A 71,217-nucleotide genomic window follows, 5' to 3' on the forward strand; every position below is an offset into this window, starting at 1 on the left:
CCTACTATCAGCTACGCGAATAAAGTCGTGCAAGTAGTCCGACACACCCTCAGAGCCTGTTCTAAAACGAAGCGCCCAGTCCAAAAAGGTACTAAATGCCTCAAAGGCTGCACAGGCCACTGAGCAACCCATAGGCATTGCTTTGTCTACAAAGTAAGTAAAGGTAAAGGTACCCCTGCCCGTACGGGCCCGTCGTGTCTGACTCTGGGGTTGCGCGCCCATCTCACTTAAGAGGCCGGGGGCCAGCGCTGTCCGGAGACACTTCCGGGTCATGTGGCCAGTGTGACGAAGCTGCTCTGGCAAGCCAGCACCAGCGCAGCACATGGAAATGCCGTTTACCTTCCCGCTATAAAGTGGTACCTATTTATCTACTTGCACTTAAGAGTGCTTTCGAACTGCTAGGTGGGCAGGAGCTGAGACCGAACGACGGGAGCTCACCCCGCCGTGGGGATTCAAACTGCCGACCATACGATCGACAAGTCCTAGGCGCTGAGGTTTTACCCACAGCGCCACCCGTGTCCCGTGTCTACAAAGTATGCCCCATCAAATTTTAAACCCAGCCACCGGAAATCTTCTGGGTGGACTGGCAGGAGTCAGAAAGCAGACTCTATATCACATTTCGCCAGCAACGCGCCTTTTCCAAATTTGCGAATAAGTTTAACCGCTTGGTCTAATGAGGCATACCTCACAGAGCAAAGTTCCTGAGGTATCGCATCATTGATGGACCCTCCCTTTGGGTAGGATAGGTTGTGAATCATGCGAAACTCACTGGGTGCCTTTTTGGGGACGATGCCTAATGGGGATATATGCAAACCCTCTATGGGAGGGACAGAAAAGGGGCCGGCTACCCACCCTGCCTTAATTTCCTTAAGTATTTCTTGCGCGCCACTTCGGGCATCTCTCTAACTGATTTCTGATTTGGTGGGTCACCTGAATTGGGGGGGGGGGAAGCAACTGGGATCCTAAAACCTAAATTAAAACCTTCCCAGAGAAATAATGCAGCTGTTCTGTTGGGATAGAGATCCAAAAGGGTTTTTAAGGCTCACGTACCCTTTTTCTCTGGGATGCGGTGCAGGCCGTGACTTGGGCTGACTTCCCAGAGAGCCATCACATGAGCGGTGTGAGTTGTTCAACCACATTTTAAATGACACACAGCATTACCAAACCAATAAATAGAATATCCAGTCAATCTTCAGTATCTATAAAAGAACTTCAGGGATAGGACCAGAAGCATTAGCCTCATCCTTAGGATCAGAAGCTGAGGCTCCCACAGATGAGTTGTTGTTTTCAACACAACAAAAGGGATGGCATTTCACTCCTGCATCTGCTGGAGAACCCCCCCCCCCTTCCAACTAACTGAAAGTACAACCTGGGAATATACATAGAAGCCCAAATGATTATTTGGAGGCGGATCAGGTACTGCTCGCAGCTGATGGGGTGCGGCTCTTCCTATGCGCTGGCATACAGTACAAGAAGGCTTCAAAAAGCTAATGAATAGGCTCTGTCAATGCCAGGAATAAGCAGGTCTGGGAACTGAGTCTTATCTCATCCAGTTGCAACACATCTTGGACACGCTGAACGCAAGGCTTCTCAACCCCCTTGGCTTCTCATCCCCCTTTCCTGGGAAAGGCGCCAAGAGTCCCAAGAGTCCCAGGACAGGAGTTTTCTGTTCATGCTCAGGGAAGCTCATGAGGCAGGACTCCTGAGGAGGGGGAGAAGGGGGAGGGAACTGTAGGGGAATATATGCTCTGTGCAAATGGCTGTGAACTTGTGCTTGTTTGTGAAGTTATCACACTAGCTCCTTCTACCAAGCCTGGATGATAGAAATAAAGCTCTTTCTCTGAAATTATCCCTTGAGTGCCTGTTTGACTCCCCTTTCCCTCTCCCGGGTGCAATGCTCTTCCCACCTGAGGGCAAAGCCTGAAAAGGCTACAGGAGTTGTGGCGTCCTCAGGCACAGAGGTTTTCCAGATAGCTAGTCCCAGGGTCCACTTCTGCAGGCAGCACGCCTCCACCCGCACACAAGACAAGCTGCCTGCAGGAGTCGACTCCTGCAAAGTGGCCCACCAAGGGGAGATCCTTCCAGCAAGGTTTCAGGGCAGACCTTCAGCCAGACCTAGTCTGTCCTGGGATCCACCCATAATGAGAAAACGAAAACAAAACTATTCACACAAAAGGCAGGCTTTGCATCCAGGCTTTTACTGACCGTACATTAAAAGACCTTTTCACAAGAGATATTGAAGATAATAAAACACAGCACCCAGAATTAGGAAGAGATAACCAGGCTGGAATAGTAGATCATGTCAGATCATTTTCCTCCACAAATTTTACAATATTCTTCCGCGGTATCCACTTCCTCCCCCCTTGGATCTACATGAGCTTGCTATTTCCAGGTCTGTCAAATATTTGGTCATCCGTCTCACTCTGAGTAAAAAGACTTCCTCATTTCAATGTTTACAAATAAAAATACAATACCAAATACAGTACTTTGAATCATTCCCAGATTCTGTCAATATCCAGGATAATATTTCCCAATTGCTAAATTTCCAGCAATTAAAACTGGAATATCATATTCCAGTCTTAATAGATTACCTAAAAATGACACTTTCTTATCCAGAGATTCTATTTTTTTTAAAAAAATAATTTTTTATTGATTTTTCCATGGATTCTACTTCTAACACTATATCTTTAACAATTTTTCATATTTCGACCCTCCTCCCCTGGACTTCCCTCATACTCACATTTTGTTTTATTTCCCTATTGTTAACCTTGCATATTTGATGTTTCCCCAAAATTTCCTCAATACATATAGTCTTATTTTTTGTTGTAGACAGTTGTGATTGTTCACTCAAACCCTGCCAATGAGTCCATTTCTTTATGCTGCCTCTTCATATATGTTGTAAATGGTTCCCATTCTCTTTTAAAGTCTTTGTTGTCCTTTTCATGTAATTTTTCTGTTAGTTTTGCCGGTTCTGCATATTCCATGTTTCCCTTGCCATTGTTCTTTCGTTGGTATTTCTTCTGTCTTCCAAGTTTGCGCTAATAACATTCTTGCCGCTGTTGTTGCATAAATAATTTCCAATTTTCTTTTTTTACATCTTGATCTAAAATTCCTAGAAGGAATGCTTCTGGTTTCTTAACAAAAGTCTTTTTAAACAGTTTTTCAATTCATTATATATCATTCATCAATAATTCCTAATCTTTTTGCATCTTGCAGGATGGCTTTTTTTCTAAAAAGAAAAAAGAAAAACAAGATCTACCCCTCATTTGAGGACGAGGCCCCTGCCTTACTGCCGGCATTGGTGAAGCCTACACCATCAGCGGCAGAGGGCAGGGTGGCAGAGACCAGACCCCTAGTCTTGCCAGGGCTGGTGAAGCCCCAGACCAGCAAGCAAGACCCAAGCCAGCAGTGGCCCTCAAAAAAGAAGAGCCTCGAGGACTCTGGGCCAGCGCTCCCAGGTGAGTAGGCAGAACCAGATCCCCCTTGGGTTCCCCTTGGCCTTAGACTTGGTGTTTACCTCTACGGATGTTGGTGATCTGACACTAACTAAAAGCAAAACAAAAGAAGTGCCATGGTCAGACCACTTCCTGGTGCAACTGGACTTCTCCGCGACCCTTCCCCTCTGCAGGGAGGTGGGACCGATTCGGATGGTCCGCCCCCGCTACTTAATGGATCCAACTGGTTTCCAGAGAGTGGTAGGGGATGTTTTATCCCAAGTTGATGGCCTCTCGGCTGATTCTCTGGTGGCCCGTTGGAATGCGGAGTTAACCAGGGCTATTGACTGTCTGGCTCCGAAGCGCCCTCTCCGATTGCATGGAGCCCGGACAGCTCTGTGGTTTTCCCCAGAGCTGAGGGCGATGAAACAATAGTTGAGACGGCTAGAGCGCTGGTGGCGGAAAACTCACTCTGAATCAGACCGGACACGGGCTAGAGCTCAATGTCGAGCCTACCAAGTGGCAATGGCGATGGCGAAGAGGGCCTTCTTCGCCGCCTCCATTGCATCTGCAGAAAACAGCAGCAGGAGACTTTTTCAGGTGGTTTGCAATCTATCAGAACCACCTGCACCACCGGGGCCTGGTAGGGATCCCAAGATCTCCTGCAATGCTTTTGCAAAGTTTTTTGCAGATAAAGTCACTCAGATTCAGAAGGAGGTAGACTCCAAGGTGGGAGCAGGGCCAGGGCGGGAGAATGCTAGAGTTCTGTCTAGTCCTGTTAAGGTAAAGGTAAAGGTACCCCTGCCCGTACGGGCCAGTCTTGACAGACTCTGGGGTTGTGCGCCCATCTCACTTAAGAGGCCAGGGGCCAGCGCTGTCCGGAGACACTTCCGGGTCACGTGGCCAGCGTGACAAAGCTGCATCTGGCGAGCCAGAGCCGCACACGGAAACGCCGTTTACCTTCCCGCTGGTAAGCGGTCCCTATTTATCTACTTGCACCCGGAGGTGCTTTCGAACTGCTAGGTTGGCAGGCGCTGGGACCGAGCAGCGGGAGCGCACCCCGCCGCAGGGATTCGAACCGCCGACCTTTCGATCGGCAAGTCCTAGGCGCTGAGGCTTTAACCCACAGCGCCACCTGCGTCCCACCTGCGTCTAGTCCTGTTATATGGGATCAATTCCAATCTGTTACCTCCGAGGTTGTGGACAGGCTGCTTGGACAAGTGAAACCGACCACCTGTCTCCTTGATCCTTGCCCATCCTGGCTGATAAAAGTGAGCCGGGAAGGGCTGGGCGATGGGCTCTGCGGGGTGGTGAATGCTTCTCTCTGTGAGGGAGCCTTTCCAGACCTGCAGAAAAAGGCGGTCATTAAACCGCTTCTTAAAAAAAACATCTTTAGACCCAGCCAGTTTGGCCAACTATCGCCCAGTTTCAAATTTACCATTCTTGGGCAAGGTGATTGAGCGGGTGGTTGCCGAACAACTCCAAGCACTCCTGGAGGATGCAGACCATTTGGATCCCTTCCAATCGGGATTCAGGCCTCACCATGGGACTGAAACTGCCTTGGTCGCGCTGGTCGATGATCTCCGGCGGGCTAGGGACAAAGGTGAGAAGCTGTTTCCTAGTTCTGCTGGATCTCTCAGCGGCCTTTGACACCATCGACCATAACATCCTTCTGTTTTTTTTAAATGAATATTTATTAGCATTTTCAAAAAAGAACAACACATATAACAACAAAGACAAAAATAAACAAACAAAAAGAAAAAATACAAAAATCCAAAACTTAAAAATAAAAACAATTAAAAACACCTGAAAGTTCAAATACTTATTTTCTTTTAACTTGTTTCTCAGACCTCCTCACACCTCCCCTTCTTGTATTCCAATTTAAATTATTGGCTCAGCAAATCCTTAATTTACTTTTCCATTTTAACTTAATTTAATTTATTCTTACATATTGTTATTTTATTTTTCTTCTTTCTTCCATTTCCTCAATTTATATTTACCAACCTTATTTTCATTTAATTTAGCCATTTTAAAAAAAATCAATTTTAACTTAACCAAATTTACACATCAATATTTATACCTCATTATTTTTTCTTAAACATTTTAAATGTTTTTCCTAAAGTCGACCAAAATTTCCCTTCCACGTCTTTCCCAATTTCCATACTAATAACAAAGCAAAGTAAAAATAAAACAAACTATATTTATATACCCTTTGGATTCCAAGACTCCACCCACCCTATTCCCGGTTTCAGTCCTCAACAAAAATCCATCAGTCTCAATATACTGTTTAGCCTGGAGATCTCACGTCCGAGGCTCTCAATTCTCTTTCAGTTCCTCTCTGCCGATCTTTTTGGTAGTCTTTTATGTTAAACTCCAAATCTCGAAGAAGCTCCAGCCCAACAGGATCCAAATCTCGAAGAAACTCCGGCCCAACAGGATCCATATTTCTACCAGCCAGACCTCCATTTTTAGTGGTAAAGCTTATGGGGTACTTCAAATCTTGTTTTATACTCCTTTCAGGTCCAAATGTCCCCCAGGCTCCAACTTCCACCTCCAATTCAGGCCAGGCTCTCCACATCAGATTTTTATTTTCCTTTTTTGTCATCATGTCAGGCTTCAAAATGTTACTCTCCTTTAACTTCTGCACAGTTTCAGCTCCTCCTTCCTTTTCTTCAGGGACATCATCTGTCACCTGCTCCATATTGTCAAAGCTCTCCGTTTTCTCTATTTGTTCAATTGGATAGGCTCCTTGTTTCAAGTCCTTATCAGGTTCCACAATGTTCTTTACTGCTGAATCCAGAGCTGTAACATTCATAGCCAAAACATCAGATTGGCCTCGTAACTTTCCCAAGACAACAAATGTTCTGTCCAATTCAGCCTGGATTTTCTTTCCTCCAGCCATTCCTGTAATGTCACTAAACCCCTCTAGGGGGATTTTAGTTCCTTAGTATTCCTTTCAGCTCAAGTTCAAAAGTCAGGTTATTTTGTATCAGCCCTTCCTTATTTTCAACAAATTATTACAAATTAACCAACAGAAGTAACAGAGACCAGGTTCTCCTTTTCCGTCTCGACAGCCAACTTGACAGCTGTCAAACTTTCCAGTCTTTCATCAACAGGCTCTCTCGTGGGACATTCCCGGGTCCGGGGGGGGGGGTGAAACTTCAGCTCCCAAAATTAATCTTTTTATCCTCCAGCAAAAATTATTATAATGTCAAAACCGTGAAATTAAAGTCTTTTACTAAAAAAAGAAAAGATTCTCTCGACCTTAGCTAGCAGGTCCTTTGCTTTAAATTGTTTACAAAGAGGGGGTGGTGGACTTCCTTTTTAACCCTTCCCCGCTCGTTCCTGATCCGCAAAATTTTTCTTTAAGATTCCAAGTTCCGTATTACTCACGGGTTAATGTTTTAAAGTCCGAATGTTCCAAGGAAAAAGTCAGCGCTCTCCGATAATGGCTCGCGGCTTCACTCCGCAGATGAAGGAGTACTCTCAGCACCGCGCCGCACCCTGTCCCCGTTCCGAAGCCTTTAAAAAGGCTCCTTCACGGATTGGGGGGGCGCAAATGGTGCCCGCCGAGTCACTACGCTCACAGGCTTCTATGCCTGTGATTTTAAGGGTCCCCGCGTCGCCGCAGCGGTAAGACTCGGTCTCTGCAGAGCCGATTCCCTCCGGAGCTTGGAGGGAATCTGCCATTAAACGATGGCGCCAACCCGGAGGTCAGACCATAACATCCTTCTGGACCGTCTAGAGGGGCTGGGAGCTGGGGGCACTGTTATACGGTGGTTCCGCTCCTTTCTCTTGGGCCGTGTCCAGAAAGTGGTGTTGGGGAATGAGTGTTCAGACCCCTGGGCTCTCACTTTTGGGGTGCCTCAGGGTTCCGTCCTCTCCCCCATGCTTTTTAATATCTATATGAAGCTGCTGGGAGAGATCATCAGGGGGTTTGGGCTGGATGTTCATCAATATGCAGATGACACCCAGCTCTACCTCTCCTTTAAATCAGAACCGGTGAAGGTCCTGTGTGAGTGCCTGGAGGCGGTTGGATGATGGATGGTGGCTAACAGTTTGAGGTTGAATCCTGACAAGACTGAAGTCCTGTTTTGGGGGAACAGGGGGCGGGTGGGTGTGGGGGATTCCCTGGTCCTGAATGGGGTAACTGTGCCCCTGAAAGACCAGGTGCGCAGACTGGGAGTCACTTTGGACTCACAGCTGTCGATGGAGGCGCAGGTTACTTCTGTATCCAGAGCAGCTGTCTACTAACTCCACCTGGTACGCAGGCTGAGCCCCCCCCTGCCCATGGACTGTCTCACCAGAGTGGTGCATGCTCTAGTTATCTCCCGCTTGGACTACTGCAATGCGCTCTATGTGGGGCTACGTTTGACAGTGACCCAGAAACTGCAATTAATCCAGAATGTGGCAGTTAGACTGGTGACTGGGAGCGGCCGCCGGGACCACATAACACTGGTTCTGAGAGATCTGCATTGGCTCCCAGTACGTTTCCGGGCACAATTCAAAGTGTTAAAGCCCTAAATGGCCTCGGTCCAGTATACCTGAAGAAGCCTCTCCACCCCCATCGTTCAGCCAGGACACTGAGATCCAGCGCCAAGGGCCTTCTGGTGGTTCCCTCATTGCGAGAAGTAAGGTTACAGGGAACCAGTCAGAGGGCCTTCTCGGTAGTGGCGCCCACCCTGTGGAATACCCTCCCTTCAGATGTGAAGGAAATAAGTAGCTACCCTATCTTTAAAAGACATCTGAAGGCAGCCCTGTTTAGGGAAGTTTTTAACATTTAACGCTGTATTGTTTTTAATACTTCATTGGGAGCCGCCCAGAGTGGCTGGGGAAACTCAGCCAGATGGGCGGAGTATAAATAATAAATTATTATTATTATGATACAAGGTGGGGGTCTCTCTTGGTTTCCTTGATGGCTGGGTGGAAGTCGCCCCCACCTCACCCCTCCTTGTTAAGAGGCGTGTAACATGGAGCAGGGACTTCCGGGTAGCTGCCCCTGTTCTGCATTGCTGGGGGTTGGACTAGGTGACCCCGCAGGTCCCTTCAGACGCTACAGTTCTATGATCCCTGTTCAGATATGGCATGCACCCGCTCAATGCAACAGGCGAGAAGCCCCCTGAGAAAGAACTTGCCGTCTTTTCTCGTGTATAAGACGAGGTTTTTTACCCCCAAAATTGGGGCTCCTCTTCTACAGGGGGAGTGCTGAGGGGGGACGGGCGCTTGGTTGTAGCCACCAGGAAGAGATTCCCAGCCATGATTTCTTTGCTGTGGAAAGGGCTGTTGTCGACTGGCAGACGATAGGTGACTTGGTGGTTGATGCCTGCAATTGTGCAATTTGATTAATGGCTCCCTCCCCCCAAATAAAGCTCAACCACTCTGGGCAACCCCCCACAAAAAAAGCTTAACAAGTCTTGGCAATCTGCTCCCATTTTCTAAATTTTGAGTGCCCAAAAATAGGGGGCGTGTTATACATGGAAAAATACGGTACCTTTCATAGAATCATAGAATCATAGAGTTGGAAGAGACCACAAGGGCCATCGAGTCAAACCCCCTGCCAAGCAGGAAACACCATCAGAGCACTCCTGACATATGGTTGTCAAGCCTCTGCTTAAAGACCTCCAAAGAAGGAGACTCCACCACACTCCTTGGCAGCAAATTCCACTGTCAAACAGCTCTTACTGTCAGGAAGTTCTTCCTAATGTTTAGGTGGAATCTTCTTTCTTGTAGTTTGGATCCATTGCTCCGTGTCCGCTTCTCTGGAGCAGCAGAAAACAACCTTTCTCCCTCCTCTATGTGACATCCTTTTATATATTTGAACATGGCTATCATATCACCCCTTAACCTCCTCTTCTCCAGGCTAAACATGCCCAGCTCCCTAGCCGTTCCTCATAAGGCATCGTTTCCAGGCCTTTGACCATTTTGGTTGCCCTCCTCTGGACATGTTCCAGTTTGTCAGTGTCCTTCTTGAACTGTGGTGCCCAGAACTGGACACAGTACCCCAGGTGAGGTCTGACCAGAGCAGAATACAGTGGCACTATTACTTCCCTTGATCTAGATGCTATACTCCTATTGATGCAGCCCAGAATTGCATTGGCATTTTTAGCTGCCGCGTCACACTGTTAGCTCATGTCAAGTTTGTGGTCAATCAAGACTCCTAGATCCTTTTCACATGTACTACTCTCAAGCCAGGTGTCACCCATCTTGTATTTGTGCCTCTCATTTTTTTTGTCCAAGTGCAATACTTTACATTTCTCCCTGTTAAAATTCATCTTGTTTGTTTTGGCCCAGTTCTCTGATCTGTCAAGGTCGTTTTGAAGTGTGATCCTGTCCTCTGGGGTGTTAGCCACCCCTCCCAGTTTGGTGTCATCTGCAAATTTGATCAGGATGCCCTTGAGTCCATCATCCAAGTCGTTGATAAAGATGTTGAATAAGACTGGGCCCAAGACAGAACCCTGTGGCACTCCACTAGTCACTCTTCTCCAGGATGAAGAGGAACCATTGATGAGCACCCTTTGGGTTCGGTCAGTCAGCCAGTTACAAATCCACTGAGTGGTAGCATAGTCAAGACCGCATTTTACCAGCTTCTTTACAAGAATATCATGGGGCACCTTGTCAAATGCCTTGCTGAAATTAAGGTAGGCTACATCCACTGCGTTCCCTTCATCTACCAGGCTTGTAATTCTGTCAAAAAACGAGATCAGGTTAGTCTGACATGACTTATTTTTCAGAAATCCATGCTGACTATTGGTGATCACAGCATTCCTTTCTAGGTGCTCACAGACTGTTTGCTTAATGATCTGCTCCAGAATCTTCCCTGGTATTGGTGTCAGACTGACTGGGTGGTAATTATTTGGGTCCTCTCTTTTCCCCTTTTTGAAAATAGAGACAACATTTGCCCTCCTCCAGTCTGCCGGGACTTCGCCTGTTCTCCAGGAATTCTCAAAGATGACTGCCAGTGGTTCTGAGATCACATCTGCCAGTTCTTTTAATACTCTTGGATGCAGTTCATCTGGCCCTGGAGACTTGAATAAATCTAAACTAGCCAAGTATTCTTGTACTATCTCCTTAGTTATTCTGGGTTGTGTTTCCTCTGCTGAATCATTTGCTCCAAATTCTTCAGGTCGGGCATTGTTTTCTTTATCGAAGAAGACTGAGGCAAAGAAGGCATTGAGGAGTTCAGCCCTTTCTGTGTCCCCTGTTTGCATTTCACCATCTTCTCCTCTGAGTGACCCCACTGTTTCTTTGTTCTTCCTTTTGCTACGAACATACCCATAAAAGCCTTTTTTGTTGCTTTTAACCTCTCTAGCAAGCCTGAGTTCATTCTGTGCTTTAGCTTTTCTGACTTTGTGTCTACATGTGCTGGCTATTTGTTTGAATTCCTCTTTGGTGGTTTCCCCCCTTTTCCATTTTTTGTACACATCCTTTTTTAATCTTAACTCAGTTAAAAGTTCTTTAGATAGACACCCTGGCACCTTCCATGTTTCCGTCTCATTGGTATTGCCTGAAGTTGTGCTTTTACTATCTCCCTCTTAACAAACTCCCAGCCATCATGAACTCCCTTTCCTTTTAGTATTACTGTCCATGGGATCTCACCCAGCACTTCCCTAAGTTTTATGAAGTCGGCTTTCTTAAGGTCAAGAAATTGAGTCCTAGTATGCTTGGCTGCTCCTTTCCGCTGTATAGTAAACTTCAGAAGAGCATGATCACTCGCGCCTAATGATCCTTCCACTTCTACCCCACTAACCAGGTCATCAACATTGGTTAGGACCAATGGCTGTTCCTCTTGTTGCTTCTCCCACTTTCTGGACAATAAAGTTGTTTGCAAGGCCAGTGACGAATCTGTTTGACCTTATGCTCTTGGCTGAGTTTGACATCCAACAAATTACTACTATCTCCCTTCCTTTTGCATGCTTGGCCATCTGTTCCAGGAAGGCATCATCTATGTCCTCCGTTTGGCTTGGGGATCTATAGTAAACTCCCACAATGAGGTCACTGTTATTCTTCTCTCCCTTAATTTTGACCCACATGCTTTCACTTTGGCTTTGAGGTTCTAAATCTTGGATCTCTTCACAGGTATACACATCCCTGACATATAACGCCACTCCTCCTCCTTTCTTGTCTGGTCTGTTTCTCTGAAATAGATTGTATCCCTCCATTATTACATTCCAATCGTGGGACTTATCCCACCAGGTTTCAGTGATGCCTATTATGTCATATTTAGTTTGCTGTACCAAGAGCTCAAGCTCATCTTGTTTATTTCCCATGCTTTGCGCATTAGTGTACAGACATTGAAGTCCATTAATCATTCCCCCGTGTCTCTTATTTAAGGATTTTTTCCTCCCACCACTAGGTCTGCATGCTGTTTGCTCCATTTGGTCTATGACATTTGGATGATCATCTTCATCAATTGATAGACTCCTACCTTCAGGAGCACTGTCTCCCTCCGTCAGTTTAAAGCCCTCCTGATGAGGTTTCTGAGATTTTTGGCAAAAACATTCCTCCCAACCATTGTGAGGTGCAGCCCATCGCTTGCCAGAAGTCCATCTTTAAGAAACTGCAGTCCGTGATCTAAGAATCCAAACCGTTCCTGTTTACACCATTTGCGAAGCCAGTTGTTCACTTCCACTATTTTCCCTCTCTCCCTGGGCCACGTTGTTCAACTGGGAGGACAGATGAGATGACAATTTGTGCATTTAATTGCTTCAATTTCCTGCCCAGAGCCTCGTAGTCTCTTTTGATCTTCTGGAGGCTATTGCTTGCAGTGTCATTGGTTCCTACATGAACCAAGAGGAAGGGGTATTTGTCAGTGGGTTTTATGATTCCTTGCCGTCGTTCAGTTACATCTTGGATCTTAGCCCCAGGGAGACAGCACACTTCCCGAGACATCTTGTCAGGCCCACAGATCACTGCTTCTGTTCCCCTCAGTAGGGAATCCCCTATCACCACTACACGCCTCCTCTTAGGTCTGGTCGGGGTTCTTCCGTGAGCTGTCCGTTCCAAGGTCGCCTGCACATTCCCTGAGGACTGACTTTGCTGCTCGTCTTCATATACCTGATCGACTGTAATGAGGGAGAGATCCTCAAATGGAGTCTGCTCTTCGTCTTCCATGCTAGGGGAGAGGACCTCAAAGCGATCTAAACAATCAGAGCGAACGTTTCTCCATATATCTGGCTCCTGTGTTGGTGAACTAGCCTCCTTCTCAGGGGAGTCCCCTGTCTCCTCCTTGGTGGAGACGGTGTGCTCTGTTGCTTTCAAGAAGAGCTCCAGCTCTCTAATTCTTTGGAGCGTAGCTACACGTTCCTCCAGTTGCTGGACTTTGTCTTTTAAGAGGGCAATCAACATGCAATTGCTGCAGGTAAAGCTGCCTGCAACCTTTGGCAAGATGGCAAACATTGCGCAGGAACCGCAGGTGACTGCAGCTGTTCCCTCACCCTCCATCTTGAGAACGTGTCGTTGGGGGTGACTACAGCGGTCCTCCATCATAAAACGCGTGAAGACAGGACAAATAACTCCCCCCCCAAAAAACCTAGGTCTCCCCCAACAAACGTTTGAGACTAGCTCCCCTAAATCTAAAAGATGCCCTACAAGCTCTGATAAGCTCCTCCCACAGCTAATCACTTACCTCAACAGAAACCCTGCCCCCTCTGACCTTTGCACAGGGAGAGCAGCTAATCAGCCACAAAGAAACACATCCGCCTCATTTACTCACCTCTCTCTATCTCTCTCTCTCTCTTTCTGAAGAACTCTCTGATGAAAATTTCGAGTACTTGTGGATGGGTAAGAAGATCCTGGGAGGAAGAACCGTCAGAGAAGCCTTGGAGATGATGGATGAAAGGGAGATTTTGGACACCATCCTCCAACACCTCCAGCCACCTCCCCAGGTGTGTGTGATGCAGGGTGGATTTGATTGAAATCAAATCAATTAAAAACATATTTTTACATTCTTGCTTGTATAATCTTAATATTTACAACCAGATGAAGGTTTCATTTTGGGAATAATAAATTTCCAGAGTAGTTTTTACTACTGATTAGGAATGCACAGACAGATAATTATGAAATTATTGTGGGGTATAATAAGTTAACTGTGTACAGACGCTTCAGGTTACATACGCTTCAGGTTACAGACTCCGCTAACCCAGAAATAGTACCTCGGGTTAAGAACTGCCATCGGCTCAGGGGCGAGAGGGGAAAAGCCGGGTGGATTACAGAGAGCCCCCAAAGATCGTGGGAAGCAGCACTTCCTCAGCGGAGGAAGGAGAGGAGATGCAGGGGTCGGAGGAGGCAAGGCGGTGCCAGGACACCTTGCCTGAGCAAAGCGGGGAGGAGGGGGGGTCCCCCATTACCCAAGCCTTCCTTGCACAGTAGGTTTCCACACAGAGAGGGGAGGCGCAGACTGGGCACCAATAAATTACTCTGCTGGCGAAGGTTGAAGGGCTGCCCACTCTCAGATTCTGCCCGTGAATGAGCAAGACACGGAATAGAGGCGATCTGCATTCTAAAGGTTTTGATCACTATGAAGAAAGCTGGAAAACAGACTCTTGAGCCATATTGCCTGATTGCTCTCAAGCAACCAAGCGATACCTCTAACAGTGGTGCTTCAGGTTAAGAACAGTTTCAGGTTAATAACAGACCTCCGGAACGAATTAGGTCCTTAACCTGAGGTACCACTGTATATTTGGACAACTTTTCTGCTGTACCTTATTGGAAGGAGAAAAATAATCATTTACTTAATAAGAATTTAAACAATTTATTTAACTAAAACAATAACATTATAGCATATATATCCATGTTTGTTAACTGATGTGGTTAAACATTTTTTTAAAAAAATTCTTAGAATGAATTTTAGCATATATGAAAAACTTAAAATAAATCCTTACTCCCCAGTGAATAGCCGTTGGACTATAATGCAATTTAAAAAGAAAAATATATTTCGAAAGATTTTTCCTCCAAAAGCATTTTATTTTAGAAATCCAATTTAATTTTTTTAAAAATGTGATTTAAATCAAAGAAATCCATTTAAAAAATAAAAATAAAAAAATTGGGTCATTGATTTTTATCCACCCTGGTCTGATGTTGTGCAGCGTGAACCAGGATTTCCCAAACTGGTGCCCTCTAAATGTTCTGGACCATATGCTGCCTGGGACTGGTGGGAGCATGTAGAAGGGTTCAAGTTGAGGGGAACTGCCATGAACTATCACAGGCAAAGGCAAACTCGGCCCTCCAGCTGTTTTGGGACTACAGCTCCCATCATCCCTAGCTAACAGGACCAGCGGGTCAGGGGTGATGGGCATTGGAGTCCCCAAACAGCTGGAGGGCCGTGTTTGCCTAGGCCTGAACTATTGGGAGCCCAGCTTGGAGGAAGGTCCTATTTGCAGATGCAAGAGATGACTTTCCCCTGGTGAGAAGGAGTGGTGGCCGCCAGTCTGGGGGGCTTGAAAAGAGGACCAGGCAAATTTGGGAAAGCAGAGAAGGTGACCAGTGCAGGATCTGTAGACTGGAAGAAGAACCAATCCATGAACTTGATTTGGTGGGGTGACTTGGACCCCAGGAAATGTTGCATTTTTTTTCTTTAACTTTTGCAACTGATCGTTCCTGATATCTGGGAACGTTTCAGAACCCGATATTGTGCAGTAAAAGTTTTTGTGACTGTATTGTGCCAAATATGGCCAATATTTCCTCTTCGCTCTCAAGAGCAGTTAATTTGCCAGGCCTGGGCATTTGGCAGAGCAGGCAAGCAAATACTTTATGCAACAGAAAATTTAATAAATAATCATACTGGGAGTGGTATTGTCTGTTTGTTATTATGGTATGTATTTTTGAGTTTTTATATTGTAAACCGCCCTGTGATCTTCGAATGATGGGCAGTACAGAAATTTAATAAATAATAGTAATAGCCACATTGCCTAGATTCTGTTTGTTCATGGCAGGAAACAAAGTGCTTTAAATGAATGGTGTGTCTCCCAGTCCGGAGGATTTATTTAATCTTCTTTGGAGTGTTACTTTAAAAAAGAAGAATAATTGATTGCAATAGATTTTACTCCAAATGATTTTTGCAAGAAGTCTATTTCTAGGCATGTGGGTTTTTTTTTAGAGAAGACAAGTGGCAGATAGATGGCAACTGTTCTCTAGACAAAAAACATGACACTTTTCTTCATTTTATTCCCAGCAGAAGACATCCAAGCCTGGACACAACAAGGTAAGTCCTTGTCGCAAATTCCTTGCGGCGCTTTTAGCAGAATGCTCAGAGTCCCAGGTTCTTTAGTGCAGTATTTATTATTGTGAGCTCAATATATATACAAATATCTACAGAAGCAGTTCATCTAATCAGACAGAGTACCTGCACCTTGAGGCAAAAGAAGACTCCACGCTCATCTACACCACTCCACCACTATTGGACAGGCTTCCCTTTTAAACTGGTGACAGCCAATCACATTACTGCTGCATCATTCTGACCCAGCACTTCCACAGAGAGTATTGGATCTGTAGCCTTATTGGAGTTCACTGATTGGGTCTGCGTTGCTCCGGGACAGGAGGAAGGAAGCCAAATGACACCGAGGTTGATTCAAAGAAGAAAGAGTTTATTCTGCTCTCCGGATAGCAAAAGGTACTTGCATGATCAAGTCCACAGCAAGTCCAAAGAAATGACAAGTTTCATGCAGTATATATATCCTCCAGGCACCCTCTCCCTCCTTCCAACCACATCAGCCTATGTACGCAGGTTGACATCACATATGTTCTTGCTCTGGTATTCTTAACCATAAAAGGGTGTTCCTTTCTGTACTTCTGACCATAAAAGGATCTTCCTCTTCCTACTCTTATCTGGGAGGAATAGGTCATAATCTCCGGGAACACGCTCTGGTGCTGTTCCCAGATTGGGTCTGTGCGTCTTTTGTGGTCAGCACATAAGATAAGGCACACACGCATCATCCCTGCTCTACTGGAACTTGGCAAGGTCACTCATTGCCGCCACAGACTGATAAGGGAGAGAGCTTTGAGCACAGCCGGGTTTTGTTTATACATTGACTCAGAGCTCAAGTTAATGGATTTTAGCTAAGGAAAAATAGGGATTTTGGTACAGTTTTCAAACTGCCTTCACAGTCAGTTTTGGGTTTGGGAAACCCATTCCTTCACATCAGCCTGTTGCAAACTGAAGCCTGCAGACTTACTTGCACAGCATCCTGTGAATCCCAACACTCCTCCTTAAGTCAAAGGCTTGAGACCTAATAATTCTCTTAGGTCTCGAAATTTAGGAGCATCCAAACATTTTGTATACAAATCTGCCACATTACATTTTGTGTTACAGTGCTGTACCTTGAACACATTTCTTTCCAAAGCATTTTTCACATTTCCGTATCTTATAACAATATGTTTGCTCTTGCTCTTAAAGTTCTGTTGGTTAGCAAGCTGTTGTGCAGCCAGGTTGTCACTGAGCACAGAGATTGGCATTTCAGAACGTATTCCAAGCTCTTTTGTTAGGCAAGCAAACCACTCTACTTGTGACACACATTCGCTTATGGCTGAGTACTCTGCTTCACAAGTACTTGTGGCAACAAATGTTTGTTTCTGGGATTTCCACTGAACCAGGGCATTTCCAATATATATGGCATAGCCAGTGGTAGACTTTCCATTTTCTCTGTCTCCCCAGCTGGCATCAGTATATGCATACACTTGCTGATCATATCCTGTATCCAGCACCAGTTTGTAATCTTTTGTGCCTTTCAGATACCTTAGGATTCTTTTAAGTGCTACCCAATCTCTCTGAGCCAGGTCTGCACTTCTTTGGCTTAACATGTGCACTGCCAATGTTATGTCGGGTCTCGTCCAGCAACTTAAATATAACAGGAAACCTAACAAAGAATGAATCACAGTTGCATTCTCACATTTTTGTCCTTCTGGTTCATTTTTGTACTGTTTAGTTATGGGAGTGTCAACCTCATTTGCCCTCTCCATTCCATATGTCTTCAGTAACTTTTCAATTTTTTCCTTCTGACTCAGAGAGTAGACGCCCTCTTCATTTCTCTGAACCTCTACTCCTAAGTAATTCTGAATCTCTCCCAAATACTTCAGTTTGTATTTGTTACCTAGGCTGTTTATAAACCAAGACCCTTGTTTTAGTGCAGTTGTTATTAGACAGATATCATCAACATACAGAAGTAAATAACAAACACTTCCTTGCACGATTGCTGAATATAAACAGGAATCAGCCAGGCTTTGTTTGAATCCCATCTTTTTCAAAGTTGTGTCTATGCATTCATGCCATAGACGTGCACTTTAGTGTAAACCATATAGTGCCCTTTGCAGCTTTAACACTATGCTGTCTTTTTCCAGCTCATAACCTGGTATTTGCTGTAAATACACCTCAGTGTCAATAGGAGCATTTAGATATGCTGAGGCAACATCAAAATGATTAACTTTTAACCCCTCAGACTTGCCATTGCTAAAACTGATTTTACTGTTTCAGCCTTTGCTCTTGGGGCAAACACTTCATCATAATGTATCATTTTCCTTTGTGTAAAGCCCCTTGCAACCAGCCTGGATTTCCTCTGACAACTACCATCAGCCAGCTTTTTCACTTTAAAAACCCACTTACAGCTTATGGGCTTTTTACCTTCAGGCAATTCTGTAGGTGTCAGCATTGCCCTTGAGCCAGTGTCACCAACTAGACTCATCCACTTCAGCCCCAACTGAGCTAGGCGAGCTGGGTAGCACTTCCAGAGACCACCTTCTGTACAGGAACAGGTCAAAGTGCTGTGGACTCACAGCTTTGAGTTGTGAGCACCAGATTCACTTCCACAAGAAGACAGTCGTCGCACAGCAGAGTATAGCAAAGTACAGCAGAGCATAAATGACTCGGAGAACAGCTCTGTAGAATATCTTCTTTATTCTATCTACAACTATAATACACAACTATATACGGAGCTAAATGAGATCTAAACGAAAATGAATGCTGAACTGCACTGAGTGTCTGCAGCTGCTCTTAGCAGCAACCTTATCTATACACACGATCTCTCTCTAACACTCAGTCTCTCTCTCCGACACTTTGATGTGAGGCTGGAGCGGAATAAATAGAGAGCAAAAACCGCCCCCTCCTCTCTGGAGAATCAGCAGAGAACATCAGCAGATTCTTGGATATGGGAGGGGTGAAATCTCCTCAGTAGGTACAAACACATTGTTATTTAGCAGAGAGTTATACTCTGCCTGCATTGCCTTTAATCACACCTCTTTCTCTAGAGTAGGTAACTCTTGCACTTCTTCAACGTTTGCTGGCTCAGTTACACAAACCTGGTTTATGGTGGCTGGGAACCCATAACGGGCTGGAGGTTGGCCTTTATTACTTCTTTCAGACCTCCTTGGTTCATTAATCTCACCCCCTGGGCTACCTTCAGGACTGCTTTTGGGGTGGATTGACTCTGGAGATTTACCTCCTCCTGTCCCTGTTGCACTTTCTCCCCCCCCCCCGCTCCATGCTAGCAGCTGGAGAAAAATGCTCAGTCTTTACCTCCTCCCTTTCAATTTCTCTGGGAGAGCTGCCAATTCTTAGCTTTCTTTCAACGGCCTTATCAGGTACACTTGGCAGTAAAACTTTTTCTGGCAGCAGGTTTGCATGTATCTTGGGCCAATTTCTTTGCTCATTAAAGCTGGCTGACCAACTATAACTCAAAAGATTTTTATCATCTTCAAACCTGTAGGCTTTTGTACCGCTTTCATACCCAAGAAATAGCAACTGCTGTGCCCTTTTCCCACCTTTTCTACGGTTTTTTTTACAGGTATGTCAACCCATGCCTTTGTCCCAAAGATTCTCAAATGTTGCAAACTGGGACTTTTGTTATAGAGAATCTTATAGACCACAAACAATTTCCAATATAATTCACTGTCTTAATACTCTCAGCCCTGTATTTAATTGGAAGATTTGCATCTGCCAGCAATGCTTTCAATTGTGTCTGCAAGACACCTCTCCTACGCTCTGCTACTCCATTCTCCTGAGGAGTCGCCACATTGGTAAGCCTATGTTCAATCCCTTGGGATCGCAACCAGTTTCTTAGGGAGCTTGCCATAAATTCTCCTCCCCTGTCTGTCTGAATAGAGCACACCTTTTGGCCAAGTTGTCTTTCTATCCTTCTTACCCAGAACTTCAAAGTTTGGGCAACATCAGATTTTTGCTTTAATGGATAGACCCAGCCAAATCTAGAATAGTCATCCACTAGGATCAAACAATACTTGTTGCAGGAGACACTTGGTGGAAAAGGACCAGTTACATCAGCATGATCCAACTCCAGTGGTTTTTGTTTGTTTGTTTCTCTCTGGCTTGCTCTTGCTACTGGGCAAGCCCTGCGTTTAACCTCCTTGCAGATATTGCAGTCTAAGTAATTATCACAACTTTTAATGTTTTTCATCGCCCCACACAAGTCCAATGTTTTGTTCAGCACCTTAAAGCTGGCATGAGCCAGACGCCTGTGCAGCAGATGAATACACATATCATGGGTCGGGACATTTTGCACATTCGCAACCTTAGACTCACACTGCAGTACATACATATTAGTTCTAAGGTTAGCATTTGCCAATACTGCCCCATTTTGCTTTATCTGGCACTGATCTCCCACAAAGTTTACTTCAAAGCCTGCTTTTGCTAAGTCAGGAATACTCAGGAGATTGTTTTGCAAACTAGGCACACACAACACATTCCTGAATGTGTGTCCCAGCTGTGGGAACACAATCTCCCCCTCACAGGCTATATTAGCTTTCTGGCCTGAGGCAAGACTTACATGCCCTAGCATCAGTTAGCAATGCTTTTCTTTTACAAAAAGTTTGAGAAGCTCCGCTGTCCAGAACCCACAGCTCTTCATTTTCTTGGCCATCTGCAGACACCCAAGCGTTAGACTCTCTCTGCTGCCTCCTGTGCTTCTGCTGTTTTTGTTGTTTCCTCGGGCAGTCCCGAAGCAGATGTCCACTGGACTTGCAGCAAAAACACCTTTTTACTTTGTTGACCACCAGCTGGTCTGCAGCAGCTCCTCCTGGTTGTTTCTCCGGCTCCCGACACCTCTGCTCTGCCCGGCTGTTGTTCCCTCTGGGATGCTCCAACAGCTGGGCTGAGGTCATCTTTCACTCTGAATGCCTGTTCTCCTCTGCATACAACCGTCCGGTAACGTATTCCAGAGTCAGCTTATCAGTCTCTACCGACTCGAGGGAATTGACCAGCATATCATAGCTGTCATCAAGGGAACTCAGGACTATAAAGACTTTGTCCTCTTCCCCCACAGGCCTCCCTCTTAAGACTAGCTCCTGGAAACAGCCTGTTAGGAATTTTAGGTGGTTCACCAGGGAGTCCCCCGGTGTCTTCCGACACCGGTACGTTCTCCTGGTCAGTGTTATCAGCGAGCCAGCTGTCTCTCGCACATGGACAGCCTTGAGCGCATTCCACGCCTCACTTGCCGTCACCTTATCAGCTACATAGATTAGCTGGCTGTCGTCCACTCCAAGGATGATCGTAGCCAAGGCTTTCTCATCCTTTTCATCCTCCTCAGGGGGCTGCGGTGGATCTTCCACCACTTTCCAAAGGCCCTCACGCTTGAGGAAGTGTTGCATGCGGACTGACCAGATCCTGCCTGGGGCCATCAGCTTCTCCAGCAACACGCCAGCTCTGGACTGCTCCATCCCTGCAGCTCCCCTCCAGCACCCACGGCTAGATAACTGCCACCTGTACTCATGCGCAGCGGAAGCGTGCTGGGCCCATAACCCTGTCATGAATTCCTCGCGGCGCTTTTAGCAGAATGCTCAGAGTCCCGGGTTCTTTAGTGCAGTATTCATTATTGCGAGCTAAATATATATACAAATATCTACAGAAGCAGTTCATATAATCAGACAGAGTACCTGCTCCTGGAGGCAAAAGAAGACTCCACACTCATCTACACCACTCCACCACTATTGGACAGGCTTCCCTTTTAAACCAGTGACAGCCAATCACATTACTGTGGGGTGCCACAAAAGAGAAACCCTCTCCCAATTTCAGTCATGGGGGGAGGGTGGGGAAACCCGTAAGAGGCTGTGGGTGCAGGTATTAGTTCTCTTAAAAAGTGGGAAGAGCCTAGGGTCAGCGTATCCAGGACAAAAGTGTGTCATGAGAATGAAAGACGAGGCTGCTGGGTTAGACCAGCAGCCTGCATAGTCCAGCATCCTTATCTCACAGTGGCCAACCAGATGCCCATGGGAAACTGGAAAGCAGAATTCAAACACAGAGCCCTCTCCCCTTCCTGTGGTTTCCAGCAACTGGTATTCAGAATCATTCTGGCCTCCAACAGTGGAGGCAGAGCAATTAGGACATGCTGAACTTGTCAACTTTCAAATTCCCCAAATGAGGAGTACTAAAGAGTTGTAATAGGGACTAAACTAACTAAAGAGTTAACTAACTAAAGACTAAACTAACTAAAGAGTTGTAATAGTGGGTTAAACCACTGTGCCACTTGGGCTTGCCAATTGGAAGGTCGGCGGTTAGAATCCCTGCGACAGGGTGAGCTCCCGTTGTTCGGTCCCAGCTCCTACCCACCAAGCAGTTCAAAAGCACACAGTGCAAGTAAATAATAATAATAATAGTAATAATTTATTTATATCCCACCCTCCCCAGCCGAAGCCAGTACTGGTCCGGCTGGAAGGTAAACGGCTGTCAGGGGCTCAGGAGCAGAGGCACAGGAGAGGGAGGAAATGGAGAGCGAAGGGGAGGAATCCGAGGGGAGCGCAGGCGATGACAGTGGTCCGAGGAATTCCCTGAGTCTCTCCAGCGAATCGGAAGATTCACAGAAGGGGGTGCCGATGGCCAGGGCAAGGGGGGTGCCAAGGGGGATACCCCAGAAGGAAGGGGCCAGCGGGGACTCCCAAAGCAGCAGTTGGAAATCAGGACCAGCTTCCCTACCAGAGCGCAGTGGGGGGGAGGAGTCCCAGGTATCGGGACCAGTGTGCTCACCACCAGCGAGAGGAGATGAGTCAGGATTGACCACGCCTCCATCGGAGAGTGCGGAAACGGACAAGAGGAAGGTTGCCGGCTGGGCGCGCGCGCCAAGTTCAAAAGTACAGGCGAGCGGCACAGCAGGTAACCCGGATAGGGAACCAGGTCCTAAAGCCCGCCGGAAGGAGGGACAAGAGTCAGGGGGGTCAGCGTCAGAAGAGTCCAGAAAGGAGGAAACCCCGGGGGGCAGACGGACCCAGAGGAGGAAAGAACAACGGAAGAGGTGGAGTAAGGCTAGAGTCTTAAACTGGTGTATAGGGGGCGGGGACTCAGACGGAGCTTCGCCGGTCTAGGTTCTAAGACGTAGAGCTGCACGCTGCGGCTTGGAAATGGAAACTGAACTTCAATAAAGACTTTTGTACATTATCACAGACTGGCGTTGGTCCTCTGTGAGCTGGGACCTAGAGGCAGCTCTGACAACGGCGTTTCCGTGTGCTGCTCTGGTTTCTCCAGAAGCGGCTTAGTCATGCTGGCCACATGACCTGGAGAAACTGTCTGCGGAAGCGGACAAATGCCGGCTCCCTCGGCCTTAAAGCGAGATGAGCTTTAAGCCCAGAGTAGTTTGCGACTGGACTTAATTGTCAGGGGTCCCTTTACCTTTACCTTTAAAGAGTTGTAACATGGCTTGGGAATTCAGAAGATGGGTAAAATTGCATACAAACTGTAATGGGAATTGGGGTTGCTTGTGCGTAAATTCCAAACTGCTCCAAGCTGGTTGTATAGCTGAACCTTTCCCCGGTTTGACAGCCCTAACAGCGCGACTGTCTCAGTCACTGGCAGAATCCGTCAGTGGGCGTTTCCTGAACTTCTTCCAACATAAGAATTCCTTAACAGCAAGTCTCCGCCTCGCTTCTCTGCGCGGAAGCCTTCTGCGCAGAGTGGGCGTGCCAATCGGTGGTCCTGCGCTCTCCCCACTGATCTCACTGGAAGAGTCTCGGAGCCTTCCCTCCGAAGTACTCCCAGCCTCTCCTTTCTTCCTGGTGTCACCTTGGTTTCCTTCCCCAGCGGAAGCTCTCTCTCTCTCCTTGCTAGTTCCCTCTCCGGCATCATTGGGGAGCCTTACCTCTCCACTCGGCTCCGATGGCAGTTCCCTGACATCCACCTTCCTCCCAGGGCCCTCCTCCTCCGCCGTCCGTTCCTTGGATGGTGATGCGGGGAACCCCTGGAAGGAGCTACCCCTCCCTCTAATGATTCAAACACTGCTCTCCACCTGCTGCTGTCTCTTTCCACTGCCCAATCTCCCCAGTCGGATTCCTCTCCCTCGGATAACCCCCCTTCCTCCTCTTCGGAGGCGGGAAATCCCACAAACTCTTCTTCATCATCCGTGGGACCAAATTGCTCCACCCAGAACCTCCCTAGTGGTTTGGGCTTCCTTGGGAACCTGTGATGAAACTCCTCCTGCAGATACTCATCCCTGATCTCTTCTGCTGGAACCCAGGTGTTCTCCGATTCCGACTCCCCCTCCCAAGCCACCAAATATTCCACTCGCCTCCCTCTCCACCTTGAATCGAGAATTTCAGCTGCATGACCACTGAGTTCCCTTTCCTCCATCTGTGGATGCAGGGGTGTTTCTCTTTCTTGTCCCAGAAATTCCCTCCCCTCCCTGTACGGTGAGAGTAAGGACCTGTGGAACACCGGGTGCAGTTTCATGTTGGAGGGCAATTTGAGTCTAAAGGTCACTGGATTCACCTGTTGGGTTACCTCGAAAGGTCCCAATCGCATTGGCCGTAATTTCTTACACCCCCCTTTGAACGGTAACCCTTGGGTAGACAACCACACCTGGTCCCCCACTCTTATAGTTTCCCCTTCTCTGTGGTGCTTGTCAGCCTGCCTTTTGTACGCTTCTTTTGCCCTTTCCAGGTTAACCTTAAGTTGTTGGTGTAAAGCCTCCATTTCTTCCACAAATTGTTCAGCCGCCTGTACACTCCACCTTCCCTCCCCCTCCCCTGGGAAGGCCCTGGGATGACACCCGTAATTGGCCATGAATGGACTCATCCCCGTGGACACATGTTCCGCGTTATTGTATGCAAATTCAGCCAGCGCTAGTTTGTCCACCCAATCGTTCTCTCTTTCGTTGACGTAGCAGCGTAGGTACTGTTGAAGTATGCTATTAGCTCTTTCTGCTTGTCCGTTGGTCTCTGGGTGTCTGGCTGTCGAGAAGCTCACCTCGACGTCCAGCAGGCTCATCAGCTTCCTCCAGAATCTGGAAGTAAATTGCCTGCCTCTGTCAGACAAAACCCTCAAGGGGGCGCCATGCAACCTGAAAACATGATCTACAAACAGCCTAGCTGTTTCCTCTGCTGTCACTGCATGAGAGCAAGCAATAAAATGGCACATTTTGGTCATCAAGTCAACTACCACCATTACTGCCATTTTCCCCCTGGTCTTGGGTAAATCGGTCATAAAATCAATTGATACCACTTCCCATGGTTTCTCTGGTGTGCGTAAAGGCTCCAGTAACCCCGCGGGTGCTGCCCTCTCCCCTTTAGCTCGCTGACAGTGCGTATTCCCTCACATCTTCCCTCACCCTTGGCCACCAGAACTGCCTGGTGACAAGCAGCATTGTTTTGTGTTGACCGAAATGTCCGGCTGTGGGGTTGTCATGAAGTTGTTTGAGTATTCTTCTCCTCAAGTCCCCTTCGGGTATGTACAACGCACCCTTATAGTACAAAGCCCCCTCCTTTACCTCAAAACCCCCCTGATTTTCTTCTGCATCTCAGATCTCCCTGATTTTGGTTTGGGCGTACTGGTCTTCCCTCATCAACCCGGCTAGTTCTTGTCTCCCTACCAACACTCCCCCACACACCCATCGGTCCTCGGGTATGACATGACGTACTTCCGGCACTCCCTCTCCCTCCAAGTACTCGGGTTTGCGGGAGAGAGCATCTGCTCTGACGTTTTCCTTCCCAGGCATGTACCTAATCTCAAAATAAAACTTGGAAAACTCCTGTGCCCACCGCACCTGTATTTGGTTCAGGACTCGCGCAGTCCTCCAATATTCCAGGTTCTTATGGTCCGTACACACATGGATCTTGTGCTGTGCACCTATTAGAAAATGTCTCCAGCTGCGAAAAGCCTCGTGAATTGCCAGCAGCTCCCGATCATACACCGTGTAGTTTTGTTCTGACTTGTTCAGCTTCCTTGAGAAAAAGGCGCACGGCTTCCACACTCCCCGATTTCCCGGCTGGAGCAATACGGCTCCCACCGCTCTGTCTGACACGTCCGTCTCCAGCCTCATCGGCTTCTGCAGATCCACGTGTAAGAGTTGCTCTTCCGAAGAGAACACCCTCTTTAGCTTTTCAAAGGACTGCTGAGCCTCTTCCGTCCATTCAAACTTCTTCTTGCTGCTGAGGCAATCGGTTATGGGTGCCGTTAAATGGGCGAAGTTCTTGATGAACTTCCTATAGAAGTTTCCAAACCCCAGGAACCTCTGTACGTCCTTCTGGTTCTTGGGAGTCTTCCATTCTAGCACTGCCTGCACCTTGCCTGGGTCCATGGCTAAGCCTTTGTCCGACAACCTGTAACCCAGGAACTCCACCTCTCGAGCGTGGAATTGGCACTTCTCCAGTTTGACCCACAGCTGGTGCTCCTGCAGTCTTTTCAGCACTTCCCTGACATCCTTTACATGCTGCTCTTCGTTCTCCAAGTAGATTAGCACGTCGTCCAAGAAAGCCACGCAATTCTTGTACAGCAGGGACCCTAGCACGTGGTGCATGAAAGCTTGAAATGTGCTTGAGCCTGATTGTAATCCGAAAGGCATAACTAAGTACTCAAAGGCCCCCAGAGGAGTGAACATGGTGGTTGTGATGGGATGATGAGCTGCTTGTGCGTAAAATGCAAGTCCCTCAGAGTTTGATCAGGTTTTCAAACCTCTGCCTGTGACGGAGCCCCTCCGGCATGGCTGCGTCAATCGCTAGTAGAATCCGAAAGTGGTTGCTTTCGGAATCGTTTCCAACATAAAAGCTCTTTAACGGAAACACGTCTTCTGGACTCTCGGCGTGACAGTTTCCGGCGAGGAGTGGGTGTCCCTATAGGAGGTCCTGAGACCTCCCCACTGTTTTCGCTGGAAGCGTCTCTGAGCCATCCCTCCGACTCACTTTCCCTTGGAGTTCTTGCTCGCCCTCTACTGGTTCCCTCTTCCGCTGCTACTTCTCTCTCAACCTCAATGAGCCTTTGCACCTCCGGTTCTTCTGATGGCAGTTCCCTGACAGTGGTTTTCCATTCATCCCCCTCCCTCATCCTTATCAAATTGTATGCCCCTCGAAGGTCCAACTTGGTAAACACCTTCCCTTTCCTTACCCTGGTCAAAATGTCGTCAATTCTGGGCATTGGGAAGGTCACTGGTTCCGACACCAGGTTCAAGGCCCGGTAATCTACGACCAACCTGGGCTCTTTGGAGTCTCTCTTGTCCACAAAGAACACTGGACTGCCACCCACCGCCCTAGATTCCCGTATGAAACCTCTCTTCAGGTTCTTGTCAATAAACTTCCGCAACTCCTGCATCTCCCTATCTGACATGGCGTACAGCTTACCCACTGGCAGCTGAGCCCCTGGGAGTAGGTTGATCTGACAGTCAAAGGGCCTGTGAGGGGGTAGCCTATGTGCCTCCTTCTCGCTGAAGACTTCTTCCAAGTCAGCGTACTGAGGTGGTACTCTCCCCTTCTCCCCTACCACCATCCCTGCCACCCTGGCTACTGCCATCCTCGGGGTTTCCCCCCCGTGGCAGTGCTCTACGCAGTGGGCTGACCCAAAGGTGACTGTCTGCTGGTGCCACCCTACTACTGGGTCGTGCAGTGCCAGCCAACTCATTCCCAGTATGATAGGTGGTCCTGCTAATGTGGCTACGTGAAAGGCAATTGTCTCTGTGTGTCTGGAGACCGTCTTTTTCATGGGAGGGGTCTGGTGGGTTACTTCCCCCCCCAAGAGTTCTCTCCCATCAATGGTTGTTACTTGCAAGGGGTGTTCTAGAGGCACCACATGGAGCTGGTGTTCCAGCGCAAAATCCTTGCTAAAGAAGTTGCAAGAGCTGCCTGAATCCAGCAGTGCCTTCACCTTAATTGGGTGTCCGTTGGGGAGTTCTAGCACCACCTCTATGGCTATGGCTGCTGGTTTGGGAGGGTCTGGTTTGGGAGGGTCTGGTTTGGGCACTTCTACTGGTTGCTCGCCTGGCTGCTGTGCCCGCTTTCCTGCAGCCAAGCATTGCCGTTTCCCTGCTCCTTATCTCTTTCCTCCTCACTCCCAACTGCCCCCACCATTCCTTGCCACGCCTTTTTCTGAGGGCAGACTCTGGCAAAATGTCCCGGCTACTGGCAGAGGAAACACTTCTTATTCGCTTTCCCCTCCTTCTTACGAACCTCACTGGAGTTTGAAACCCACCGCACGCGCACTCCTCCAATCTCCATTGGTTCCACGGGCGGCGCGGTTGGCTCTGGCACGTCCGGAATGCGGTTGTCATACCAACGCTCTGCTCTCCCTTCCCGCCTTTCCAGAGCGCGCGTCTCTTGCCGTACTCCCACAGCAAGTGCCATCTTGGTCAGCTGGTCCATCGATTCCGGACGGGGTGAGCGGGAAAGTTCATCTCTCACCCAAGGGGATAAGCCTTCCTCAAATAACATTTGCACTGGTTCTGAACTCAGTTCCCAACCAAGTTTATGGATCAGCATCGCAAATCGCGACCAGTACTCTCTCACTGACTGGTTCCCTTGTTTGCACCCCATCAGTTCTTTGCGGGTCACGCTTTGCTCCCATCACTCGAGAACATATGGTCCATGGTGCTAAAAAACTTTCTCAAATCCTTCAAGGCAGCATTCTCCGCCGACATTAAGGGTCTGACCCACTCTCGGGCCCTCCCTTCCAGGTGCCCTACCACAAAAGCGACCCTTCCCCCATCGTCTACAAAGTCATCATACTGCAGGTCCAGCACATACTGCACTTCTGTCTTAAATGCATTATAATCTCTGGGATTGCCCCCAAACTTCTGCACTAGTCCTGGTACCTTCCTTGCGATGCGAGTGGGCTTCCCCTGGGCATCCTGAGTCCGCCTTTCATCCAGCCACGCCGCTAGTAGAGCCAGTTGCTGTTCCAAATCTCTGTTTCTCTCCTCCAGAGTTGGTCCTCCTCTGGCCCCCTCTCCAGCGCCGGCTCCTCCGGTTTGACTCATGATGCTGCCTCTGCTGCTCTGCGCACAAGCAACTTAGAGGACTGACGGATTGCTGTAATGGGAATTGGGGTTGCTTGTGCATTTTTTCCAAACTGCTCCAAGCTGGTTGTATAGCTGAACCTTTCCCCAGTTTGACAGCCCTGACAGCGCGACTGTCTCAGTCACTGGCAGAATCCGTCAGTGGGCGTTTCCTGAACTTCTTCCAACATAAGAATTCCTTAACAGCAAGTCTCCGCCTAGCTTCTCTGCGCGGAAGCCTTCTGCGCAGAGTGGGCGTGCCAAGCGGTGGTCCTGCGCTCTCCCCACTGATCTCACTGGAAGAGTCTCGGAGCCTTCCCTCCGAAGTACTCCCAGCCTCTCCTTTCTTCCTGGTGTCACCTTGGTTTCCTTCCCCAGCGGAAGCTCTCTCTCTCTCCTTGCTAGTTCCCTCTCCGGCATCATTGGGGAGCCTTACCTCTCCACTCGGCTCCGATGGCAGTTCCCTGACACAAACCATTAAAACAATTGCCTAGTACTTGCAATCTATTATTATTCAGTATTACCCGACATTTTCAGACGTTAAAATTGAAATTCTTTGGTTTTCCAAAAGCAGTTGATGTAGCTGGTGGGGTCTCCACCCTATGACTCACCCAAACCTTCCCCAACCCTTAGAACGCCCTCTATAGATACTATGGACTCAAGCTGCGGGATTCCAGGAGCGCAGAGACAGTCCACCAGTACCTGCACTTACTCCTGACGTTGCCTCTCGAAGAGGAAGCAGACAGAGAGGTGAGTGAATGTGTGGGATGTCAGGGGGGAGGAGAGCCAGCAGGACTGGGATTGTGCTCACACGGAGACTCCACCTCCAGCCGTGTCCTGGAAGAGCCTCCTCCTTCTGAACCCTCCTGCTTCAAGCGCCTCCCCAGGCTGCTCCCCAGTGTCCCACCACCACAATCCAGGGTCCCCCACTCTTATTCATCCAGCCAGTCCCTGACATTACCCCACAGACCCCACCAGCCCTCTGTCCTGATTTCCGGATTGGTCTCTGCTCGTGACCTTCCTTCCTCCAAGGATTTCGTGCCCACCCAGTCACCCCCTCAAAGCCCCTTACAGGAGGAACCGCTTTTCAGCATTCAGATATCTGGGCAGATTTGTTTAGTTTTGGGTTAGATCAGAGCAGCCAACAAGTGGCCCTCAATGCCTTTCTTGGCAGCCCACAGCAACCTTGGAGGCACCCCTACACACCTGTAGGCCTTGCACCGCCTTCCCAAAGCTGGGTAAGGAGGTGCTGGGCTTGGGGAAGGAGGCAGGTGTGATCTGTCAGGGTCCTAGAGTCCTCAGTTAGCTCTTTGCCACCTTTGGCAAGAAGGTGGGAAGGCGCTAGGTCCCACCAGAGCCTCGTGCCTCCTTCCCAAAACCCAGCGCCTCACCTGCCTACCTTTGGGAAGGCAGCATGCGGGCCGGGGCGTGTGTGTCTGAACTACTCTTGTGGCCCACTTGGTATGAGAAATTGGAGCACCCTGGTTTAGATGGTGCATATTCCTGCTCTGGCGCCTTTGGGTGAGGGGTGGGTTACAAATACTTCCAGGGAATAAATGATGCATTTTAATGTGGTTGGGTGTTTAAGGAAGCCAAGAACTGTATACAAGATTTGAAAATGTCAGAATGCAAGGCAACCTTGCGTTGCAAGCTGCACATGAGTCTGGGAGGTGTCGTCTGGTCAGTTCACATCAGAATCCACAGACATATCGTTCTTCAAACCACCCCTATTATTATCCGGGATGAAAGGATCTGTTCAAATTGGTTCTCTAAGTGTCTCATTTCTCCATTCTTAAATTTGGTTCCCCACATTTTGCAGCAATCTGCTTACAGAATCACATTTATCCTCCATCCCTCATGATCAGCTTAGCTTAATGGTTGCCATCAATTTCATTTTAATTGATTTTAATTAATTTTTATAATGAAATGTTTTTAGAATGTTGTACTATTTTATTGTTGTTAGCTGCCCTAAGCCCGGCTTTGGCTGGGGAGGGCGGGATATAAATAAAATTTATTATTATTATTATTATCACTAATTGCAATCAAGAAAACATGTTTGACGTGCCTCATTCTCCCTAGGGAATTTCTGAGGCTATCGGTGTGGCTTCAAGCATCCATATTTCCCAGGCGCTGATGGCAGTGCGGGATTTTGGCCGCACAGCCATTGCAAGGATGACTGAGACGTCTGAGGTAAGGGTGTGAAGTGAGGAAGGAGCGCAGCAAGAGTGTAGGTCAGCCATCCCCAGCCTGGTGCCCCTTCCCCATCCGTGTGTTTTGAATTGGAACTCCCATCAGCCCCTGACAGCATGGCCAATGGTTAGACAAAGGTCCTGGCAAATTGGATCCTTAGCGGCTATTTACATCCACACCAAAGCACGTGAAGCAGCCTCTGGGTTCCTCTGATCTAGTAAAACAGAGCTGTGTTGGAAAAGAACGAATCCTGCCCCATTTCCAAATATGCTCTTTTTCAAGGGATGGGATCCTTACCATTCCAAAAAGGCAATTGGATCTGCTCATCCTCTCAGTATGGAAGCCAGACAGCTTCCTCTGTGGGTATGTCTCAGTCATCCTTCTGAAGTGGGCTCCAGCAGTCCTGTCTCTGTGGCTCCAGATCCTAGATCTGATCTGATCCCGTGGCTCAGTCAGTCAGTCAAACGGATTCGTTAGAAACCATTGGTCATCCCCCAAAGTACACTGACCCCTGTTTTTAGGTTGGCTGTCAGATGGTTGGTTGGCATTTATTCAATAGTGGAAGCTAATGGGGGACCCCCAAGGGTCATCTAGTCCAACCCCCTCCGATGCAGGAACCTCAGCTCAAGCATCCCTGAGAGATGGCCATCCAACCTCCAACGAAGGAGAGTCCACAACCTCCCAAGGGAGAGTGTTCTGCTGCCAGAAAGCTTTGAATGAAGAACCTCTTAGAGTTTGGAAGAGGGGACACCTCTCCAACTGAGGGGAGGGAGCAGAACCCAAGAGAGAAGGCAGGCGGCAGGCTGGGAGAGGCAGAGAGAAAGAGGGGAGAGGTTTCAGCTGCATCCCGGGGCAGGGCAGCTGCCCAAGTTGCTCTCGTGCAAGGGTTCTTCTGCTTACGGGAGTGCCTGCTGGCCCCATTCAACTATGTTCTAGAGTAGACCCATTGAATTTAATGAAGATGACTAAGTTAGGCTCATTCATTTCGACAGGTCTACTTGAAGCAAAGCATAGTTGAGTGTCACTCTCTGTGTTCACCTCCATGTATTTGTCAATTAAGCGAATTATTACAAAGGCATAGTAACTGTGTGCGGATCTAACAGTTCCATAACCTGAGGGGGCCTTGGGGTCATGTGCCCCCGACTCTCCAATTCTCCAACCCAGCTGGAAGGAGATCAGAACCTTTTCCTTCCACTTTCAGTTAACTTCCCTCAAGCTTCTGGTATCCGTTTTGCAACTGTGCTAGAGGAGAAGGGAGCAGGAGCCAATGAGTCCAAGGCTCATTCACACAATAATAAACCATAGTTTATCACAGAGGTAACCAAAATGGGGCCCTTCAGATGCTACAGACTGCAACTCCCATCCCTCCTGACCACTGGCCATGCTGGCTGAGGCTGATGGGAGCTAGAGGCCAACCTATTTTGATGCCCTCTGGTTTATTGTTACATCTGAACGCAGCCCCGAACTCTCTTGTGCTCTGCCATCCAAGAGAAACGAAACCCAGGAGTGTGGTACCCCTGGATTTTTGCTCTGAGTTGGGAAATGACCAAGGAAATTTCCCAACCCTCACTATGGAGAAGATGAGCAGATCCACCCGGTTCATTTTAATTTTTAAAAAGCAGCTCCCATGGAAAAGAGCACCAGTGGTCAGTCTACCCTACACTGTCCTGCACTTTCTCCCTGGTTGACTGACCGAACCCAAAGAGAACACCTTCATGGTTCCTCGTCATCCTGGGGAAAAAGTGACCAGTGGGGTGTCACAGGGTTCTGTCCTGGACCCGTTGTTGTTCCACGTTTTTTTTAAATAAATGACTTGGATGAAGGAATTGAGGGGATGCTCATCAAATTTGCAGATGACACCAAACTGGGAAGGGTAGCCAATGCCACAGAAGACGGAATCGGGATTCAGGATAACCTTAACAGATTGGAGAACTGGGCCCAAACTAACAAAATGAAATTCAATAGAGTCAAATGTTAGGCTCTACATTTAGGCAGGAAGAACCTGATGCACATATATAGGGTGGGTGAGCCCTGGCCTGCCAGCAGTTTGAGTTTCCTGGAGGGAAAAAAAATACAAAATTTGTAAGTCTGCACAACAACTTGTTGTTGTTGCTTAGTCGTTTAGTCGTGTCCGACTCTTCATGACCCCCTGGACGCCAGGCACTCCTGTCTTCCACTGCCTCCGGCAGCTTGGTCAAACTCATGCTGGTAGCTTAGAGAGCTTGTCCCCTTCTCCTTGTGCCCTCCACCTTTCGCACAACAACTTACTGACTACTAATATTTTCCCAGCTGCTAAAAGGTCCCAACTAAACGGTGATTTGTCTCCAATTGCACTTAAGGTTCCCAAACTCTTTCCCCATCCTTTCCCTCCAGAATACTAGCAAGACGAATGCTAGTATCACCGTCATCCTTTGCTGCGGGCAAATGGCATTCGGGGCAGGGCAGGATGAGCTCCCCTTTTATATAGACCTTATCACAGAGGAGCTCCTCTTCCAATTCCAGAACAGCAGGAAGGTATGGCTCTGATTATCACATGGACTCATGTTGTTTGTTCTCTCAGCTATACCATACTTTTCCATGTATAAGACAAGGTGCTTTTTATTATTATTAAAAAATTATGTTTAAAAATGAGGGTCATCTTATACACAGATAGTGCATAGGGGGGACGTGGGATTGGTTGCTGCTGCAAGCCGGAGATAGTCAGCGGCTATTATGCGCCTTATTGGTGGCTGCGGCAGGGGTGGTGTTGACTGGCTGTCGCTACGGAAATTGGGAAGGTGATTGGCGGTTTCTGCCGGTGAGGGACAGACAATAGGTGGGTTTTGCGACGTGTGTGAGTGGCAGCATAGGTCCAGCGGGTGAGCAATTTTTGGAATCCCCTCCCCCAAATAGCTGAACAACTGTGGGTAATCCTCCCCCCCAAAAGCTCAGCAACTCTGGGCAATCCTTCCCCCATTTTCTTAATTTGGAGTCCCCCAAAATAGGGGGTGTCTTATACACAAAAAAATACGGTATATCCTGCCTTTCTCCTGTCATACGACTCCATTTCCCCCGTGGTCACCATCCAGGCACTGAGCAGACCTCCTGAGCTCCGTCAAGGTCCTTGCACCACATGCCTTCAGACTGTGCCCTAGGGCAGGGTCTCTGGCTTCATCCACCGAAGGGTTGTAGACTGGGGTGTATACTGACTCCACCCTTAGGACCAGATGGGGCATTACAGTGGTACCTTGGTTCTCAAACTTAATCCATTCTGAAACCAAAGCGTTCCAAACCAAGGCACGCTTTCCCATAGAAAGTAATGCAAAATGGATTAATTATTTCCAGACTTTTTAAAAAGAAACCCTAAAAAAGCAATTTACCATGAATTTAACTACCTAACAAGACCATTTCTGGGTTAGGGTTAATTTTTGGATTGGGTTAGTGTTAGGGTAAGGATTAGAATTAGGGTTAGGGTCAGTGTGGCTTTATGTTTCCTTGTGATTTTGATTCAAACTCAATTTTATAAAATCCCTTCTTCTTTCAGAACGAGGCTTTGAAGAAGAGCTTTATGAAGGCAGCAACTCTAACAACCAAGGCGCTTGTGCAATTGAATGTGGGATATGTCACCTTCCCCCACAAAGACGAGCTTACCTTCTGCATCATAGTGAGTAAAAAGAAAAAGAAAAAAAGAGGGGGAATCTCCTGGGGTTTATTTTCAGAGCATTTTTTCTTAAAAATAGCTGTGTAGGTCTAGCTCTGGGTTGCATGTTCTGACCATCTGGCCCCAAACCATTTCTGGGTGGTCACGTTCTGTTCCAGCTCAAGTTTCCAAACCCTCTTGAAAGGCAGCCCTACATTGTGGCAACCTCAGCAGGATGTCACCAGCGCCTAAGTAAAAGAGGCTAGGTTCTCCCAGGAGGAGAGGGTTGTCGATGGCTCCCAGCCATGATTGCTATGTTCTACCTCCACAGAGGAAGGAAGCAATGTTTCTGAATATAGTTGCTGGAAGCCACAGGTGGGGAGAGGGCTCTTGCGCTCATGGTCTGCTCCCTGGTTTCTCACAGACGTCTGGTTGGCCACTGTGAGAATGCTGTGAGGATGCTGGACTAGATGGGCCCTTGGCCTGGTCCAGAAGGCTGATCATATGCTGTTCTTATGCGGTAGAGCTCTGCCCAGGAGAAAAAGGGAATCATAGAATCATAGAGTTGGAAGAGACCACAAGGGCCATCGAGTCCAACCCCCTGCCAAGCAGGAAACACCATCAGAGCACTCCTGACATATGGTTGTCAAGCCTCTGCTTAAAGACCTCCAAAGAAGGAGACTCCACCACACTCCTTGGCAGCAAATTCCACTGTCGAACAGCTCTTACTGTCAGGAAGTTCTTCCTAATGTTTAGGTGGAATCTTCTTTCTTGTAGTTTGGATCCATTGCTCCTTGTCCGCTTCTCTGGAGCAGCAGAAAACAACCTTTCTCCCTCCTCTATGTGACATCCTTTTTTTATATATTTGAACATGGCTATCATATCACCCCTTAACCTCCTCTTCTCCAGGCTAAACATGCCCAGCTCCCTTAGCCGTTCCTCATAAGGCATCGTTTCCAGGCCTTTGACCATTTTGGTTGCCCTCCTCTGGACACGTTCCAGTTTGTCAGTGTCCTTCTTATTCCCATATCCAGGAAGCCCACTCTTCTCCTCTAGGAGGACCCACTTGCCAATTGCAAAGAAGTTGTCAAGTGGGCTGGATAGAGAGCACAACTGAGGGCTTGGTGTGGTGGTTGCAGGGATGGCGCCTCCAGTTCCCTGACATGCTGTGTGCTTCCCCACCACAGGAGGTTATCAAAGAGGAGCCGATGGGATCGCTCACCATATTACACCAAGCGATGGAAGCTATCATTCGCATGACGTAAGTACGGCCAGACACAGTACATATTTCTTCACCAGGTTTATGGACTGCTGGGTGCTGATCCTTTCCTCTCCCCTTCTTTCTCTTTTCAGTGCCTTGAGACCACGCATGGACTCCCTGCTCCGGTCACAGCTGCTACAGAAAACCATAAGGAAGGTCTTCCAATTGCCATCATTGCAGGTTACGAAGGTCAAAGCCGGGAGCTCTGTGCCAGCAACACAGAGCCAGGTGACTGGACCTTCTGCTTCTGGAGGAAAATGGGGTTGCCAGGTTAAAGGATTTGAGGGCAAAGAGTCTGAGCCGTGTAAGCTGCAAAGAATGCTGCCCGAGACATTTGACCCATCACAATGATGTAACAGCCAGAGACTTGGGGTGTATATTTTTGATTTTAATCATGTTTCCATATTTATTGCATTTCACCTTTGGCTAAAATGCATCCACAAATGATTCCTGCATGCCTGCATTTTGTGACTCTCATGCCTCCCTCCTACGTTGCATTTAATTTTATTTGTTTGCTTGTTTGTTTATATGCTGCCCATCTGACTGGGTTACTCTAGCCACTCTGGGTGGCTTCCAACAAATTAAAACACAGCCAGACATCAAATATTTAAAACTTCCCTATGCAGGGCTGCCTTCAGATGTCTTCAGACGGAAGTATAATGATGTATCTCTCTGACATCTGATAGGAGGGTGTTCCACGGGGTGGGCCCCACCACCAAGAAGGCCCTCTGCCTTGGAACACTCCAAGGAAGTTGAGCCCAGTGTGGAGTCCTGTATCTTTATATCGCATGACCTGTAACCTTACATATATCAAGAAACGTTTGCTGTTTATGACTCTTTGTGTGCCTTGCTTGAACCCCTGCATAAGCTTTGTTACGAATTTGGACTAGAAGGCTCCAGAGCATGTGGGATTTCCATGGGGGTCTTCAGCTTCTAAGTGCTTTTGCTTCTCTCCTTCCAGGACTGCTTTCAAGAGACCATCTACATCTGGCTCAACATGCTCACCAGCTTGCTGTCGGAGGCCCCCTCTCTGGAGACGCTGCAGGAGATATTAGTGGTAAAGGAGCCCCTCAAGGTGTCAGAGCAGGGGGAAGCAGCAGCTCCCATGCCGGAGGACAGACCCTCTTGAAATGATTGCACGGGGGGCATCTGCGGCCAACTCGCTGGTTGTGGGTGCTGATGGTCAAGTGGGCCTCTGTTCTGCTAGCAATGCTTGTGCAAGGCACACAAGATATGTCCTCTGCTGATGGCGTATGGGGAAGGGCCGTGGCTTGTGGCAGAGCATCTGTCTTGCATGCCCAAGGTCCCCGGTTCAGTCCTCAGCATCTCCAGGTGGGGCTGGGAAAAGGCTCTCTGCCTGAAAGGCCAAAGGGCCAACTGCCAGTCCTCATTACCTGTGGATCAATGGCTGGGCTTGAAGGATGCTTCCTGCATTCCATTGCTATGGCTGTGGTGTGGTGTGTGTTGTATTGTTGTAATTATCACACACACAAACACACAAATGACAGATTGCAGGGCGATTCACAACATAAAAATACAAAATCAGAACAGAAAATGCATAATAAAACAAAAGCAACCCAAGAGCCAATTAATATCTAATTCTACTAATGCTTTTTTTTAAAATGGCTTCTTTTTTCTGTGTCTTTAGTTGTTCTTGTTTTGTTTGTAAGCTGCCTCGAGTCCCTGTCTGGGAAAAAGGTGGGGTATTATTATTATTATTAATAATAATAATAAACAAATTGCAGCAAACTTTCTCCTTTACAAAACAACCCCTTTTTGCAATTTGTCCCCTCTATGAAGCTTTGTGAATTTGCAAACCTGGATTAAGGGTTGTCCTTCCATGTGATGACGATGATTTCTCTCTCGTAGCACACAAATGGTTGGATTGACTCCACAAAAATCAGTGAGAGGCAAAGAGCAGTCAAGACCACCAACGTACTCATGAAATATGTCTCCGAGCATTTGGACTTTGATGTGAGTGACCAAGGCTTAACGCTGCAATTTCAAATCGTATTGGTTGGAAAGTTCACGTGTGAACTAGATGAAAGCTGTATGGCATGGCCATCCCAGGGGAAGGTGCCAGCCAGTGCTATTTTTCTAGAAAAAGAGGTGCCAGGACTCACCATGAACTCACCTCCCTCATTCGCTTATAATGGCAATAGCGCCCACCTGAGAGGTGCCAGTGTTAGCTATTTGCAGTATAGTAGCACTGTAGAGAGCTTGCTGGGGAGACCATGCATTAAAAAGGGACTCAGAAATAACTAAACAAGGTTTTAATAACAAACACAAAAATTCCTTATACACCAACAACAAACCAGACCCAACCACCAACCCCAGGGTAATGGGAGAGCTAGGTGCTGCTCCTTATATACTACACCCAAATGCTAACACAGCTTAATCAATAAACTCCGCACCTGCTGTGTTTCACAGCTGTAAAGCTGGGTCTCGTTAAAGAAACCATTCAACATTTCCCCTGCGGTTCATCATTGTGGAACAAAAACATAAAGCATATTTTGTACATGTCTTTCATGAGTAACCTTTGGAAGTGCTTTTGTAAAAATGTCTGCAATTTGATTTTCACCTGGAACATATTGAAATACAATCATTTCGTCAGCAATTAGTTTCTTTACAAACTGTAAACGTAACCTTAAGACTCTAGTGCGCTGCGTATTGGTCTCTGAACACAGGATAGCGAGTCCGCTCTGGGAATCAAGGTAAACTCTTACTGGTAGTGTTACTTTCATCTGTAGGTCTGCAAATGCTTGCAGATACCATTCCACATCACGAGTGGCCTGAACGCATGCACATAATTCACTCTCTGTTGTGGAGGGACAAATAATGGTTTGTGTCTGGGACTTCCATTCAAATGGACAACCGTTATAACAAAACAACATACCAGACACATCCCTGCAATTATTTTGTTCCACTGCATGAGATGCATCACAGAAAATTTCAAAACCTTTGTCAATACATGATGTAAACTGCAACCTATAATGTTTGGTATGTTTAAGGTACATTACCACTCTCTTAAGAGCAGAGAAACATTGCATAGTGGGCTTTTCCACAAATTTTGCCAGAAAGTGAAAGGCATAAGTTATATCTGGTCTTGAGATTCTTTGAATGAAATTTAGCTTGCCTATAGCAGAACGATACAAAGTTTTGTTAGGAAATGGCTTATCTTCACCTGTAAAGGTGAAACCACACACCATAGGCGTTTCCTTCCCATTTGCATTTTCTTAAACCCATTTTGAATCAATAAGTCTCATATCTGGGGTTTGTGGTACAAGAGACCAGGTGTTATGCTCTTTTAAAGAAGCTATCTCAGAGTTCATAGCTTTATACCAATTTACAGCTTGGTGCTTAGGTAAATTCTGAACATCATTGTAGCTTTTTGGCTCAAAAACCGCCTTATTGGCATACACAGTATTTAAATGTTCATCTGCAAAACGTTGTGGCTTCTGTCTTTTTCTATCTGAATGTCTCAGTCAGGAAGGAGAGTCAGACTCCTCAGACTTAATGGGACTAATTGAACTACTAGTTTCAGGTTGTAAATAATCATTGTCAGACTGAAGAGGTGCCTGTAGGCTAAGCTCACAGTCAGAAAACTCAAGAGAATCTAACCTCCACTCGGGTGCCTGTGACTTTAAATCATCAAACAAATCATCAGATTCAACAGGCTTTTTGTCTTGTTCCATTAATTCAGAAGCACCATTTCCTGCTGCTGCTGCTGCTGCTGCTGCTTCCTCTTCTTCCTCAGTGTCATTTATACCGTTAGTATCTTGGAAAACAGCAACGCCATTCCAATTTACAGTTTGTATCATGCTTCTGGTAATATGAAATTTGCCAGTTGCTGGTATGTAAATTCTGTACGCCCCCTGCTGGTAGCCCATTAATTTTCCCTGAACACTACGCTCACCCAATTTCTGCTTAGCGGGATAATGCATAATTATATCTGAATCCCAAATGCGTAGGTATTTCAGATTAGGGCGTTTTTTTAAACAGCTTCTCATAGGGGGTTGTTAGGATATTTCCGTTCCACCTTAAACAGGGAGCAGGCTGTTGTTTGAGTCACAGTCTGCGTACTTCCGGCTCACAGGAAGTTTATGTTTTGTACATAGCTTTTGTTTCTCTCTTTGTGCCTGAACACGCAGGCAAGCAGTCATGTTTTTTCTTTGTTCTGACCAACGCTGAATAAAGTTGTAAATAATGCTCTCCTGAGTGCATCTTTCGTTGTGCGAACTCTGCAAAGGGCATGCACAAGTCCTTGGAATGTGGAAAGCTGTTTCTGAGGCTTGTGTCGCTAATTGACTGATACTGTGTTCCTACGGGAGGTTGATGGATCGTCCGAAGTCGACGTGGGGGCATGATGGCCCTGTCTCCCTGGCAGTATCCCAACAGGGGTGACATCTAAACCAGAATGATAACTGTGATTTCTAACCTAACAAAAGGCATCGAGCGCTTCAGCTCAAAAGACTTTGGGCAGATTAGCATTGTGCAGATAAGTTTTAACCCCTGCCTGCAGGTCACGCTGCACAACTTCAACAAGCCCATTTTGCCAGGGACTTCGGGGGCAAGATAACTCATGAGTAGTCCCCTGCGCTTCCAGGAATTTCTCAAAATCCTCAGAAACAAATTCCCCGCCCCGGTCAGTAAACAGGTTCTTAATTGGTTTGTTAAAATGCGTTTTTACCCAGTTGCAAAAAGCTCTGTACTTCTCAAATGCTTGGGACTTCTCAGCTATTGCATAAGTCCAACAATATCTACTATACTGGTCTATCAGGGTAAGCCAGTACTTAGAACCTCCTAATGATGGTGGGAGTGGCCCAACTAAATCACAATGTACACGCTCAAATGGCTCAGTTACTTTCCTATCTGTGAACCTACCCTTGAGTGCAACCTTAATGTTATTCTTGCAACAGGATAGACATTGCATAAAGAATTTACATGGTTTTAAGTTTAGGCCATTAACAATATGCTTTGTCTTAATTACATCAGCAAAAATCAGATGTCCCAGAATTCTGTGTGCTTCATGGGCACACCCGGAATGTGGCCTTACATTCCTCAACCCCTGGCTTGACTGTGCTGCTCTGCAATTTATAGGTGATTGGGAGTAGGTGCGAAAATACAGTCTATATAAACCATCAGAGTCCCGGGCATACAATAGACGTTTATTCCCATCGAAAAACTCACACATTGACTTTAAGAAACGCACAGTTATGCCTTGACGAGCAAAACATCTTACTGACAATAAATTGTCTACTGACGGGCAGTAAATGCAGTTCGCTATCGTAATGCTTAAAGAGTCAAGTTTAATAGTACCACTGCCAAGCGACTGCAAGACTTGTGAATTGGCTAAATGTACAGTACCAATTTCCTCTTCAAAAGAAATAAACAAGCTTCAATCGTTGCAAATGTGCTGAGATGCTCCTGAGTCCACAATAAAAGACTTCCACTTGGCACCTTTAATTCTTTTACGATCTGTAGTCCGAGCATGAAAAGCTTGCGGCTCGTTTCTGTCTTTACGGTACGATGTCGGCTGCTGGGCTGACAACCGTGACTGACGAACAGAAACAGACTTGGGAGTACTTTGCTTTCTTTTGGATCTGCAGTCCTTTGCAAAATGTCCCTGCTTATTGAAGAACCAATAACGCTTTGCAGCTTTAAATGCAGTCGTATCACCACAAGTTTGCATATGGCGTTCCTCATTGTTTCTGGAAATAGGAGTAGTTATGGCACAAGCCTCCCTTCTATCCAAATCGCCCATTAATCTTGCCGTTACCCCTTCCACAGTTAATTGTGCTGGTGGAACGGCAGATATCTGGCTAGCTACACCATCAAAGTCCTCATTAAGGGAACAAAGAATGATAAAAACATACTGAATATCAGGTATCTCCATGTCCCTTTGAATTAATTTGCAGCGTATTGCCTCCAGACGTCTCAAGTGTGCTGCCACCACCAGGCTACAACTTGGTCTGGTACAGCTGCTTGAAAAACCTCAATGCGGACGCTGACTCTTTTCTAATATGCACTGCTGCAAGACTGTCCCACATTTCTTTGGCAGTTTTCTTATTTCTTATATAGACTACTTGCTGGTCGCTGACTGCCAAATTAATTATTGCCCTGGCTTTCGCATCTCCTTTTGACCAAGCATTAGTTACAGGGTCAGGAGGGTCATCAGTTACATAGGTCCATACTTATCTAGAGGTCAAAAGCGCCTCCACCTGAAAAGACCATAAACTATAGTTCTCATCTGTTAGCTGTGGGAACACCAGAGCCTTCTCAGCTTCTGGAACCCGGTCAACCATTCAGGAACTCTTCCAGACCCACAGAAACTACACTAACAGGAGAAGGAGTTTTCAAACCTTTCTCAGAGTCCAAAAATATGCAGTCATCCACTCAGCAGCTGGGCCCATAACCAAAGATGTTACCTATTTGCAGTATAGTAGCACTGCAGAGAGCTTGCTGGGGAGACCATGCATTAAAAAGGGACTCAAAAATAACTTAAACAAGGTTTTAATAACAAAAACAAAAACACTAAATACATCAACAACAAACCAGACCCAACCACCAACCCATCCCCCAGGGTAATGGGAGAGCTAGGTGCTGCTCCTTATATACTACACCCAAATGCTGACACAGCCATTTAACATTCAACCATTCAACATTCAACCATTCAACAGCCAGAACTGAGTTCCAGTGAGTTCTGGCTGGGGAAAAAGCCCTGGGGCAAGCCTAGGGTGGGCCACCTAAGCACAGCTCTCTTGCCCTGCGCCCCTCTGTCACCTTTGCCGACTGAAAGCATGCCAGACGGTTTTCTCTTGCTGGGCTCTGTGGGACGAGGGCTGACTGTGCATCTCTCTCTCTCCACCTCCTAGGTATCCCAGGATTTCCCCCTTCTTGGACAGCTGGTGGCGCTCTTGTCCCTTCACCTCGCAGACAACGTGAAGGAGATTGGCCTGCAGTCAGCGGAGGCCTTGTACCATCTCCATTACATCATGATAGCCAAAATGGGTGAGGGCGATGCTGGGAAATGGCTTGTTTCTTGTGAGCCACAGGGTGGGAGATCTGTAGCCCTCCAGAGGCTGCTCCAACTCCCATCATCCCTGAGTGTTGCCCATGCTGGCTGCTACTGGTGTTGATCAGGGAGTTCAGGAGGGCCAGAATTCGTGCCAGCACTGGCCTAACGCCAACACCCTGTTGGCCAGAGACGAGAGGGCAGTCTTGGGGGAGGGATTCACTGCTGAAGAACATCAGAAAAGCCTTCTGGACCTGACCAGTGGCCCAGCCCAGTCCAGCATCCTGTTCCCACAGGGCTTGACCAGATGCCTGTGGGAATCCAGCAAGCAGAATTCAAGCTCTTTCTACTCCTGTACTTTGCTGCCTCTGACCATGGAGGCAGAGCATAGCCATACTGGCTAATAGCCATGGGTAGCCTTCTCTTCCATGAATTTGCCTCATCTTCTTTGAAAGCCATCTTGGTCCGTGGCCATCAGTGCCTCCTGTGGCAGGGAGTTCCAGAGTTTAGCTGTGCACTGCAAGAAGAAGGACCATCCTGAAACTTCAGTTTCATTGGAGGTCCAGTTGTTCTCATGTTCTGACGGTGAGAGAGAAAGCTTTCTCTCTCCACTTTCTCCATGCCATACATTGTGTCTCCTCTTCCTCGCCGTTTTTCTAAACGGACCCCCCCCCAAATGCTGCAACCAGCTCCACAAGCACCCCAGTCCTTTTGGTTGCCCCCTTCTGAACCTTTTTCCCAGTTCTGAATTATAATTTTTGAGGTGAAATCGATAATTGTTTTTGTTGGTCCCAGTGGGAAAACTGGAGGTTTTGAGCAGGGAGCACTAATGCTGGGTTCTTTTGCATGCATATTCCAAAACCCGACCCTGCTTAGGTAAGGAACTGGAGAAGAGGAGGAATAAAAATAAGAAAGGCAACATGGTCAGGTGGGTCCGAGAAGACTTCTTCATCCCTGGGCCCTCCCTCTTCCACTACAACATCGCAAAAGTGGCCAAGGTAGGGGTGGCTTTTTGTACTCTTTATTGCAAAGACCGCAGCCACTCCCAGTTAGCAAAGATTTGCTCACTCCGGCCAATGGGGCCCTGCCCCACCAACTTCAGCCTGCCCTCAGGCAGCCCACACCTTCTAGGAATGAGGGAGAGATTCAGAGCAGTTCACACTGCAAGCCAAAGCTATCAAATCGAGGCTTTCAGAAACAATAGGAGAACTGAAACACAACCCGCCTTTGAAATTCACATGTCCTTGAATTTTGCAATGCCAAACAGTGTGTTAAAAAATCCATGCGTGAGCTATTAGTGTAAATAACATTCAGAAATGCATTGTATTAGAATAAATTGCTCAAAGACAAGTGCCCGGTAGCCTAAACTGCATGCAGAATTCTACTTATTGAAATTCTACCAGGTGCTGGGAGACCTAGGGTTCAGCTCCCCACTCAGCCCTGAAACTCACAAGTCAGTCACAGTCTCTCAGTCTAACCTACCTCATGAGACTAAAACGGGGAGGAGAGAGAACCATTCATTGCCACCTTGGGCTCCTCAGGGCGGAAAAGGAATAGGAAAAGTTGACTCATTCGATACATCTTTCACAAGGCACTGCCAAGCCAATGAACTATGCCAACATTGTGGTGGGTGTTTTTGTTGTATATTAAGAACTAAACACACAGCCAGCAGGTTCCCACCCAGTCTGTTTGGCATTGGTTATATAACGGATAGCCACTATTATTCACCCTCTCTGTTCCTGCGAGAATTTTTTTTTAATTTTCTAGTCTGATTTTAGATTGAACCTCTTCATGTCCCAATGTCATAACCAATTTAAGATGTGGATCGAAAATAGCAAGGCGTCACCTGACTTTTAGTTTTGTTTGTTGTAAAATCTTTCAGCTACTTAAATAAACACATAAATAGCATCACTGAATTGTAGAGTTGGAAGGGACGCGGGGGTCACTTAGTTCAACCCTCTTAAGGCAGAGTGGAGATGTCTTTCACTTGGTTTGTGAAGGCACCCTTGGACTACTGAAACGTGGTCAGAGTGTGGAGCAGAAGAAAACTCTCTCTTCTTTGTGCCAGGCTTTTGGGGAGCACCTCAAGCCCAGCCAGATTAACGAAATCGTATTGAAGGCGATTGACAACCTGACAGTGGAAGACAGAGCCGTCTCTCAGGCTGCAGGAAAGCTCCTGAGGTCCTTCCTTGAGGAATGCGGGATGGAAATGGAGGACGTAAGGCTCAAAATGGAGGCAGGGGGAGCAGGTTTCCTCTAAATTAAACATTCTCTTCGGACTTAGAATTAGCTTGTTTCTGGGAAGTAAGAAGGCATTGTGTGGGAAGTAAGAAGAGCCAGTGTGGTGTAGTGGTTAAGAGCGGTAGTCTTGTAATCTGGGGAACCGGGTTCGCGTCTCCGCTCCTCCACATGCAGCTGCTGGGTGACCTTGGGCCAGTCACACTTCTCTGAAGTCTCTCAGCCTCACTCACCTCACAGAGTGTTTGTTGTGGGGGAGGAAAGGAGAATGTTAGCCGCTTTGAGACTCCTTCGGGTAGTAATAAAGCGGGATATCAAATCCAAACTCTTCTTCTTCTTCTTCTTCTTCTTCTTCTTCTTCTTCTTCTTCTTCTTCTTCTTCAATTTCCGTGTCTGTGGCTCGCGCCTCTGTTTCCATCCTGCCGCAGTTCGGCTTCCAAAAATCAACCACCCTGTTTTTCATCTCGCTGTCTGCTTTGGCAGTATTTTAATTACATTATTCCACCCTGTTCATTTCAGTGCAAAGGAAACACAATATGGACAACACTGAGGTCAATTAATAAAACTTTGCTATGATCAAAATGATCACCCTCCCAAAACTAACCTACCTATTCCAGACCCTCACAATCTGGATTCCCCCAACACAACTCCGCAGATGGCAGAGAAAACTACACTCTTTTATCTTCTCACATAAAAAACCAAAAATAAGCCCCAAATACCTGCACCTCCCCACCTCAGAAGGAGGATGGGGAATCCCCAACATAGAAGCATATTACATTGCCAGCCAAATACTCCATATAATCCCATATATACTAGATGAGACAAAACAATGGGTACACCTAGAGAGGGACATAATTGAAAATACCAACCCCATCCCCACTAATCCCCCTGCCGCACCACCTATTATTCCACCATGCAGCACAAAACCTCCAGATAAAAACCTGGCAAACCAAAGGCTTATATCGCCTAATAGACTTCTGTAAAAATAACAAATCTTTGTCAACACAAGAAATACAAGACAAACTAGAAAACACCCAAATGCCCTGGTTAACACAACACCAATTACATGCCCTCTTAAACAATCCAACAGTAAAATCAGCAGCAACTAGGCCCCTGACAACCTTTGAAAACCTCCTCCTAACACCAAAGGGAAACGGTAAAGGGATGGTATCCGCAATATACAAAATACTACTCCAAAATCCCACAAACCCCCTAGACGCAATCAAAAAACAATGGGAGAATGACATAGGCTATGAGATTAACCCCACTCAATGGATCAGAATGTGGTCTAACCCCCCCCCCTTTAAATCCATATCAACGAAAAGAACTCACTCTGAGACTCACCTACAGGTGGTACCTAAGACCAAGAAAACTAGCGCTAATACGCCCAGGAACCTCACCAAAATGCTGGAGAGGGTGCACCTCCACAGGCACATACCTCCACATGTGGTGGGAATGCCAACTATTCTGGACAACAGCCATACAAGAAATATGTAAAATAACTAAGCAAGTACTAGAGATCACCCCAGAACTAGCCCTGCTAAACAACTTCCAGGACAACAATGCCCACTTACACCACAAAGAACTCATAACCCACCTACTTTCAGCAGCCAGAAACAGCATAACCAGACACTGGAGAGACCTGTCAGGAGTAAGCATGGACCAATGGTACCAAATAGTATGGGAAACAGCCCTACTAGAAAAATTAACCAATAAACTGAAACTGACACGGGGACAAACAGAAGAAGATGCCTTTATCCTGGTATGGCTCCCCTTTATCACAAACACAGCCCAAAAAGACAATGACAATAATCCACCAACAGCATACAAATCAATATGGCTAACCTAATCCAAAACACCCACCCACCCCACTCTCACACGAAAACAAAGATCACCACAGCCAATCACAAACAAACAACCACACCCTAGGCCAACCCCAACCTCTCTCACCACCAAAGGAACACAAGTGAACAGCAGAGAACCAGCACGAGTAACGCTGACATCAAACCCTACATACATTAAGCCAAATAGAAACAGGTTCACCACACTTTCTCATCCTGGTCTTCTTTTATCTTCTTCCAGATACCTATGGTTGTGAAGGAGATTTACAACCATCTCCACCAGATCCCCGACACCCGCACTAAGGAAGAGACGCTTTCGGCTATTGTCAGCCTAGCCACCAAGCGCCTGCAGCCGGTCGTAGACAGCCTGTTGGACTGCTCAATGGAGTGTGATGAGTAAGTTTTTGTGATGTGAAAATGGGGAGGGGTAGATTTAAGGGGTTTCTTAATTTATATTTATTTATATTGAATTTCGTACTTGCAAAAAATTGTGCTCCGAGTTGTGGTTTCTTTCTTTGCTAATGTATGTGCAATATAAAGAAAATATCAAAGGCCTGACTTTTTTTAAGAAAAGGAAAAAGGAAAAATTCTGTTTTGAAAAATTGCAGAAGTGCCACAGCGATCTGGAAGGCGTTGGTCACAGATCTGTATTCCAGCGTCAAGCTGCTGAGACCCCTCCTGAAAAGGCTGCAGGATGAAGACCCCAAAGTGGAAGTCACTTCCAGGCGACGCAGCACTTCTCAAATGCCAATGGCGGTACGAAACCACTCAGTTTCTCTCTCCTGGATTGTTTTGAATGGGAGCTGGATGGGGCTGGGGGCTTCTTGCTGGGAGGGGGTGCATCTTAATAAGTGGTCCATCCTGTGAGCACCTGCTTTGTATGCAGAAGGGCCCCAGCATCTCCATGTCAGGGGAGTCCCTTGCCTGAAACTCTGGACAGCCACTGCTAGTCAGTGTAGACAACACTGAGTGAGATGGACCGGGGCTCTGAGTCGTGTCTGAGTCTGAGGTCTTGATCTGACGATGACCTCTGCTGAATACCATTCTCCTATCCTTGTCCCTCCAGGCTACCAACGCTCTGGGTCATATCCTGTCGTTCCCTGAGGCTGCAGGTATCCTGAAGGGCAAGTTCCACCACCTGCTGTTTGCACTTAGCACTCGGATCTGTTTTGTCCATGAGGCGAGAAGAAGAGGTTCGAGGGCGACAAGTCTAATCCCGGAGCCCTCTTCGCATCTCGATCCGCTGACGTAAGGGACCTGCTAATGCATTTGGGGGGCCCTCCCTTCTCTCTCTGACCCATAGCGGTGATGGCTCAGCCCTCCCCCAAGAGATAGGCTTCATTTGGACATGGAGGTTCTGCTTAGGTTCTGCTTCCCCAACCCCTGTGCTCTTCAGTCGCTTTGGACCACAACTCCCACCAGCCCCAGCCAGCACAACTGGACTGAAGATGGGAGTTGTAGCCCAAAACATCTGAAGGACCCTAGGATGGGAGAGGATGTTGGAGACTCTCCCGCACGATGGGCTGATTTGGGTGTGGTGGACTCACATGTCATGAAACCTTAAGTCTCCATCACAGCCGAAAGGTTGCCGCTTGTGCTGGAAACATGTGGGAGGCTGCAGGGGGTGATGGTTGGGGTTGGACTGCAAGATGTCAAGGACCTAAAACTCCCCAGATGAACCTACCCAGACCTTGCGCTCATCATCGGAAGCCCCTCTTCACGTGCCTCCTCCACACAAGAAGGGGCCTTTTCTGTGGTGGCTCCCCATTAGTGGGTTGCTCTCCCCAGGGAGGCTTGCCTGGTGCCTTTAGATGCCAGGCAAAAATGGTCCTCTTCAATCAGGCCATTGGCTGATTAACCTCCTATGCCCTTTCAACTGTGTTTGTTGGAGGGAGAGGAGTTATTGGTTTGCTTTGGTTCTTGTTTTTATTCTCTATTTTGTGCTTTTTAACTTGCATTTTTATGTTGTGAACTGCCCGGAGATCTACGGGTGAAGGGCAGTATACAAATTTTTAAAATATAATATTCTTAATTCCTTCACTTGACTCAGGACCGCTGTGCAGGCCCTGAAACAACTGATTGGGCGTGTTGAATACCTTGACGATTTTGAGGTTTTGGGGTTGCAAAGCTGCTGGGATATGCTGTCAAGTCCAGAAAGCTTTTTCAACGGCATTCGTCTTCTGGCAAGGTAAGAAGTTGAAAAGGACTGGCAGGTGAGGCATGAAGAGCAAGGCCTGCTTTCTGGGGAAATGGGGATAAACCTCTTATTTATTTCAGAAAATGTACCATATTGTTCACTCTATAAGACGCAATTTTCCCCTCCAAAAAAGTAAGGTGAAATGTGTGTGCGTCTTATGGAGCGAATGCAGGCGGGAGGCTCTGCTCAGCGTTCAAGTAACCTGGTGGTGGTGGTTGTTGTGCAGGAACGCTGAGCCAGCTTCAGGCTTGTGAATCCTTTGTCTCTTACTCTTATGTTTCAGGACCTTGTTCACCTCCTCGACAGAACAGTACAAGAGGATTGCCCGATTGGCACGGGAATATATGTGCTGTCAAAACAATAAGAAGAGAGCCATCGGCATGGCGTTTTACTTGGAGGTAGGAACTGGAAACAGGGAATGCCTGTTCTAATGTTTCTAATGGTTTCTTTATTCCTCGCAATTTAACTGTCAAATGTTCTTTAGCATTTACACATTTTTTATTTAATTGTACAACTTCAGCTGCATTCACTGCTATCATGTCTGCTTCAGCTGCATTCACTTCAGCTGCATTCACTGCTATCATATGGACAATATTTTTTTGATAGAAGATTAATGTATACATAATAAAAGATGCACTTACAATGGCTTTGCTCCAACTTAGGGGATGTCCGACTCCGATACGGACACTTCCGTGACCTAGCGCGCAAGTTACTGCAGGCAGCAATCATACAGGTATTCCATTAATGGATGGACAAGTCTTCACCTTTGGAAGGCTAAGATTTTTCTTTAAATTACATTTTTATATGTACTGTTGGAAACACCTGAAAGCTGGTATAAGTTCATATGTATTTATTTTTGCCTGCTTTAAAGATTGATTTTTGTGTGTCTGCTGGTTTATTATATATATTTTTTTCTCTTTGTTCTGCTATGTATCGGGGTGGGGAGACTAAATAATAATAATAATAATAATAATAATAATAATAATAATAATAATAATAATAATCCTTTGCTCGTCCAAATAAGCTTTTTTCATTTATTTATTGAGGCCACTAAGTCTTTGAACTGAAGAGATTTCTCCAGTTTCAAGCCTCATCTCATGCTCTTTATGAGCCAAGTCCAAACCCTCCTGCAGTTCAGACCCAGCTTAGGATGTGTTTGGTTCAGCATGATTCCAACCAGCTCATACTCCTTCCTTCCCTTTCCCACCAAAATGTACCTGACTGTGAGAGCAGAGGCGAATTAGATTGAGAGGGCCATGCCCAGCCCTAGAGGTTGGAATACGGGGTCCAGGCCCACCAGAAACCAGCGGAGAACTCCATAGTTCCAAATGGAAGCACCAGCCTAGCTTCTGCTGCGGCCAGATTGGGATGAGAAGGGGCAGGAGGGGTCATGCGTGGCTGGGTGCTTCTTGCTGGAGACCATTGAACTGAAGTGAGCTGCTTTGGGGGCCAACCTGAATCAATCCCAAAATACCAGTAATCCGTTCAAGAGGTGCTTTTTAGAAACAGAGCTCACACTCCAACTGTAAAACCATGACATTATATGCTTATGAAATACGTGATATTTGTTGTCTGATAAGGGGGGGCGGCAGCTCTGTACCTTCCATGGGTCACAACAAGCCTGGGGGTCAAAACAAGGCACCACCTTCTCAGGTGAATATCAGGCTTGAGGACATAAATGTTGCTCGACTTTATCTGGTGTCACTTAGGCTCTGACGGTGAGACCACCTGTGCTGCTGCTGCTGCCTCTTCTGGCTGTCAAAGCCTCGATGACCTGCACTGCTGCCTCCGCCTCTTGTAGCTGTCAAAGCGTCGATGACAAGCGCTGCTGCCTCCTCCTCTTCTGGCTGTCAAAGCCTCGACGACCTGTGCTGCTGCCACTGCCGCTGCCGCTGCCCTGTATGGCTGTCAAAGCCTTGACGGCCTGCGCTTCTGCCTCTTCCTTTTCTGGCTTTCATAGCCTTGATGACCTGTGCTGCTGCCTCCACCTCTTCTGGCTGTCAAAGCCTCAATGGCCTGCGCTGCTGCCTCCGCCTCTTGCAGCTGTCAAAGCCTCGATGACCTGTGCTGCTGTCTCCGCCTTTTCTGGCTGTAAAAGCCTCGAGGACCTGTGCTGCTGCCTCCACCTCTTCTGGCTGTCAAAACCACAATGACCTGTGCTGCTGCCGCTGACCCTTATGGCGGTCAAAGCCTCGACGATATGCGCTGCTGCCTCCGCCACTTCCGGAGGTCAAAGCCTCGACAATCTGCTTTGCTGCCTTTGCCTCTTCTGGCTGTCCAAGTCACGACTACCTGCGCTGCTGCCTCCGCCTCTTCTGGCTGTCAAAACCACAATGACCTGTGCTGCTGCCGCTGCCTTGTATGGCTGTCAAAGCCTCGACGATATGCGCTGCTGCCTCCGCCTCTTCTGGCTGTCAAAGCCTCGACGACCTGCGCTGCTGCCTCCACCTCTTCTGGCTGTCAAAACCACAATGACCTGTGCTGCTGCTGCTGCCCTGAATGGCTGTCAAAGACTCGACGACCTGTGCTGCTGCCTATGCCTCTTCTGGCTGTGAAAGCCTCGACGACCTGCGCTGCTGCCTCCGCCTCTTCTGGCTGTCAAAGCCTCGACGACCTGTGCTGCTGCCTATGCCTCTTCTGTCTGTCAAAGCCTCGACAACCTGCGCTGCTGCCTCCGCCTCTTCTGGCTGTCAAAGCCTCGACGACCTGTGCTGCTGCCTATGCCTCTTCTGCCTGTCAAAGCCTCGACGACCTGTGCTGCTGCTTATGCCTCTTCAGGCTGTCAAAGCCTTGATGACCTGTGCTGCTGCCGCCACCTCTTCCGGCTGTCAACACCACAATGACTTGTGCTGCTGCCGCTGCTCTGTATGGCTGTCAAAGACTCGACGATCTGCACTGCTGCCGCTGACCATTATGGCTGTCAAAGCCACGACAATCTGCTTTGCTCCCTATGCCTCTTCTGGCTGTCAAAGCCTCGACGACCTGCGCTGCTGCCTCCACCTCTTCTGGGTGTCAAAACCACAATGACCTGCGCTGCTGATGCTGCCCTGTATGGCTGTCAAAGACTCGATGACCTGCGCTGCTGCCTCTTCCTTTTCTGGCTGTCAAAGCCTTAATGACCTGCGCTGCTGCCTCCGCCTCTTCTGGCTGTCAAAGCCTCGACGACCTGTGCTGCTGCCGCTGCTCTGTATGGCTGTCAAAGCCTCGACGACCTGCACTTCTGCCTCTTCCTTTTCTGGCTTTCATAGCCTTGATGACCTGTGCTGCTGCCTCCTCCTCTTCTGGCTGTCAAAGCCTCGATGACCTGTGCTGCTGCCGCTGCCGCTGCCCTGTATGGCTGTCAAAGCCTCGACGACCTGCGCTTCTGCCTCTTCCTTTTCTGGCTTTCATAGCCTTGATGACCTGCGCTGCTGCCTCCTCCTCTTCTGGCTGTCAAAGCCTCGACAACCTGTGCTGCTGCCGCTGCCGCTGCCCTGTATGGCTGTCAAAGCCTTGACGACCTGCGCTTCTGCCTCTTCCTTTTCTGGCTTTCATAGCCTTGATGACCTCCGCTGCTGCTGCAGCGCCTTCTGGCTGTCAAAGCCTCAATGACCTGTGCTGCTGCCTCCGCCTCTTGTAGCTGTCAAAGCCTCAATGGCCTGTGCTGCTGCCTCCACCTTTTCTGGCTGTAAAAGCCTCGACGACCTGCGCTTCTGCCTCTTACTTTTCTGGCTTTCATAGCCTTGATGACCTGCGCTGCTGCCTCCTCCTCTTCTGGCTGTCAAAGCCTCGACGACCTGTGATGCTGCCGCTGCCCTGTATGGCTGTCAAAGCCTTGACAACCTGCGCTTCTGTCTCTTCCTTTTCTGGCTTTCATAGCCTTGATGACCTGCGCTGCTGCTGCAGCCCCTTCTGGCTGTCAAAGCCTGGATGACCTGTGCTGCTGCCTCCACCTCTTCTGGCTGTCAAAACCACAATGACCTGCGCTGCTGCCGCTGACCCTTATGGCTGTCAAAGCCTCGACGATATGCGCTGCTGCCTCCGCCACTTCTGGAGGTCAAAGCCTCGACAATCTTCTTTGCTGCCTCTGCCTCTTCTGGCCGTCAAAGCCACGACGACCTGTGCTGCTGCCTATGCCTCTTCTGGCTGTCAAAGCCTTGACGACCTGCGCTGCTGCCTCTGCCTCTTCTGGCTGTCAAAGCCTCGACGACCTGTGCTGCTGCCGCTGCCCTGTATGGCTGTCAAAGCCTCGACGACCTGCGCTTCTGCCTCTTCCTTTTCTGGCTTTCATAGCCTTGATGACCTGCGCTGCTGCCTTCTCCTCTTCTGGCTGTCAAAGCCTCGACGACCTGCACTTCTGCCTCTTCCTTTTCTGGCATTCATAGCCTTGATGACCTGCGCTGCTGCTGCAGCCCCTTCTGGCTGTCAAAGCCTCGACGACCTGCGCTGCTGCCTCCACCTCTTCTGGCTGTCAAAACCACAATGACCTGTGCTGCTGCCGCTTCCCTGTATGGCTGTCAAAGACTCGACGACCTGTGCTGCTGCCTATGCCTCTTCTGGCTGTCAAAGCCTCAACGACCTGTGCTGCTGCCTATGCCTCTTCTGGCTGTCAAAGCCTCAATGACCTGCGCTGCTGCCTCCGCCTCTTGTAGCTGTCAAAGCCTCGATGACCTGTGCTGCTGCCTCTTCCTTTTCTGGCTGCCAAAGCCTTGATGACCTGCGCTGCTGCCTCTTCCTCTTCTGGCTGTCAAATCCTCGACAATCTGCGCTGCTGCCTCTGCCTCTTCTGGCTGTCATAGACTTGACGACCTGTGCTGCTGCGGCTGCCCCTTCTGGCTGCAATATCCTCGACAATCTGCATTGCTGCCTCTGCCTCTTCTGGCTGTCAAAGCCTCGACGATCTGCGCTGCTGCCTCTTCCTTTTCTGGCTGTCAAAGCTTTGATGACCTGCGCTGCTGTCTTCTGGCTGTCAAGGCCTCGACGACCTGCACTGCTGCCTCTGCCTCTTTTCGCTGTCAAAGCCACGACGACCTGCGCTGCTGCCGCTGCCCCGTCTCGCTGTCAAAACCTCGAAAATCTGCGTTGCTGCCTCTGCCTCTTCTGGCTGTCAAAGCCTCAACGATCTGCGCTGCTGCCTCTTCCTTTTCTGGCTGTCAAAGCCGCGACGACCTATTCTGCTGCCTCTTCCTCTTCTGGCTGTCAAATCCTCGACGATCTGCGCTGCTGCCTCTTCCTTTTTTGGCTGTCAAAGCCTTGATGACCTGCGCTGCTGCCTCTTCCTCTTCTGGCTGTCAAATCCTCGACAATCTGCGCTGCTGCCTCTGCCTCTTCTGGCTGTCATAGACTTGACGACCTGTGCTGCTGCGGCTGCCCCTTCTGGCTGCAATATCCTCGACAATCTGCATTGCTGCCTCTGCCTCTTCTGGCTGTCAAAGCCTCGACGATCTGCGCTGCTGCCTCTTCCTTTTCTGGCTATCAAAGCCTTGATGACCAGCGCTGCTGCCTCTTCCTCTTGTAGCTGTCTAAGCCTCGATGACCTGTGCTGCTGCCTCCGCCTTTTCTGGCTGTAAAGGCCTCGAAGACCTGCGCTGCTGCCTCTTCCTCTTCTGGCTGTCAAATCCTCGACGATCTGCGCTGCTGCCTCTTCGTCTTCTGGCTACCAAAGTCTCGATGACCTGCGCTGCTGCCTCTGCCTTTTCTGGCTCTCAAAGCTTTGATGACCTGCACTGCTGTCTTCTGGCTGTCAAAGCCTCGACGACCTGCACTGCTGCCTCTGCCTCTTTTCGCTGTCAAAGCCACAACGACGTGCATTGCTGCCGCTGCCCCGTCTCGCTGACAAAACCTCGAAAATCTGCGTTGCTGCCTCTGCCTCTTCTGGCTGTCAAAGCCTCGACGATCTGCGCTGCTGCCTCTTCCTTTTCTGGCTGTCAAAGCCGCGACGACCTATGCTGCTGCCTCTTCCTCTTCTGGCTGTCAAATCCTTGACGATCTGCGCTGCTTCCTCTTCCTTTTTTGGCTGTCAAAGCCTTGATGACCTGCGCTGCTGCCTCTTCCTCTTCTGGCTGTCAAATCCTCGACGATCTGCGATGCTGCCTCTGCATCTTCTGGCTGTCATAGACTTGATGCCCTGTGCTGCTGTGGCTGCCCCTTCTGGCTGTAAAATCCTCGACAATCTGCGTTGCTGCCTCTGTCTCTTCTGGCAGTCAAAGCCTCGACGATCTGCGCTGCTGCCTCTTCCTTTTCTGGCTATCAAAGCCTTGATGACCAGCGCTGCTGCCTCTTCCTCTTCTGGCTGTCAAAGCCTTGATGACCAGCGCTACTTCCTCTGCCTCTTCTGGCTGTCAAAGCCTCGATGACCAGCGCTGCTGCCTCTTCCTTTTCAGGCTGCCAAAGCCTTGATGACCTGCGCTGCTGCCTCTTCCTCTTCTGGCTGTCAAATCCTCGACGATCTGCGCTGCTGCCTCTTCGTCTTCTGCCTATCAAAGTCTCGATGACCTGCGCTGCTGCCTCTGCCTTTTCTGGCTGTCAAAGCTTTGATGACCTGCGCTGCTGTCTTCTGGCTGTCAAAGCCTCGACGACCTGCACTGCTGCCTCTGCCTTTTCTGGCGGTCAAAGCCTTGATGACCTTCACTGGTGCCTCTGCCTCTTTTCGCTGTCAAAACCACGATGACCTGCGCAGCTGCCGCTGCCCCGTCTGGCTGTCAAAGCCTCGACAATCTGCGTTGTTGCCTCTGCCTCTTCTGGCTGTCAAAACCTCGACAATCTGCGTTGTTGCCTCTGCCTCTTCTGGCTGTAAAAGACTTGACGACTTGCGCTGATGTCACTACCCCTTCTGCCTGTCACAGCCTCAATGACCTGCCCTGCTTCTGCAGCCCCTTCTGTCGGTCAAAGCCTTGATGACCAGCGCTGCTGCCTCTGCCTTTTCTGGCTGTCAAAGCTTTGATGACCTGTGCTACTGCCTCTTCCTCTTCTGGCTGTCAAAGCCTCGATGACCTGTGCTACTGCCTCTGCCTCTTCTGGCTGTCAAAGCCTCGACGACCTGTGCTACTGCCTCTACCTCTTCTGGCTTTCAAAGCCTCGATAACCTGCACTGCTGCCTCTGCCTCTTCTGGCTGTCAAAGCCGCAACGACCTATGCTCCTGCCGCTGCCCCTTCTGGCTGTCAAAGCCTCGATGACCTGCGGTGCTTCCGCAGCCCCTTCTGGCTGTCAAAGCCTCGATGACCTGCGCTGCTGCCTCCGCGTCTTCTGGCTGTCAAAGCCTCGACGACCTGCGCTGCTGCCTCAGCCTTTTCTGGCCGTCAAAGCCTTGATGACCTTCACTGGTGCCTCTTTTCGCTGTCAAAGCCACGACGACCTGCGCTGCTGCATCTTCTTTTTCTGGCTGTCAAATGCTCAACGATCTGCACTGCTGCCTCTGCCTCTTCTGGCTGTCAAAGACTCAACGACCTGTGCTGCTGTGGCTGCCCCTTCTGGCTGTCAAAGCCGTGACGACATATGCTGCTGCCTCTTCCTCTTCTGGCTGTCAAATCCTCGACGATCTGCGCTGCTGCCTCTTCCTTTTCTGGCTATCAAAGCCGCGACGACCTGTGCTGCTGTCTTCTGGCTGTCAAAGCCTCGACGACCTGCACTGCTGCCTCTGCCTTTTCTGGCGGTCAAAGCCTTGATGACCTTCACTGGTGCCTCTGCCTCTTCCTGGCTGTCAAAGCCTCGACGATCTGCGTTGTTGCCTCTGCCTCTTCTGGCTGTCAAAGACTCGACGACCTGTGCTGCTGCGGCTGCCCCTTCTGGCTGTCAAAGCCGCAACGACCTGTGCTGCTGCCTATGCCTCTTCTGGCTGTCAAAGCCTCGACGACCTGCGCTGCTGCCTCCGCCTCTTCTGGCTGTCAAAGCCTCGAGGACCTGTGCTGCTGCCGCTGCCCTGTATGGCTGTCAAAGCCTCGACGACCTGCGCTTCTGCCTCTTCCTTTTCTGGCTTTCATAGCCTTGATGACCTGCGCTGCTGCCTTCTCCTCTTCTGGCTGTCAAAGCCTCGACGAACTGCACTTCTGCCTCTTCCTTTTCTGGCATTCATAGCCTTGATGACCTGCGCTGCTGCTGCAGCCCCTTCTGGCTGTCAAAGCCTCAATGACCTGCGCTGCTGCCTCCGCTTCTTGTAGCTGTCAAAACCTTGATGACCTGTGCTGCTGCGTATGCCTCTTCTAGCTGTCAAAGCCTCGACGACCTGCGCTGCTGCCTCCACCTCTTCTGGCTGTCAAAACCACAATGACCTGTGCTGCTGCCGCTTCCCGGTATGGCTGTCAAAGACTCGACGACCTGTGCTGCTGCCTATGCCTCTTCTGGCTGTCAAAGCCTCAACGACCTGTGCTGCTGCTGCAGCCCCTTCTGGCTGTCAAAGCCTCAACGACCTGCGCTGCTGCCTCCGCCTCTTGTAGCTGTAAAAGCCTCGATGACCTGTGCTGCTGCCTCTTCCTTTTCTGGCTGCCAAAGCCTTGATGACCTGCGCTGCTGCCTCTTCGTCTTCTGGCTATCAAAGTCTCGATGACCTGCGCTGCTGCCTCTGCCTTTTCTGGCTGTCAAAGCTTTGATGACCTGCGCTGCTGTCTTCTGGCTGTCAAAGCCTCGACGACCTGCACTGCTGCCTCTGCCTTTTCTGGCGGTCAAAGCCTTGATGACCTTCACTGGTGCCTCCGCCTCTTCTCGCTGTCAAAGCCACGATGACCTGCGCAGGTGCCGCTGCCCCGTCTGGCTGTCAAAGCCTCGACAATCTGCGTTGTTGCCTCTGCCTCTTCTGGCTGTCAAAACCTCGACAATCTGCGTTGTTGCCTCTGCCTCTTCTGGCTGTCAAAGCCTCGACGATCTGCGTTGTTGCCTCTGCCTCTTCTGGCTGTCAAAGCCACGACGACCTGCACTGCTCCTGCTGCACCGCCTGGCTTTCAAAGCCTTGACAACCTGTGCTGCTGCCTCTGCCTCTTCTGGCTGTAAAAGACTTGACGACTTGCGCTGATGTCACTACCCCTTCTGCCTGTCACAGCCTCAATGACCTGCCCTGCTTCTGCAGCCCCTTCTGTCGGTCAAAGCCTTGATGACCAGCGCTGCTGCCTCTGCCTTTTCTGGCTGTCAAAGCTTTGATGACCTGTGCTGCTGCCTCTTCCTCTTCTGGCTGTCAAAGCCTCGATGACCTGTGCTACTGCCTCTGCCTCTTCTGGCTGTCAAAGCCTCGACGACCTGTGCTACTGCCTCTACCTCTTCTGGCTTTCAAAGCCTCGATAACCTGCACTGCTGCCTCTGCCTCTTCTGGCTGTCAAAGCCGCGACGACCTATGCTCCTGCCGCTGCCCCTTCTGGCTGTCAAAGCCTCGGTGACCTGCGGTGCTTCCGCAGCCCCTTCTGGCTGTCAAAGCCTCGATGACCTGCGCTGCTGCCTCCGCGTCTTCTGGCTGTCAAAGCCTCGACGACCTGTGCTGCTGCCTCAGCCTTTTCTGGCCGTCAAAGCCTTGATGACCTTCACTGGTGCCTCTTTTCGCTGTCAAAGCCACGACGACTTGCGCTGCTGCCTCTTCTTTTTCTGGCTGTCAAATGCTCAACGATCTGCACTGCTGCCTCTGCCTCTTCTGGCTGTCAAAGACTCAACGACCTGTGCTGCTGTGGCTGCCCCTTCTGGGTGTCAAAGCCGCGACGACCTATGCTGCTGCCTCTTCCTCTTCTGGATGTCAAATCCTCGACGATCTGCGCTGCTGCCTCTTCCTTTTCTGGCTATCAAAGCCGCGACGACCTGTGCTGCTGTCTTCTGGCTGTCAAAGCCTCGACGACCTGCACTGCTGCCTCTGCCTTTTCTGGCGGTCAAAGCCTTGATGACCTTCACTGGTGCCTCTGCCTCTTCTGGCTGTCAAAGCCTCGACGATCTGCGTTGTTGCCTCTGCCTCTTCTGGCTGTCAAAGACTCGACGACCTGTGCTGCTGCGGATGCCCCTTCTGGCTGTCAAAGCCGCAACGACCTATGCTGCTGCCTTCTCCTCTTCTGGCTGTCAAAGCCTCAACGAACTGCACTGCTGCCTCTGACCCTTCTGGCGGTCAAAGCCTTGATGATCTGCGCTGCTGCGTCTGCCTCTTCTGGCTGTCAAAGACACGACGATCTGCGCTGCTCCTGCTGCACCGCCTGGCTTTCAAAGCCTTGACGACCTGTGCTGCTGCCTCTGCCTCTTCTGGCTGTAAAAGACTCGACGACCTGCACTGATGTCACTGCCATTTCTGCCTGTCACAGCCTCGATGACCTGCGCTGCTTCTGCAGCCCCTTCTGTCGGTCAAAGCCTTGATGACCAGTGCTGCTGCCTCTGCCTTTTCTGGCTGTCAAAGCTTTGATGACCTGTGCTGCTGCCTCTTCCTCTTCTGGCTGTTAAAGCCTCGACAACCTGTGCTACTGCCTCTACCACTTCTGGCTTTCAAAGCCTCATGACCTGCACTGCTGCCTCCGCCCCTTCTGGCTGTCAAAGCCTGAACGATCTACGCTGCCGCCTCTGCCCCGTCTGGCTGTCAAACCCTCGACAATCTGCGTTGCTGCCTCTGCCTCTTCTGGCTGTCAAAGCCTCAACGATCTGCGCTGCTGCCTCTTCCTTTTCTGGCTGTCAAATCCTCGACGATCTGCACTGCTGCCTCTGCCTCTTCTGGCTGTCAAAGACTCAACCACCTGTGCTGCTGTGGCTGCCCCTTCCTGCTGTCAAAGCCGCGAGGACCTATGCTGCTGCCTCTTCCTCTTCTGGCTGTCAAATCCTCGACGATCTGCGCTGCTGCCTCTTCCTTTTCTGGCTGTCAAAGCCTTGATGACCTGCGCTGCTGCCTCTTCCTCTTCTGGCTGTCAAATCCTCGACGATCTGCGCTGCTGCCTCTGCCTCTTCTGGCTGTCAAAGACTTGACGACCTGTGCTGCTGCGGCTGGCCCTTCTGGCTGTCAAAGCCTCGACAATCTGCGTTGCTGCCTCTGCCTCTTCTGGCTGTCAAAGCCTCGACGATCTGCGCTGCTGCCTCTTCCTTTTCTGGCTATCAAAGCCGCGACGACCTATGCTGCTGCCTCTGCCCCTTCTGGCTGTCAAAGCCTGCACGATCTACGCTGCTGCCTCTGCCTCTTCTGGCTGTCAAAGCCTCCATGACCTGCGCTGCTGCCGCTGGCCGTTCTGGCTGTCAAAGCCTCAAAGAAAAAGATGGTACATTTTTCCATATGTGGTGGGAATGTAAGAAAATGAAAACCTTCTGGGAGTTGATATATAATGAATTGAAAAAAATGTTTAAATATACATTTGTTAAGAAACCAGAGGCTTTTCTCTTAGGAGTTGTTAGTAATGAAATAAATAGAAAGGACCACAAATTTTTCCAATATGCAGTAACAGCGGCAAGAATATTACTGGCTCCAAAATGGAAACAAGAACAAATACCGACGTTGGAGGAATGGAGAACGAAGCTGATGCAGAACTTGATAAACTGACTGGGAAGATCAGATATCAACGAGATCAAAAATTCATCGAGGACTGGGGAAAATTAACAGAATACTAGGAATGTATAAGTGATAATGAAATAACATTAGTGGCATTTAGAGAAGCTCTGTAACAAAATAAGAAATAGTGTAAAAAAGAATAATATAAGGGGGCAGGTATAAAGGCAATATCAAAATTTGGAAATGTGTATTTAAAGAAATTAGAATTTGAATGATTGGCAGAGAAGCCGAAGGAAGTAAAAAACTGAAAAGTTTAACAGAAATTGAAATGTGGTACGATTGTATGGAAAACTAATAAAATATAATTATATATATAAAAAAAGCCTCAAAGATCTGCGCTGCTGCCTCTTCCTCTTTTGGCTGTCAAAGCCTCGATGACCTGTGCTGCTGCCACAGTCCCTTCTGGCGGTCAAAGCCTCGAGGACCTGCGCTGCTCCCGCTGCCCCGTCTGGCTGTCAAAGCCTCGACGACCTGTGCTGCTGCCTATGCCTCTTCTGGCTGTCAAAGCCTCGACAACCTGTGCTGCTGCCGCAGCCCCTTCTGTCTGTCAAAACCACAATGACCTGAGCTACTGCCGCTGCCCCGTCTGGCTGTCAAAGCCTCGATGACCTGTGCTGCTGCCTCTGCCTCTTCTGGCTGTCAAAGACTGTTAGGATATTTCCGTTCCACCTTAAAAGGGAGCAGGCTTGTGAGTCACAGAGTCTGCATAATTTCCTGTTCTCAGGATGTTTATGTTTGCTATTGCTTTCGTTTTCTCTCTCTGCGCCAGAACACGCTAGCAGGCGGTCATGTTTGTTCTTTGTTCTGACCAACGCTGAATAAACATCTAAATGATACCCTCCTGAGTGCAACTTTTGCTGTGTGAATTCTGCTGACAGAGTGTGCACCAGCCTAAGAATGTGGCAATCTGTTTCTGAGGCTTGGTGTCGCTAATTGCTGATACTGCACGTCTACGGGAGGTCGATGGATCGTCTGGCAGCCGGCATGGGGGCTCAGATGGACTTTATCTCCCTGGCAGTATCCCAACAACAGGTTATGGGCCCAGATTCATGGCACTTAAAGGAGAGTAAGACTGCGACTGTGACAGACTGCTGAGGTATGTGGAAAAGCAAAGGAGGAGGCTTTTCTGTGAGCCGCGGAAGAGTCTCTGATGTCCGGCAGGCTTAATTGGCCTGGGAGCCAAGCCAGAAGGCTTCGTGATTAATGAGCTGCCAAGATAATAAGTCTTTGAAGGCATAGAGACTTGGGCTCACGTAAAGACGTGAGATGGATCTTTTACAATCCTCAGAAGCTGCTCTTTGTCCACCAAAGCTAAATGGCCACAACTATCAGACCTGGGCAAGGTACTGTGAGGGCCAGATGAGAAGGCTTGGAGTGTGGAATACCGTTACTGAGAATCCCCCAGCCCCTGTGACAGATGAGTGGAAGGCACAGGATTCAAGAGCCATGGGGATAATTTTGCTCTCAGTAGCTCCTGAAGAGTTAATCACCCTGGCTGGCAAGGGTGTGGAATGCTTTGAAAGTTGCCCATCTGCCAATCATCCCAGCTCAGAGTCTAAATGCCCAGGGTGTGAATGCATCAGAGGTCCTGGCTGTTTCCCAGAATGCGAGTGAATGCAGGGATGCTGAGGGCACCGGTTGCAAGCTGCAGGGGGAGCAGACTGTGATGTCAGCCCAGGCAGCATTCCAGCCTCCAGGGGGAGCCAAGGAGTTGGCAGCTGAGAGCTCTGTTTCTCGTGGGAGCCAAGGTCATCGTCTTTGCAGAGGCCAGAAGGCCAGAGGTAAACAAAGACAGATGCCTGCAGATGGCCTGAAGCAGAGGGGGGTTGAAGAGCCCATGCCAGTGGAAAACAAAGCATTGTTTGCTGGCACTGGTTCACCAAAGGCTAAAGACAAGACTGATGGCCAGGAGCAGGGGGGCAAGCTGCAAAAGCCCACGCCGGTGGAAAACAAGGTTTTGCTTGCTGCAAAGACTGCTCCAAAGGCCAGATTTATTGTGGACTCAGGGTGCACGCGCCATTTATCGAAGGATAAGCACCTGTTTATCTCCTTCACACCTCAAGACGGAGAGATCCACCTGGCTGATGGAAGGACGTTGCAAATTGCAGGAGAAGGGACTGTTAAACTTGCAAGTTTGCATACAACCATCAGTAATCTACTTTATGTTCCAGGAGCTGCGGACAATTTGCTGAGTGTCCCACAGCTGACTGGGCATGGTTTTGAGATTTCCTTCAAGAGGAGCGTCTGTGTCATCAGGAAAGGCAAAGAGGACATTTTGCATGCAAAGTTTATGGATGGTTTATTCTGTATAACTTATGATGACAATGCTGTTGTGTCTAATGCTGATTCTTGCATCACCTGTGCTGATGTCACTGGCCCTTCTGGCTGTCAAAGCCTCGATGACCTGCGCTGCTTCCGCAACCCATTCTGGCTGTCAAAGCCTTGACGACCTGTGCTGCTGCCTCTGCCTCTTCTGGCTGTCAAAGCGTTGATGACCTGCACTGCTGCCTCTGCCTCTTCTGGCTGCCAAAGCCTCGGCGACCTGTGCTGCTGCCTCTTCCCTTTCCGGGTGTCAAAGTCTTGACGACCTGCGCTGCTGCCGCTGCCCCTTCTGGATGTCAAAGCCTCGATGACCTGTGCTGCTTCCGCAGCCCATTCTGGCGGTCAAAGCCTCAACAACCTGTGCTGATGTCACTGCCCCTTCTGGCTGTCAAAGCCTTGATGACCTGTGCTGCTTCTGCAGCCCATTCTGGCGTTCAAAGCCTCGACGACCTGTGCTGCTGCCTCTGTCACTTCTGGCTGTCAAAGCCTTGACGACCTGCGCTGCTGCCGCTGCCCCTTCTGGCTGTCGAAGGCTCGATGACTTGCGCTGCTGCCGCAGCCCCTTCTGGCTGCCAAAGCCTCAACGACCTGTGCTGCTGCCTCTGCCTCTTCTGGCTGCCAAAGCCTCGACGATCTGTGCTGATGTCACTGCCCCTTCTGGCTGTCAAATCCTTGATGACCTGCGCTGCTGCCTCTGCCTCTTCTGGCTGTCAAAGACTCGACGACCTGCGCTGCTGCCGCAGCCCCTTCTGGCTGTCAAAGCCTCGATGACCTGTTCTGCTGCCTCTGCCTCTTCTGTCTGTCAAAGATTCGACGACCTGTGCTGATGTCACTGCCCCTTCTGGCCGTCAAAGCCTCAATGACCTGCGCTGCTTCCGCAGCCCATTCTGGCGGTCAAAGCCTCGATGACCTGTGCTGCTGCCTCTGCCTCTTCTGGCTGTCAAAGCCTCGATAACCTGCGCTGCTGCCTCTGCCTCTTCTGGCTTTCAAAGCCTCGATGACCTGCACTGCTGCCCCTGCCCCTTCAGGCTGTCAAAGCCTTGACGACCTGTTCTGCTGCCTCTGCCTCTTCTGGCTGTCAAAGCCTCGATGACCTGTGCTTCTACCTTTACCTCTTCTGGCTATGAAAGCCTCAACGACCTGCACTGCTGCCGCAGCACTTTCTGGCTGTCAAACCCTCGGCGACCTGCGCTGCTGCCTCTTCTGGCCTTCAAAGCCTCGACAGAGTAACTACATCATGGCACTGCAATTATTAAGCTGGAATGTGAATGGACTCAATTCCCCTCAAAAACAAAGGAACAATTGGACTTGATTTGCCTACAGGAAACACATTTGATAAGGCTGCACAGGAATGTATTGAGTAATAAAAGATTGGGCCAGGAATTTATTTCATCAGACAAAGTTAAAAAAAGAGGAGTAGTAATTTATGCAAAGGAGAGCCTATCACCGAAATTTATATTTAAAGATGACTAAGGAAGATTTGTTGCAATTGAAATTCATTTACAAGGGGAGAAATTTTTGATAGTAGGCGTTTATGCACCAAATGAGGGAAAATCAGAATTTTTTAAGAAGTTGCATGAGACTCTGATGGACTATTTGGATTACAATATGATCGTGATGGGGGATATGAATGGAGTGGTATCTACACATATGGACAAGGTAGTTACTAAGGACGGCAGACTACCAAAGACCTTTTTTGAGATGACTGACAATATGGACTTAGTTGACATTTGGAGAACAAAGAACCCCTTGGGTAGAGAGGGAACTTCTGGCAATCAGTGTTGTGTGTTATTTAGTTAATGTAAGTGAATTTGTTGGTGTCTTATGTTAAGAGATGTTTTTTCTTTTGTTTTCTTTATTATTATTTCTCTTTTTTATGTATTTCTTTTTTGTGTCTATGTGTTATGTATGTTTTCTTTGTTTGTTTTAATGTTTGCAAAATGAATTAAAAAAAAAAAGACAATATGGACTTAGTTGACATTTGGAGAACAAAGAACCCCTTGGGTAGAGAGGGAACTTTCTTCTCTGAAGCCAAAATGACATGGACAAGAATTGACCAAATTTGGGTAACTAGAGAGCTGGCTCCGAAGACAAGAAAAGTGGAAAATTGTCCTAAAACTTGCTCTGACCATAATGCTGTGAAGATGGATATGAAACTAACACCAATTGGTTCCTTTAGATGGAGGATGAACGACACCTTGTTTAGGAACGAAGCAGTGACTAAGAAGGCCCAAAAAACCTTGAGAGATTATTTTGAGATAAATATGAATACCACTGTTGAAAAAAGAGTAATCTGGGATGCAAGCAAAGTGGTTATGAAAGGATTTCTGATACAACAGCATGCAATAAAGAAGAGAGCTCAAAATGAGAAAAAAGACAAAATTTTGGAGAAAATGAAGGAGAGAAGAAATTGAGAGCGAAACCAAAGTCGCAGGAGATCTTGAGAGAGATAAAGTTGCATCAAGTACAATATATGAAAATGATGAACCAGGAAATAGAATGGAAAATTAAACAGATGAGACAAAAGACATTCAAATCGGCTAATAAATGTGGGAAATTGCTGGCTTGGCAAATGAAAAAAAGACAAAAACTCAATACTATTACAAATTTGGAAGTGGAAGGAAGGAATATACAGAATCCAGTGGAGATTAGAAAGTGTTTCCAGAGGTACTTTAAACAATTATATACACAAGGGACACAGAAAGAAATTGATATTGACTGATTTTTGAAAATAAACGTACTACAAAAAATCTCTCAAGAAAATAAGTTAATGCTGAATTATAAAATAACCGAGCAGGAGGTAGAGGGTGCCATTCAGAATATGCAATTGGGTAAATCTCCAGGGCCAGATGGCTTGACTTCAAGATACTATAGATTTTGAAAGAATGGATAATACAACCATTAAAGGAAGTCTGTAATGAAATTTTGGAAGGGAAAAAAGCACCAGAGTCATGGAAGGAAGCTTATATTACACTTATACTGATAACAGAGTCTGAGAAGACACAGCTTAAGAATTACCGCCCCATATCCTTGCTTAATGTGGATTATAAAATTTTTGCAGATATTTTGGCCAAAAGACTAAAAAAGGTATTAGCAGAAGAGATACATAAAGATCAAGCAGGCTTTCTCCCGGGCAGACACTTGTCTGATAATACGAGAAATATAATTAACATTTTAGAAAAACTACAAGTGAATATTAATACCAAAGCAGTTTTGATATTTGTGGACGCGGAGAAAGCTTTTGACAATATTTCCTGGAGCTTTATGAAGAAGAATTTACAGGGGATGGCGGTTGGTCAAGGTTTTGAAAATGGCATAGGTGCAATATATTCAGAACAAAAGACTAAATTAATTGTCAATAATGTAGTGACGGAGGAATTTAAGATAGAGAAAGGAACACGACAAGGTTGCCCAATTTCCCCATTGCTTTTTATATTGGTCCTGGAGGTTCTTTTAAATATGATTAGAAGGGACCAATTGGTTAAAGGAATACAAGTCGGAGCCAAACAGTACAAATTGAAAGCATTTGCTGATGATCTAGTATTGACATTACAGGAGCCAGAATCTAGTACTAAAAGAGTATTGGAACTGATTCAAGAATTTGGTCAGGTTGCGGGATTTAAGTTGAATAAGTTAAAAACTAAGGTTCTAGAGAAAAATCTAACAGTGATTGAGAGAGAGGGGTTTCAGAAGGAGACAGGATTAACATTGGTTAAGAAAGTGAAATACCTGGGGGTTAATATGACTGCCAAGAATATGAATTTATTCAAAGATAATTATGAAAAATGTTGGATGGAAGTGAAAAAGGATTTAGAAATATGGTCAAATCTGAAGCTTTCATTGCTAGGCAGTATTGCTGTGATAAAAATGAATGTATTGCCAAGAATGTTGTTTTCGTTTCAAACACTGCAAATTTTGGATAAAATGGACTGTTTCAGGAAGTGGCAGAGAGATATTTCTAGATTTGTCTGGCAGGGCAAGAAACCCAGAATAAAATTTGAAATACTAACTGATGCAAAAGAAAGAGGTGGATTTGCCCTGCCAGACCTTAAACTTTACTATGAATCAGCTGCATTTTGCTGGCTGAGAGAATGGCTGCTTCTTGAAAACACAGACATTTTGGATTTAGAAGGTTTCAATAATGTATTTGGGTGGCATGCATATTTGATAAGGTCAAAGCACATAAAGCGTTTAAAAACCATATTGTCAGGAAAGCATTGTTTAATGTCTGGACAAGATATAAGGACCTACTTGAAAATAAAACCCCAAGGTGGTTGTCACCGATGGAAGCGAAGGCTCAGAAAAAGCTCAATATGGAGGCCAAATGGCCGAAATATTGGGAAATTTTGGAACAAGAGGGAGATAAATTAAAATTGCAGAGCTTTGAAAAACTAAAAAACAAAGTGCAAGATTGGCTTCATTATTATCAAATAATGGAGGCATACAATTTGGACAAGAAAATTGGCTTCCAGGTGGAAAAATCAAAATTGGAAACAGAACTGTTAGATCCCAAAACTAAGATTCTGTCAAGGATGTATAACTTGCTGCTGAAATGGAATACTCAGGATGAAACGGTGAAATCTGCTATAATTAAATGGGCACAAGATGTTGGACTGAAGGTACATTTTTTCACCTTTGGTGGAGGTGCCCAAGGATTAAGGCTTTCTGGGAGATTATCTATAATGAAATGAAAAAGGTATTTAAATATACCTTTCTGAAGAAACCAGAGGCCTTTCTCCTGGGCATGGTCGGCCAATCGGTGTTAAAGAAGGATAGATTTTTTTTTTTATGTATGCTACAGCAGCAGCAAGAATACTTATCGCAAAGTATTGGAAGGCACAAGATCTACCCACCAGGGAAGAATGGCAGATGAAGGTGATGGATTACATGGAACTGGCAGAAATGACTGGCAGAATCCGAGAACAGGGAGAAGAGTTGGTAGAAGAAGGTTGGAAGAAATTTAAAGACTATCTACAGAAACATTGTAAAATTAAGGAATGTTAGAAGGATGCTGGAATGAAGCTATGTGGTTTTAGCAGCAATGTTACAAAGGAGTAAGTAAAAATGGATTGTTAACAGGTGAGAATGTAAAGTTACAATATATTAAGATAAATTACTAAGATAAAAACAAAGATGGAAAGGATTTGCTGAATTAACTAATTGAACTAGAATACAAAAAAGGGAGGTGTGAGGAGGACAAGGAAATAAGCAAATGAAAGATAAGATATGGAAAGATTGACTTGTTTATAATGGTTTTCATTTTTCTGTATTTTGTATTTTTTGTTTTATTTTTCTTTATTTTTGTAATTTTTTGAAATTTCAATAAATATTATTTAAAAAACAAAACAAAAAACAAAGACTCAAAGACCTGCGCTGCTGCCGCTGCCGCTTTTGGCTGTCAAAGCCTAAACGATCTGCTCTGCTGCCTCTGCCTCTTCTGGCTGTCAAAGCCTCAATGACCTGCGCTGCTGCCGCAGCCCCTTCCGGCTGTCAAAGCCTCGTTGATCTGCGCTGCTGCCTCTTCCTCTTCTGTTTTTTTTTAAAGAAATATTTATTAAAGTTTTACACAAAGACATAAGTACAAAAATACATGAAAAAATAAAAAATAAAAAATACAACATACAAAAGACAAAAAGAAAATAAGAAAAAATTAAAAACAAATCCGTTTTTTATAACTTTGAGCTCATTTGCTTGTTTCCTTGACCTCCTCTCACCTCCCCTTTTTTGTATCCCATTTACATAATCAAATCATCGTTACCCTCATTCATTGTCTTAACTCTATATCTTAACATATTATAACTCTATATTTCCAACGATTATCAATTCATTTTTGCATATTCTTAATAACTTTGTTGTTAATGCCACTTATTTTCAATCGAACATCATTTTAACATTCAATAATTTTACAGTGTTTCTGCAAATAGTCTTTAAATTTCTTCCAGTCTTCTTCCACCAACTCTTCTCCCAGGTCTCGGATTCTGCCAGTCATTTCCGCCAATTCCATATAGTCCATCACCTTCATCTGCCACTCTTCCAGGGTGGGTAGATCTTGTGTCTTCCAATACTTTGCAATAAGTATTCTTGCTGCTGTTGTCCTTTTTCAATAAATGGAAAACTTTCTTCCTCTTCTCCGGGGAGTTAAATCCATGAATGTTCCAGTTTAATAATTGCAGAGACATGGTATAGTTATTCTACTTTCCTCCAACTGCTCCCAAAAGTTCTTCTTGTTCTGATGGTGGTATCACTTTTTCTAGTTTGTCCAGTCCCAAGGGTGGTGGTACTATGTCTAGTACTCTTCCTCTTCTGACTGTCAAAGCCTCGATGACCTGTGCTGCTGCCACTGCCCCTTCTGGCTGTCAAAGTCTCGACGATCTGCGCTGCTGCCGCTGCCCCTTCTGGATGTCAAAGCCTCAACGATCTGCGCTGCTGCCTCTGCCTCTTCTGGCCTTCAAAGTCTGAATGACCTGCGCTGCTGCCGCAGCCCCTTCTAGCTGTCAAAGCCTCGATGATCTGCACTGCTGCCGCTGCCCCTTCTGGATGTCAAAGTCTGAATGACCTGCGCTGCTGCCTCCGCCTCTTCTGGCTGTCAAAGCCTCGACAACTTGCGCTGCTGCCTCTGCCTCTTCTGGCTGTCAAAGCCTCCATAACCTGTGCTGCTGCCGCTGCCCCTTCTGGCTGTCAAAGCCTCGATGACCTGTGCTGCTGCCTCTGCCTCTTCTGGCTGTTAAAGACTCGACGACCTGTGCTGATGTCACTGCCCCGTCTGGCTGTCAAAGCCTCGACGACCTGCGCTGCTGCCTCTGCCTCTTCTGGCTGTCAAAGACTTGAGAACCTGCACTGCTGCCTCTACCTCTTCTGGCTGTCAAAGCCTCGACGACCTGTGCTGCTGCCTCTGCCCCTTCTGGCTGTCAAAGCCTTGACGACCTGCGCTGCTGCCTCTGCCTCTTCTGGCTGTCAAAATCTCGATGACCTGTGCTGCCGCCGCTGCCCCTTCTGGCTGTCAAAGCCTCAACGACCTGCACTGCTGCCTTTGCCCCACACCTGATGTCGCATATTATAGGACAGGTGGGTGTGGTTTGGAGAAAACAGCCTTACATGTCAAGTTGAGACCTGTGCTGGCCTAAATTTGGCTCACAGGCCAAAGGTTCGCAACCCCTGCTTTGAAGACTAATGGATTTTTGTTGTTTAGTCATTTAGTCATGTCCTGCTCTTCGTGACCCTATGGACCAGAGCACGCCAGGCCCTCCTGTCTTCCACTGCCTCCCGCAGTTTGGTCAAACTCATGCTGGTAGCTTCGAGATCACTGTCCCACCATCTCGTCCTGTTGTCCCCTTCTCCTTGCATCCTCCATCTTTCCCAACATCAGGGTCTTTTCCAGGGAGTCTTCTGTTCTCATGAGGTGGCCAAAGTGTTGGAGTCTCAGCTTCAGGATCTGTCCTTCCAATGAGCACTCAGGGCTAATTTCCTTCAGACTAGAGAGGTTTGATCTTCTTGCAGTCCATGGGACTCTCAAGAGTCTCCTCCAGCACCATAATTCAAAAGCATTAGTTCTTTGGCAATCAGCCTTCTTTATGGTCCAGCTCTCACTTCCATACATCACTACTGGGAAAACCATAGCTTTAACTATACTGACTGAAGGGAGATGGGAAGGATTTCTCTCTGCCTTCTCTGTACCATTGTACCTTGTAAGGGTTGCTCTCAAATATTTCCTGCAGTAAATTCCTGTACTAATCCTGTTTTTGCAGTTGAGGCAGTTAGCAAACAATGGGTGTTTGCTAAACTCAGGCAGGTCAAGAGTCCATCTTCCTGCCTTACCAGCTAGCCAGAAATTGCAGCTGTTTGCAAATCTAAACCAGCCTGCTAAAGAGGACTCACTCTGTCTTTTATAACATGCATTTGTTTTCATATTTCAAAACTACAAACCATGTTTGGGCACCTTGGCAAAAAGGTGGTTTCTAGGGGGACGCATACCCCTAAACATTTTGTGAATCTAATGGAAGAAACTAATTTTTAAAGATTTTTAGTTTCTTCTCTAGCACGGTGAATCATCACCATGTTTCCTGCCATACGCTTCCTGCCTAGGAATGCAAAGATAAGAAAGACGTGTATAAGCAAAGGTTAAGTGCTTAGCTAGCAGGAAGACACATAATAAGGAATGTTTAGCAAGCAGTATAGATGTGTTTAGTAAGCAAAATAGATGTGCCATATAAGGGAATAAGTTGAACATTTGCCAGCTGATTTGGGAAAATTTGAGGAAGGAATGGGTGGGGGGGAAATGCTCAAAAGGTATAAGAAGGCTTGCTGAAATGTATTTCTCTACAGCCAGTTTGCAGGAGCGATCCTGCTGGTTGTCACTGTGCGCAGTTTGCAATAAACTCTTTTCTCCAAAGAAGAAACTTTCCTGGTGCTTTTTGCTCTCTCTTCGGCACTGGGGACGCGGGCAAACGATTCCCTGGCAAG

The 71,217-nt window shown here is 47.9% G+C and overlaps 2 protein-coding genes across 2 annotated transcripts; both read left to right on the top strand.

Moving 5' to 3' along the window:
• Window positions 1-3,217: 3,217 nt before the first annotated feature.
• On the top strand, window positions 3,218-31,241 carry LOC309377267 (uncharacterized protein; the record flags this gene model as incomplete). The annotated part of the gene is made up of 6 exons (XM_081924255.1): window positions 3,218-3,458; window positions 13,179-13,318; window positions 15,604-15,633; window positions 29,246-29,362; window positions 30,692-30,802; window positions 31,224-31,241. The coding sequence occupies 6 exons, from the start codon at window positions 3,218-3,220 to the stop codon at window positions 31,239-31,241; spliced, it is 657 nt and encodes a 218-aa protein (XP_081780381.1).
• Window positions 31,242-33,226: 1,985 nt separating this feature from the next.
• LOC309377268 (maestro heat-like repeat-containing protein family member 7) lies at window positions 33,227-50,732 on the top strand (the record flags this gene model as incomplete). Its single annotated transcript, XM_081924256.1, has 16 exons — window positions 33,227-33,316; window positions 34,326-34,445; window positions 35,456-35,682; window positions 35,775-35,910; window positions 36,644-36,739; window positions 37,552-37,656; window positions 42,558-42,693; window positions 43,574-43,695; window positions 44,766-44,915; window positions 47,018-47,172; window positions 47,385-47,613; window positions 47,843-48,024; window positions 48,827-48,964; window positions 49,257-49,371; window positions 49,636-49,706; window positions 50,020-50,732. The coding sequence occupies 15 exons, from the start codon at window positions 33,227-33,229 to the stop codon at window positions 49,672-49,674; spliced, it is 2,040 nt and encodes a 679-aa protein (XP_081780382.1). The 3' UTR covers window positions 49,675-49,706; window positions 50,020-50,732.
• Window positions 50,733-71,217: the final 20,485 nt, after the last annotated feature.

This window comes from Podarcis melisellensis, assembly GCF_964234715.1.
Source record: "Podarcis melisellensis genome assembly, chromosome: 9".
Taxonomy (NCBI): Eukaryota; Metazoa; Chordata; class Lepidosauria; order Squamata; family Lacertidae; genus Podarcis; species Podarcis melisellensis.